This window comes from Schistocerca nitens, chromosome 8, assembly GCF_023898315.1.
Source record: "Schistocerca nitens isolate TAMUIC-IGC-003100 chromosome 8, iqSchNite1.1, whole genome shotgun sequence".
Classification (NCBI taxonomy): domain Eukaryota; kingdom Metazoa; phylum Arthropoda; class Insecta; order Orthoptera; family Acrididae; genus Schistocerca; species Schistocerca nitens.
In genome coordinates, this window is record NC_064621.1 from 464624642 (window position 1) to 464696730 (window position 72089).

Below are 72089 nucleotides of genomic sequence, written 5' to 3' on the forward strand. Positions count from 1 at the left end.
ATTTCTATTTAGTTTTATGCTTGTCTTCAGTACAGCTCTTACTTTTAATCTGCCTTACATGGCCTTACTTTGATGCTTTTCCCAATCCAATAAAAAAAATTTAATATCTACATTTCATGCGCTTTTAGCGTTAAAGAGCTCACTGATGACGGTGATCTATATTTGAAACTAGGATAAACAAGCAGTTTCCATCAAGATGAATCTACGAATCCAATTGTAGTTTTACTGCAGACATGGATAAATCTGGAATATGGCTTAAATGTACAATGATTGTGTACAGAGCACTCTTAGTTACTATTAATATTGACTAAAGTGAAATTAGCTTTGTGCTGTTAAAAAGTTCTTCATTGGAGTTTCTGTGAGCAAACCCTCTTCATACAAACTGTTGTCAACTAAATCACCCACATAAGATTTCCATTTCTATCCAGGCAGTCATATTGACAGAGACTCGACCAAAGACAGAAAAACAAATTCAGTATGTTAATAGTATTCCATTAGTTTTTGCCTGGTGATGAGCACCAACGGGTAGACACAAAAATAAAGTAATGAAAAGAAACATGTCGACATCAGCACTGCTTGTTTCAAACTGATTTCACAAGATTACATCTTCTACACAAATGAAGATAAAAACTTGTGGTACATTTCAGTTTTTTAGAAATCTGCCTGAAGCAACTAGCTCAAACTTCTGTTCATTACACAACGTTCGTTGAGTCGAGTTGATGATAATACAGCAACAGTAGGAATTTTACGATATCTGTTCCAACACATGAGTATCAGTTATAACTGCATTGTGAACATGGCAGTACACGTTGTAACAATATGAGGGTGAAATTCTCTTTTAAAATTGAATCGCCGACATGGTCTTACTGTTTATGAATCATCCAACACAACTTTTGGTCGATATTTGTGTGTTTCTTGGTTTTTTTATGGGGACCTTGAATTTTGTTTTATTCATTTATTATTTCAAATTCTTTATCGTGTTGGATAGTTACGAAAATACTCTGTATGGATTTTATATGAAAAGTAGCCTTTTCCCAACCGCTTGCAATGTGTATGCGTTCAACACATATACTAAACACACTTCCTTCTCCCCCTCTCCATGTTCCACCCCCCCCCCCCCTATGACTGTACACCTCATTCTCCCACCTCTATCTGTCTATCGCCTATCCTATTTATTTGCTCCCAATCTACAGACTGCCAAGTAATGTAGGTCTATAAAGCAGGCTGATACCACTACAACACAGCACAACTGCCTTGCACCACAGCTTACATGTTGGGGCCCAGAAAACCATTTCATGCCCCTGAGATGAAAGCTACCCTGCAAGGCACATTGATTTCGCAGGCCAATACTGTTTTCACAAAACATGCCTATTAGCAGTGCAGCCTATATCCCACGGCCTGGGAGAAACTGTCTTTGCCAACATATCCACTTCTATTGGAGCTAGGATGTTATAAGCCCCACAGTGCTGCTACTCCTGAGGTCTGTTGTGTCTCTGTCAAATTTGGTTGAATCGATCTAGTGGTGAGGGAGGACATCATGCACACATGTGTGCAAGTGTCACACAAGTGCTCACAAACACACACACACAAACACACACACACACACACACACACACACACACACTTGTACACATGCATGTGTGTGCACACATACATGCACATATACACATATTCATTCTTTTATATATATATATATATATATATATATAACAAATAAGAGCATTTCAGGGAGATAGTCATCAAAACAGGAATTTTCCGTTTAACTTAGAATTGGATATATACACTCCTGGAAATTGAAATAAGAACACCGTGAATTCATTGTCCCAGGAAGGGGAAACTTTATTGACACATTCCTGGGGTCAGATACATCACATGATCACACTGACAGAACCACAGGCACATAGACACAGGCAACAGAGCATGCACAATGTCGGCACTAGTACAGTGTATATCCACCTTTCGCAGCAATGCAGGCTGCTATTCTCCCATGGAGACGATCGTAGAGATGCTGGATGTAGTCCTGTGGAACGGCTTGCCATGCCATTTCCACCTGGCGCCTCAGTTGGACCAGCGTTCGTGCTGGACGTGCAGACCGCGTGAGACGACGCTTCATCCAGTCCCAAACATGCTCAATGGGGGACAGATCCGGAGATCTTGCTGGCCAGGGTAGTTGACTTACACCTTCTAGAGCACGTTGGGTGGCACGGGATACATGCGGACGTGCATTGTCCTGATGGAACAGCAAGTTCCCTTGCCGGTCTAGGAATGGTAGAACGATGGGTTCGATGACGGTTTGGATGTACCGTGCACTATTCAGTGTCCCCTCGACGATCACCAGTGGTGTACGGCCAGTGTAGGAGATCGCTCCCCACACCATGATGCCGGGTGTTGGCCCTGTGTGCCTCGGTCGTATGCAGTCCTGATTGTGGCGCTCACCTGCACGCCGCCAAACACGCATACGACCATCATTGGCACCAAGGCAGAAGCTACTCTCATCGCTGAAGACGACACGTCTCCATTCGTCCCTCCATTCACGCCTGTCGCGACACCACTGGAGGCGGGCTGCACGATGTTGGGGCGTGAGCGGAAGACGGCCTAACGGTGTGCGGGACCGTAGCCCAGCTTCATGGAGGCGGTTGCGAATGGTCCTCGCCGATACCCCAGGAGCAACAGTGTCCCTAATTTGCTGGGAAGTGGCGGTGCTGTCCCCTACGGCACTGCGTAGGATCCTACGGTCTTGGCGTGCATCCGTGCGTCGCTGCGGTCCGGTCCCAGGTCGACGGGCACGTGCACCTTCCGCCGACCACTGGCGACAACATCGATGTACTGTGGAGACCTCACGCCCCACGTGTTGAGCAATTCGGCGGTACGTCCACCCGGCCTCCCGCATGCCCACTATACGCCCTCGCTCAAAGTCCGTCAACTGCACATACGGTTCACGTCCACGCTGTCGCGGCATGCTACCAGTGTTAAAGACTGCGATGGAGCTCCGTATGCCACGGCAAACTGGCTGACACTGACGGCGGCGGTGCACAAATGCTGCGCAGCTAGCGCCATTCGACGGCCAACACCGCGATTCCTGGTGTGTCCGCTGTGCCGTGCGTGTGATCATTGCTTGTACAGCCCTCTCGCAGTGTCCGGAGCAAGTATGGTGGGTCTGACACACCGGTGTCAATGTGTTCTTTTTTCCATTTCCAGGAGTGTATAATATATATAATTGTTAACGCTAATACAAATTATATTTTAGAACAATTTCTGAATCTCTCCTTTCCTAATGTGCAAAACTGAGTTCACTGTATAGATCAATATAAAGAGTTTGAAAATTATCTTTGCTGTAATACAGTCTTTGCTCATAGGTTGATGCCATTAAATGGTTGATGTGGTTATGATATTTAGATTAAAGTTCAGTCTTGATCACGTTATGTCTGTTTTAATGAGTAACCGGTTTCGGTTTTTTCTATAAAACCATCTTCAGACCTGTGAATAAATTTTAAGAAATACTAGATACCAATCTTTAAATGAATGAAAAAGTCTAATGATGTCAAAATTTTTAACAAAATAAAATGAAATTAGTTATACCCATTGGCTCCTTTGGGCTGGTAGGTGGAGCTCTCCTTGATGCTGTGCAGTCAACTGTTGGTTATGAGTGCTGAGCATGAGCTTAAATATGCAGAGGCTCCGCCTACTTCCTGTCATACTACTTCATAACTACCAATCAGCGTTCATAATATGACGCCATCGTCAAAGTATAAAAGTAGGAAATACACTAATAACATAAAATTGATTCATTTAAATATCTGATTAACAGATAGTAGTTGTGTCTACAGCTTATTTATATTTTGAATAAATAAGTTGTAGACACAACTACTATCTGTTAATCAGATATTTAAATGAATCAATTTTATGTTATTAGTGTATTTCCTACTTTTATACTTTGACGATGGCGTCATATTATGAACGCTGATTGGTAGTTATGAAGTAGTATGACAGGAAGTAGGCGGAGCCTCTGCATATTTAAGCTCATGCTCAGCACTCATAACCAACAGTTGACTGCACAGCATCAAGGAGAGCTCCACCTACCAGCCCAAAGGAGCCAATGGGTATAACTAATTTCATTTTATTTTGTTAAAAATTTTGACATCATTAGACTTTTTCATTCATTTAAAGATTGGTATCTAGTATTTCTTAAAATTTATTCACAGGTCTGAAGATGGTTTTATAGAAAAAACCGAAACCGGTTACTCATTAAAACAGACATAACGTGATCAAGACTGAACTTTAATCTAAATATAACAATTAATTGATCACTGTATTCCAGAAATGTTTACCAAAAAAGATGTGGTTATGGTTCTCCACATTTGAGTCATGTTTCACATCTGTTATGTGAAACTGTAGTGCGTTTGTAAAAGGCACAAATGTTGAATAGCTACGTGAATCAACGAATACACACGTGATAAAAAATGTGAGTTGGAATACGTTTGCATTGAAAAAAATGGCCAAATTAATCAGTTACAGCAAAAAATTTGTATTCAGTGATTTATAAAGCAAACCCATGCCTGCACATTGCAAACTTTCGATAAAATTAATTTCAGCCTCTGAGCCACTGGATCCATCAAGAAGATAAGCAGAAATCGATGTTATATATAACTTCCTCTCAATAACCTATGATTCACTAACGTTGCATTTTACCTGCTGCAACATAAGGGGTATAAGTTTCTCAGCTTGTACCACTTGATTCAATGTCGCCTGATCGCACAATATATGTTTCTCTTTTTGTGAGAATTTGCAAAACGCTCCGTTTATGTGCCTCCCATTCCAACAAATTTGTAATAACCGCGAATAACCGTTGAGTGCAGAAATTTCAGACATGATCGCAAAAGTCTGACGACCGGCTGGGAGTTTCTCAGATATTCGGTGAAGAACACATTGAGCATTGCTAATGCGTAAATTAAAACTTTGGCAATTGTAAAAAGTTGTACAAGATCGTATATGTATATGTGTAAAAGGTATAACCCTGTAAAATCTGAAGTTTCTTAAGAAATAAGAACATTGTACATCTATGTAAAAGTATAAATGTATCGGAAACTTCTCTCTTCATTCACATAGAAGATATGACATTGTGAAATCAGATGATTCTTCTGAAAAACCATGTGTACATAACCTGCATCAGAGCAACGTCAAAGAACAAGAACACTAGAAATACAGCAAAAGACTATAGGAAAGAAGATTAAGGTTTAACATCCTGTCGGCAGTTAGGTCATTAAAGACACAACAGAGCTCAAAGCCGGCCGGTGTGGCCGAGCGGCTCTAGGCGCTTCAGTCTAGAACCGCGCGACCGCTACGGTCGCAGGTTCGAATCCTGCCTCGGGCATGGATGGGTGTGATGTCCTTAAGTTAGTTAGGTTTAAGTAGTTCTAAGTTCTAGGGGACTGATGACCTCAGATGTTAAGTCCCATAGTGCTCAGAGCCATTTGAACCAACAGAGCTCAGATCGGGGAAGGACGGGAAAAGAATTAATCTGTGCCCTAAGGAACCAGACTGGCATTTGCTATAAGCAGTTTAGTAACAGCAGTCTTTCCGAACACTAGTCCAGTGACATACCGCTGCACCATGTAGCTCAATGCAAATGATTATAAATGGTGAATTTCCAGGACAAACTTTAAGAACATTGTTACGGCTGTTGAGTGAGTACTGCCATCTAACGAACCTACTCTCGATATAAACCACTCTTTCGTTATAGACTGTTTATACAGTACCAGGCTATTAAAATCCTGGCGTGTGAAGCCAAGTATAATGTAAAGGTTTTATTTGTCCTAACATAGGAAGCCAGGTAAAACGTGACGTTACTTCAGTGAAATGTTTATGAACGTTTAAGTGCTGATTTTAGAATGTTTATTTCTTGAACGGATTGTGATATCCGTTATATGATTTGAGCTGAATACTATAAAAATATTACTGGAAGCCTGTAACACGTAATTGTCTAATTGTGATCACTGACATTCCTTAGTATCTTACAAGAATTACTCTGCTACGCGTGTGAAAAATGTGCTCTGTGTTACCTTTAAGATTGTGGTGAGCTTGTCTTTAGCACATGTTACCTTATTTACTGGTTTATTTATTTATTTAAGCTGATTAGATTAGGGCCTTCAGCCCCTCTGTTACGTCAGTCCAGTGTTTCACACGCAAATTAGTATTTTACAGCATACACACCTAAGAAAGTGCAGAATTTCGATCTTTTCTTGAAGTTATTTTGTATGTAAGTGCTTACACGAAACAATAGACCTACAGTTATTTCTTTTGAATTATCACTTATTATTTACAGTCTTTTATTTATGGCGTCAACTGTTATCATACACTCCTAGCATTTATAGCACTACATTATTACTCTGTTCTTGACTTTACAAAAATGAAACTTGTTCCAGAATTTTCGCATTAATGCTCAAATTTATCTTATGGTCTCAGTGTCCTGTCTAAGAACGTTAAGTGTCTCAATAGTTGTACAGTATTCAGATATAATTCGCCATCTTCACTCTCACGTCCAAACATTTTGGTGTCCATGGCCACTCACCACCTTCATCTGTTGTGACGCTACCACACTGATGGGATATCCCCTCTTCAGCGTTTTAGCTTCCTTCTGTCAAACGTCATGTTTTCTGCCAATTGCACCACATGGCTTATATGATGTTTCGATGAGTACAATTTTCTTCTAGGTAATTCCAATTTATTGTAACTGAGTTTTCTTATCTAACTTGTGCATAAAAATTGGAGCTGAATTCAGGGTGGATTTATTTTCTATACAGTAGTTTTATATATTCAGAAATTAATAAATATGTGAAGTGGCACAGATATTTCCGAAGACATGGTCACCTTACACCACTACATCTACATCTATACTCTCCAAACACCTATTTAGTGCATGGTAGAGGGTACATCCGTGTTTACGTGTCATTAGGTTGGTTCAAATGGCTCTGAGCACTATGGGACTCAACTGCTGCGGTCATTAGTCCCCTAGAACTTAGAACTAGTTAAACCTAACTAACCTAAGAACATCACACACACCCATGCCCGAGGCAGGATTCGAACCTGCGACCGTAGCGGTCTTGCGGTTCCAGACTGCAGCGCCTTTAACCGCACGGCCACTTCGGCCGGCCGTGTCATTAGGGCTTTTCCCCGTTCCATTCACGTACGGAGCGTGGGAAGAATGAGTGTTTAAATGCCTCTGTGCGTGCTGTGATTAATCGGACCTTGTCCTCGCGATCCCTATGGCAGCGATATGTAGGGGGGGGGGGGGGGTTGTAGTATATTGTTAGACTCGGCATTCAAAGCCAGTTCTTGAAACCTGGTACGTGTGCTTTCTCGGTATAGTTTACATCCATCGTCAAGGTCCTGTCAGTTCAGTTCTTTTAACATATGTGTGACACTCTCCCCCAGGTCAAACAAACCTGTGACCATTCGTGCTGCCCTTCTCTGCACATGTTTAGTATCCTTAAGTATCCACTGCTAGTCCTATTTCGTACAGGTCTCATAAACTTAAGCAGTATCCTCTGATGGCTCGCACGAGTGACTCGTAAGCGAGCTCCTCTATAGACCGATTGCATTTCCCCATTATTCAACTAAGAAACCGAAGCCTGCTTTCGGCTTTACTCACAACTGAGCGTCTGCGATACTTCCATCTGACGTCCCTACAAAGTGTTACACCCAGATATTTGTATGAGTTTACCGACACCATTTGTGACTCGTTGATGTTGTAGTCATAAGATACTAAGTTTTTCGTTTTTGTGAAGTGGACAGTTTTACATTTTCGGATATTTAAAATACGTTGGAAATCTTTCCTAACTTCTTGAATCCAGGGTATTGTTGATTTCTTGTCCCAAAGACATTTAAAATACTGTTTGGTTAACCTGTTGCCGTTCATTCTGTATAAGTGTTTCATTTACGTTTTCTATGTTTCAATAAACTTCTTCATTGCTTCTTAATTTCCATACCTCTGTATTTTTTGGTGGCCCAAGTATTTTTCCAATAATTTTTCTTTCTAGGACTTCAAGTTTGTGTAATTTTCAGTTCAGTACTAAACATTCACTTGCATTAGGACATTCTGGTTTTACTTCTGTGTTGTAGTGCTGTATCTTTAAATTTTTAGACAGACGCCTTTTGTTGTAGACATTCCTAGTTATTCCGTAAGCCCTCTCCATTTTGTGTACTCTTTCTTCTACAGCGAATTTTTCTAAGCCAAGTTACTTTTATTAAAACTGTTATTTGGATTTTTGTGGAAGTTGACGCGAGAAAAATTCTTCAGTTGCAGTTGTTAGTTTAGGACGTGACGTCCATTATCAAACCACCGCCTTCAACGTAAGTGGTGACATTTAAAACATAAAGTACATTTACAAATAGCCACAACCGGCAGTCACGAGTAACGTAGAAACTCATCTACCGTATATTGTCAGTGCTTGCCAATGTACTGGTTGTGTTACGTGTCAGAACTTACGATGAAAGCGAGTCTTTGCTAGTGGACGTCAGTTGCGAAACTAGTAACCGCACATAAACGATTTTCCTCATCGCAGCTTCAACAGAAGTACAAATAACATTTTCAATATGGAGATACGTCATATTTCCTTTAGCATCAACTTTCCCCTGACCCCCCTAGTATGAGAGATTATTTTTGAAAAGTTATTTAGAGACAAGATTATTTCGCTACCGAATCCTTAGTGTATTTACGCCTAAGAAAATTAAATTTTACCGTCCATAAAGTAACTAAGCGTATTCCACGATTTGAGGATGATCTCTTCAGTGGAATCACCAGTCGTTGGGCATATACACTCCTGGAAATGGAAAAAAGAACACATTGACACCGGTGTGTCAGACACACCATACTTGCTCCGGACACTGCGAGAGGGCTGTACAAGCAATGATCACACGCACGGCACAGCGGACACACCAGGAACCGCGGTGTTGGCCGTCGAATGGCGCTAGCTGCGCAGCATTTGTGCGCCGCCGCCGTCAGTGTCAGCCAGTTTGCCGTGGCATATGGAGCTCCATCGCAGTCTTTAACACTGGCAGCATGCCGCGACAGCGTGGACGTGAACCGTATGTGCAGTTGACGGACTTTGAGCGAGGGCGTATAATGGGCATGCGGGAGGCCGGGTGGACGTACCGCCGAATTGCTCAACACGTGGGGCGTGAGGTCTCCACAGTACATCGATGTTGTCGCCAGTGGTCGGCGGAAGGTGCACGTGCCCGTCGACCTGGGACCGGACCGCAGCGACGCACGGATGCACGCCAAGACCGTAGGATCCTACGCAGTGCCGTAGGGGACCGCACCGCCACTTCCCAGCAAATTAGGGACATTGTTGCTCCCGGGGTATCGGCGAGGACCATTCGCAACCGTCTCCATGAAGCTGGGCTACGGTCCCGCACACCGTTAGGCCGTCTTCCGCTCACGCCCCAACATCGTGCAGCCCGCCTCCAGTGGTGTCGCGACAGGCGTGAATGGAGGGACGAATGGAGACGTGTCGTCTTCAGCGATGAGAGTCGCTTCTGCCTTGGTGCCAATGATGGTCGTATGCGTGTTTGGCGCCGTGCAGGTGAGCGCCACAATCAGGACTGCATACGACCGAGGCACACAGGGCCAACACCCGGCATCATGGTGTGGGGAGCGATCTCCTACACTGGCCGTACACCACTGGTGATCGTCGAGGGGACACTGAATAGTGCACGGTACATCCAAACCGTCATCGAACCCATCGTTCTACCATTCCTAGACCGGCAAGGGAACTTGCTGTTCCAACAGGACAATGCACGTCCGCATGTATCCCGTGCCACCCAACGTGCTCTAGAAGGTGTAAGTCAACTACCCTGGCCAGCAAGATCTCCGGATCTGTCCCCCATTGAGCATGTTTGGGACTGGATGAAGCGTCGTCTCACGCGGTCTGCACGTCCAGCACGAACGCTGGTCCAACTGAGGCGCCAGGTGGAAATGGCATGGCAAGCCGTTCCACAGGACTACATCCAGCATCTCTACGATCGTCTCCAGGGGAGAATAGCAGCCTGCATTGCTGCGAAAGGTGGATATACACTGTACTAGTGCCGACATTGTGCATGCTCTGTTGCCTGTGTCTATGTGCCTGTGGTTCTGTCAGTGTGATCATGTGATGTATCTGACCCCAGGAATGTGTCAATAAAGTTTCCCCTTCCTGGGACAATGAATTCACGGTGTTCTTATTTCAATTTCCAGGAGTGTATTACGAATGAAAGAACCGTTGGCTGTAGATTCCTTACGAGAGTATCTGCATTGGAATGCATTTTCGCTTCACAATATGTAATTCGAAATGAATCACCTCCTTAGAAAGCAGGCGCCGCTAGTGGTTTGTGGGATGCACTTCGATAGATAGCTGTCTGACACAAAGGATCGTATTGCGTCAGTGTCAGCAGGAAAACGTTGGTGGTCGGAAGCGGTGTGCCGGAATCAATACCGTAGTACAAACCACACCTGGTAAAAGCCTGTAACACGATGCCTGTCGCAGCAGGTTGCCAGGCGATGGGGCGGTGCGTTTGGGAAACACGAAGGCGTCACGGCCCACAAGTGAATGTTGTTAACGATGAATCTACATAAATTTACTGCTCCACACGCTTTCTCTGCCAGTGTTCATACTGGTGCAACAACAGGGCGAAATGTACAATTGTCTTTCATGATATCACATTCCAGAATCCGAAGAGAAATACTATTTATGAACAGGAAGTATGTTTGGATTGATATAGCTGTAACATCTGTACTAACAATAAATCTGTAAGACCGTCGTGTCTGTCTGTTTGAACACGCTATCGCAAAAGTACTAAACGAATTTTCTTGGGGTTTCCGAGGGTAACTAGAGCATAGCTTGAGGCACCGTATACGCTTCATTTCATCAACATCAGATGGTTCATGTAGTGGACTGACAAGGCAGCCAGTCCACAGTGACGGGTAGCCGAAAGGGCACACGTACACACACGCCGACTGGCGCGAAGTCTGGAACAGGATTCGTAATGAATGTGATAAAGAAAAGAACGTAGCTACTAGAACACTTAACTTTTATATCGTCCTTTGGTATACAGCATTCTTGATGATACAAGTGAGACTATCTTGAGATACATGCAATGGTACAAATGGCGCCTTGCTAGGTCGTAGCCATTAACTTAGCTGAAGGCCATTCTAACTGTCTCTCGGCAAATGAGAGAAAGGCTTCGATCAGTGTAGTCGCTAGCAATGTCGTCGTACAACTGGGCGAGTGCTCGTACGTCTCTCGAGACCTGCCGTGTGGTGGCGCTCGGTCTGCGATCACACAGTGGCGACACGCGGGTCCGACATGTACTAATGGACCGCGGCCGATTTAAGCTACCACCTAGCAAGTGTGGTGTCTGGCGGTGACACCACAGTTCAAATGGTTCAAATGGCTCTGAGCACTATGGGACTCAACTGCTGAGGTCATTAGTCCCCTAGAACTTAGAACTAGTTAAACCTAACTAACCTAAGGACATCACAAACATCCATGCCCGAGGCAGGATTCGAACCTGCGACCGTAGCGGTCTTGCGGTTCCAGACTGCAGCGCCTTTAACCGCACGGCCACTTCGGCCGGCCAACATCAGATCACGAAAGAAAATGCATCCATACATGTTACAAATATGTACGTGACTCTGTACGTTCCACTTCTCCTCCTACACCAGTAGATCAATTTCAAGCGAACTTACCGTCTGGAAAGAATCGCTAAGGCAGTGAGAACCACCTAACAATTAAGGAATTGGAGGTCGGTGTGAAAAAAAAAAAGAAGTGTACGCCACGGCCCGCAAATACCCAGGTTTTACTGATCCAGAATTCATCCAACAACCTTCACACATAATTCCAGATCTCTACGGAACTATTTATCGCTTATAACCCCCACGAAATCATGGAAGGAAAAGTGTTTATCGCTGACTACATTTTCGCTATTCATTTTTGCATTTCGTCTACATCTACATCTACAGCCATACTCCGCAAGCCACCTGACGATGTGTGGCGGAGGGTACTTTGAGTACCTCTATCGGTTATCCCTTCTGTTCCAGTCTCGTATTGTTCGTGGAAAGAAAGATTGTCGGTATGCCTCTGTGTGGGCTCTAATCTCTCTGATTTTATCCTCATGGTCTCTTCGCGAGGTATACGTAGGAGGGAGCAATATACTGATCGACTCGTCAGTGAAGGTACGTTCTAGAAACTTCAACAAAACCCCGTACCGAGCTACTGAGCGTCTCTCTTGCAGAGTCTTCCACTGGAGTTTATCTATCATCTCCGTAACGCTTTCGCGATTACTAAATGATCCTGTAACGACGCACGCTGCTCTCCGTTGGATCTTCTCTATCTCTTCTATCAACCCTATCTGGTACGGATCCCAGACCGGTGAGCAGTATTCAAGCGGTGGGCGAACAAGTGTACTGTAACCTACTTCCTTTGTTTTCGGATTGCATTTCCTTAGGATCCTTCCAATGAATCTCAGTCTTGTAAAATCATCAGACGATCAATTCCAATTACAAAATGATCTAGAGAGAATTTCAGTATGGTGCCAGAAGTGGCAATTGGCACTAAACAAAGAAATAAAAGGTGCGAGGTGATCCACATGGGTACTAAAAGAAATCCGATAAATTTTGGGTATACGATAAATCGCACAAATTTAAGGGCTGTCAGTTCGACTGAATGCCTAGGAATTACAATAACGAGCAACTCAAATTGGAAAGACCACGTTGGTAATATTGTGGGGAAGGCGAAATAAAGACTTCGCTTTTGTTGACAGAACACTTAGAAGATGCGACAAACCCACTAACCAGACAGCCTACGTTACACTTATCCGTTCTCTGCTGGAATATTGCTGCGCGGTATAGCATCCTTACCAGGTGAGATTGACGGAGGACATCGAAAGAGTGCAAAGAAGGGCAGCTCGTTTCGTGTTATCGCGCAATAGGGGTTAGAGTGTCACTGATATGATACGCGAGTTGGGGTGGCAGTCACTGAAACAAAGGCGGTTTACTTTGCGGCGAGATCTATTTGCGAAATTTCAGTCACCAACTTTCTTTTCCGAATGAGCAAATATTTTGTTGGCACCCACCTACGTTGAGAGAAATGATCATCATAATAAAATAAGACAAATCAGAGCTCGAACGGAAAGATTTAGGTGTTCCTTTCTCCCACGCGCCATTCGAGAGTGGAGTGGTAGAGAAGTAGTATCAAAATGGTTCGATGAACCCCCTGCCAGGCACTTAAGTGTGAATTGCAGAGTAAGCATGTAAATATATACTTTTTTAATTTATTACTTCTTTACAATTACCTGCATCCCTGATACATTTTGCAGACAATGTTCACTTATAGCACTGAATGTACTTGCAAAATTATATCATTGTACAACATATAGTTGAGGATACATCACGTCATAAATAATGAACTGCGTGAAAAACTGCTTTATCGTGCACGACGTTTAAATTTATCATTACTAACTCGCTGAACTGTTTTAGATGATATTTGATAAGAAGATAGCTTGAAGCCCGAAGATCAGAAGAACATTATGTGAATCAAGGGAAATGTTTACTCTTTAAAGAAGGAATTTCCTCTTTGTGTTTTGAACTTCATCGTATTTGTGAAAATGCTTTTATTGCTCGATACATGTTACGTAATACGACTCAGACTAATGAATACAATGCTTATACAATCTTCAGTGTGTTTAATCCACACTTCCGCACTATTTGTTGTATAATGTACTTGTGTAATGTATAGCTACTTGAGTAGCACTGTTTTGCCCGCATCCCTCTGTGCCCACTGCTCGACAGTGAGGCTGTGGATGCCAACACATCCTTCGTTGGGAGGTGGGGAGAGAGGGGGAGAGCATCACGAGCAATGCCTACCCAAACAGGCAGACATGTGAGGGCAGCTGCTGTTATTGCACATAGAGTAGCTTACTCAATCACAATCACTCATCATTACAAAACTACTGATATGTGAGCGCTAATTTTGAATAAATCATGAGTGCAGAGGCGACGTTAAAATCTAAAATCTCGAGATATTACGTTAGGGTTAACATCTCCACTCGTCACTACTGCCGAAAACGTGCAACAGCCAGACATTTTACCTAGACGCTGCAGGTTGATATGCATGCTACTGGTGTACTTTGTGAATGTTCTCTCCACTGACCTTGAGTGTCCCTTACACAAAAGATATTGCAGAGTCGTAGGTCTGTTGATAGCTCTCAGTTTGATGCTTTGAGGATCACAACAAATGGTTACTAGGCTGCTTGGCTGTTGCCAGTGAGTATTCAAACATTTTTAGGGATCCCAACACAGTTCCTATTTATCACGAGAACTATCCTTGTGGACTGGGAAATACATTCACAAGTACTTCGAGTAATAATCCGTCACAACTGTAATAGAACATAATTGAAGACACTACTATTCACAGCACGTGTCAGCACTATATACGTCTTTCTGCATAAACGTTCACTTTCACAAAGGAACATTATCTACTTTACCTCCTATTCTCAGCAGGAAAAATGCATTCTTGCGACATATCAAACCATGTCATTGATCCCGAGCGAAAATATCGGCCATTATTCCAGTAGTATACAGTTATGATCTTCTGAAACTACAGCTTTTGAAGTTCCGTGCGCACCGATTGTCTGTCACTCGTTCCGCTTCAAAAGAGTCAGGTAATGCCCGAGCACAAAGTACAGTACAATGGAGTGACAGCCAGAACTCTTCTATTCGCGGGATGTTGAAGGCGAGGAGAGAGGAGGGAGCAGGTGGACACATCTGCCCAACAAGTTTTGAAATCTTTCTGGAGGACACGAGTTGTTCTACGCAGAAAATGTCAGCCTCAGGCGTGTAGACGTCGATATTACACTACTGGCCATTAAAATTTCTACACCACGAAGATGACGTGCTACAGACGCGAAATTTAACCGACAGGAAGAAAATGCTCTAATATGCAAATGATTAGCTTTTCAGAGCATTCACACAAGGTTGGCGCCGGTGGCGACACCTACAACGTGCTGACATGAGGAAAGTTTCCAACCGATTTCTCATACACAAACAGCAGTTGACCTGCGTTGCCTGGTGAAACGTTGTTGTGATGCCTCGTGTAAGGAAGAGAAATGCGTACCATAGCGTTTCCGACTTTGATAAAGGTCGGATTGTAGCCTATCGCGATTGCGGTTTATCGTATCGCGACATTGCTGCTCGCGTTGGTCTAGATCCAATGACTGTTAGCAGAATATGGAATCGGTGGGTTCAGGAGGGTAATACGGAACGCCGTGCTGGATCCCAACTGTCTCGTATCACTAGCAGTCGAGATGACAGGGATCTTATCCACATGGCTGTAACGGATCGTGCAGCCTCGTCTCGGTCCCTGAGTCAACAGATGGGGACGTTTGCAAGACATCAACCATATCCACGAACAGTTCGACGACGTGTGCAGCAGCATGGACTATCAGCTCGGAGGCCATGGGTGCGGTTACCCTTGACGCTGCATCACACACAGAAGCGCCTGCGATGGCGTACTCAACGACGAACCTCGGTGCACGAATGGCAGAACGTCATTTTTTCGGATGAATCCAGGTTCTGTTTACAGCATCATAATGGTCGCATCCGTGTTTGGCGACATCGCGGTGAACGCACATTGGAAGCGTGTATTCGTCATCGCCATACTGGCGTATCACCCAACGTGATGGTATGGGGTGCCATTGGTTACACGTCTCGGTCACCTCTTGTTCGCATTGACGGCACTTTGAACAGTGGACGTTACATTTCAGATGTGTTACGACCCGTGGCTCAACCCTTCATTCGATCCCTGCGAAACCCTACATTTCAGCAGGATAATGCACGACCGCATGTTGCAGGTCCTGTACTGGCCTTTTTGGATACAGAAAATGTTCGACTGCTGCACTGACCAGCACATTCTCCAGATCTCTCACTAATTGAAAACGTCTGATCAACTGGCCCGTCACAATACGCCAGTCGCTACTCTTGATGAACTGTGGTATCGTGTTGAAGCTGCATGGGCAGCTGTACCTGTACACGCCATCCAAGCTCTGTTTGACTCAATTCCCAGGCGTATCAAGGCCGTTATTACGGCCAGAGGTGGTTGTTCTGGGTACTGATTTCTCAGGATCTATGCACCCAAATTGCGTGAGAATGTAATCACATGTCAGTTCTAGTATAATATATTTGTCCAATGAATACCCATTTATTATCTGCATTTCTTCTTGGTGTAGCAATTTTAATGGCCAGTAGTGTATTTTAACAACATTCTGGTACTAATATTTTATATATATATATATATATATATATATATATATATATATATATATATATATAGGAACTTGGACTTGACTCCAAAACACTAAGGCTTATCAAAGAATCACCGACAGACACTGTATCTAAAGTTAAAATCAGGGGAGAAATCTCTGAACCTTTTCTCATAAAAACTGGAGTACGTCAAGGTGACGGGCTATCTCCACTTTTGTTTAATATAGTCCTGGATAAAGTCATTAAGGAATGGGAAAAAGAATTAAAAAATCAATCCTACTGGAAACCAATCCATCTTGGTAGAACCAAAGACAACGTGGAGATATCTTGTTTAGTATTCGCGGACGACTTGGCCATACTTGCAGATGATGAAGAAATCGCCACCAAACAAATAGAGATCCTTAAGGAATGCGCGGATAAAGTAGGTTTACAAATTTCGTTTCAAAAGACAGAATTTTTCTGTACGAAATTCCATATACACAGTTTGAACACAAAATATGGAAAAATAAATAGAGTAAAACATTTCAAATACCTAGGTGAAATTTTGGAGCCAACCGGAGGAGAGAAAGTTGCACAGAAGATCAGACAACAGAAAATGAAGAGAGCATATGTTATGACACATGAAATATACAATGAAAAATGCATCTCCTCGAACACAAAAATCAGACACTACTGCGCAGTAATTAAGCCAGCAGCACTATATGCTAGTGAAACGCTCACACTCCACACAAATTGTGATTTAGAAAAAATACTAAAAGAAGAACGAAAAATTATGAGAAAGATTTTAGGTCCAAAATTAACAGAAGAAGGATACCGGATACAATCAAGAAGAACCACAGAAACTATATCAAACCTGGCAGCAGACATAAGAAGGCGAAGATTAAAATTTTATGGACATGTCACTAGACTTCCCCCCACACGACTCACCAACAGAATTCTCACTTACATAGAAAAAGTCAAATCAACAACACCATGGATTAGCCAAGTAAAATTAGATTTACAAAAAGCAAATATGGAACTTAAAGATGTCAAAGATAGAAAAACTTTTAGAAATAAGGTGGAAAAGTGGAATGTATTGTCGGAGAAGGAAGCACTAAAGAGACCAGGAACAAAATGGACAGAAGAAAGAAAAAGAAAACATGGAGAACGAATGAAAGAAGTATGGAAGAAACGACGTCAGAAAGCTTTGCGTGATCCTTCTGGGTCCATTCGCGATAAGTAAGTAAGTGTATATATATATATATATATATATATATATATATATATATATATATATATATATGTTAATGATTTTCGATTTGCAGTTTAGTCATGCTTGAAGAATAGTGGATCTTCTGTAAATGTACTTCCTTCAACAGTGCCAGATTTAAAATCCAAAGAAAATGGTGCAAAACAGCGATGTTAATAATGAAACAGTACTATGATACTTCTTTAATGGCACACTAATTCATTTAATTCATTTAGACTGCATTTGTGAACTGCAACATAAAAATATTCAAAGGAAATAGTCCTCTGGCAGCAGCTAGAGGATAGGAAGGTTGCCAATGTCAAAACAGTATTTCACAAAACTCATACTGTACAGTACTTCGGGTAGGCGGTTGCAGTGGCGCGGGGCGAGTCACGACAGACGGTGCGCGCTAAAGTTGAAATGCTGTGCTACCAGAAGATCATCGCTGTATACTGCGAGAACTTCGGCCAAAATTTTCGCGCGAGATCGATTTCTGGAGCTGACGTCCTGCGTGTTCTCTCCTTAATATATGAGGTCAAATTAGTGCTTCTTCCTTGTCAGACTGCCTAGCCGCCGCTTCGCATCTGGCCGTTCTGAAGTCTACGTTCTCAAATGCTAGACAAGTAGTGCCAGAAGAGACAGCCTTCCTTTTCATTATGTGCTCTAGACAGTCAATGGGAGACGAGAAACTGATTTTTCAGTCATTTCGTGTGAATCACAGTACATGAATTCGACACAGTAGGTGTCGTCCAATTGAGTTTATCTCATATTATACAACACTGCACTATCGATAGGCCGCAGTTTCCTGTGGGTAGCACTGAGCATACACGATATACGACTTACCTGTCATAGTGATAATAAATTATATACATAAACCTTCCTCGTGAATCAGCTTACTTATTAAAGAAAACCGTAGAGTATCAATATCCTTACAATAGTTCCTGTGTTTAGCTTTCACATAAAAACAGAAAAACGCGGCGAAGGACTTTGATTTATTAGTATTCATAGGTATACCACATTATTTGGCTGGAATGGATGTCTCTCAATAAACCAAGATCGCGTTTCAGATGTGGAACGTCTCAGAAGGGGGGCAATTAGCCAAAAACTTTAGAAGGATAGGTCCTGCCAAAGAAGATCTCAAAGATGGAACATAAGATCAGCTTGGTGATGGAAATGTTCTTGTTATAAGGAACCGTCCTGACATAAGACTTAAGCAGTTTTTGGGAAACGATGACGAATCTGAATTTATGTGGCTGGATAATTTGTGTCCAAAGCTTTATTTTAGAGTACAAAATGCTCAGTTTATTATACTTTAGCGTATATTGTGACGAGGTTAGTACGACAGAAAGTTCCAAAAGAATATACTTGTGACTGCTAAAAAAAAAATAAAAAATAAAAAGAACTTTGTTTACTGAAGCTTTTATATTAATTTTGGATTTTCTTTTGTTTCAGGTGAGTTGAGTATCCTCTTGACACAACGTTGCATGTAACTATGGGGTGGTCATCCAGTGGCCAGATAGGTAAGTATTTGGCAGGAGATAGCGATGTCATTATAAATTCAGAAAACTCACTTCATTGAACAATTCGATTGTGTAAACTGCTTCCCCTTATGAAGACAGTCGTCAGTGTGTTATCGATAGTACCAAGACAACGCTCTGATTGCTTCGTGCACCAGAGTGGTGTGAGATGTAGCGAGTCAAGTGTGAACACACGGACACCTAAGATTCGTTTACCAGCAAAGGATCTAACACGATGATATTGACCTAAAAGCTTATTCATTGTACCCCATCGCCTGGTTAACGTCCTTGTCAATGAACGTCAGTCTAAAGGCACATGCAGTACTTCCTCAGCCGCTCTTCATGTCTTGCTGCATATTTATGATGCTCGTTGAATAACTGGTTATTCACCTTGTAACGCAGTTTGAGGGGTAAGTAATTATCGTAATGGAGGGCTAGATGCGTGTCAAAACGAAATTAGAATTTATAGGTAAGGGGTAGTGGCGTAATTGTGACCTAAAGTCAGGCAGCAAGAACGCGGCCATGTTGCAAATCAATAGGAGTACTGCACAATTACTGTATTCGTCACTAAATACACTGAGTCGCCAAAGAAACGCCTATATGAGACAACAAGTTCAAAAGTGACTCTGAGCACTATGGGACTTCACGTCTGAGGTCATCAGTCCCCTAGAACTTAGAACTACTTAAACCTAACTAACCTAAGGACATCACACACATCCATGCCCGAGGCAGAGTTCGAACCTGCGACCGCAGCGGTCGCGCGGTTCCAGACTGTAGCGCCTAGAACCGCTCGGCCACTCAGGCCGGCAGACAACAAGTGTCTGGCGCAGTTGTTAGATCGATTACTGCTGCTACAATGGCAGATAATCAAGATTTGAGTCTGAACATGAGGTTTAGTCGGCGCACGAGCGATGGAACACAGCATCTCCGAGGTAGTGATGAAAATGTGGATTTTCCCGTACGACCATTTCACGAGTGTTCCGCGAATATCAGGAGTCCGGTGCAACATCAAATCTCCGACATCGCGCCGGCAGGAAACAGATCCTGTGAGAACGGGTCGAACGCCGACTGAAGAGAATCGTTCAACGTGACAGAAGTGCAGCCCTTCCGCAAATTGCTGCAGACTTCAGTGCTGGGCCATCAACAAGTGTCAGCGTTCGAAGCATTCAACGAAACATCATCGATATGGGCTTTCGGAGTCGAAGGCCCACTCATGTATCCTTGACGACTGCACGACACAAAGCTTTACGCCTCGCCTGGGGCCGTCAAAATCGACATTGGATTGTTCATGATGGGAAGCATGTTTCCTGGTCGGACGAGTGTCGTTTCAAATTGTATCGAGTGGATGAACGTGTACGGGTATAGAGACAACCTCATGAATTCATGGGGACTGTTCAAGCTGATGGAGGCTCTGTAATGGTGTGCAGTTGTAGTGATATGGTACCCCTGATACTTGTAGATATGTACGCAAGCATCCTGTAAGATCACCTGCAACCATTCATGTCCATTGTGCATTCCGACGGACTTGGGCAATTCCATCAGGACAATGCGACACCCCACACGTCCAGAACTGCTACAGAGTGGCTCCAGGAACGCTCGTCAAAGTTTTTAACACTTCCACTGACCAATGAACTCCCCATACATGAACATTATTGATCATATCTGGGATACCTTGCAGCGTGCTCTTGCGGATTTTTGGACAGCCCCGCAGGATTCATGGTATCAGTTCCCTCCAGCACTACTACAGACATTAGTCGAGTCCATGCCACGCCGTGTTGTGGCACATCTGCGTGCTCGCGGAGCCACTAAACGATATTAGGCAAGTGTACCAGTTTCTTTGGCCCTTCAGTGTAAGAAGCCACCAGCTGGTAATGCAGTGACTTTATTTGACACGTTTCGGACAGAACCCATCACCAGATTGTCATGAAAATCTTGGTGACGAGATAATAAGGACAGTATGAAACAAACAAGATGTCATGGCAGACATGAGTCTGAACCCGATGCAAAACATCAGGGACGCTATTGTGTGGCAGCTTCGCACCCAGCAACCATAGGGCCATTTTTATAGGAATTTAGTGATCTGTGTGAGGACATCCTGTGTCACAGACCTCCTGAAAATTTTCAAGGACTTACCGGAAACGTACCACGCAGAATCGTCGCTGTATTCCTTTCCAAACGTGGACCAACAGGCTCTTAGAAAGATGGTCATAATGTTCCAGCTCATCAGTGTACATAACACAGAAAAAGAGTTTCATTTGCGTCGACGAACGAGAGAGGTCGAGAAATCGTCATTGCTTCGCGGCAGAGCCCAATGTTTGCAGCCGTGGTACCTTGGTCACCGTCTGATCGCACGTTCGGCATTCGTTGCGAGTGGTCTGGATGGAAGGGGGTGCGCAATTCCATTACAGCGATCGCGATCGCTGCCGGCGCGGACGGAAGCCCGCGCCACTCCCCGTAATGACGACCGTGGCGGAACGCGGGGGCGGCGGCGGGGGCGGCGGCGGCGGCGCTGCGCGAGACCAGCAAAGTGCTGCGACACGCCGCCGTGCTCAGCCACGCGTGGGCGCCGGGACGGGTCGCCCGCTCTAAAGGCCTCTGAGCCCGGCGCGCTTCTATCGCCGTACATCTCCAAATGCTCTTTCTGACCGCGTCTGGCGCTTTGCCGTACCGCTATTGCGGAATACCGAGTTCGCTCTATTTTTTGCGCTACTATCAGTTTGCCATATTCCTAGCGTTCCTTGTTTACTGGATAGTTTTTGAATCCCACACGAAAAAAAAAAAAACTGTAAGTCGATAAAAAGACTAGTGGACTTTTTGCGTGACGCACACATCTTTGAATGCGTGTGGTCGACATTCAAGTTGTGGAAGTAGAGAAACAAATAGCGTTAAGTACGAGGGACGTTTGAAAAGCCCGTGAAAAGTCCGAGAGATGGCACTACCGGCGCGTATCGAGGACATGTTAATTAGTAGCATTTTTGGAAAGAAGGCATACAAACTTTCGGCCATAGTGGTCTATTTCTTTGTGTTTGGCATTCGTGTGAATCAAGGACGTCGAGCGATTGTCAAAAAATGGAGGAAGAATAATTTCGTGTGGCGATTAAACATTACTTCATGTAAGGCAAAACGCCTCAGGAGACTTAAGAGAAGTTTGATAAACATTATGGTGACTCTGCACCTTCGATTAGAACAGTTTATAAGTGGTTTCAAAATTTTCGGCTTGGCCATATGGTCACAAGTGATGCTGAACGTTCTGGACGCCCTGTGGAGGTTACGACTCCAGAAATCATTGATAAAATCAATGATATGGTGATGAATGACAGAAGAGTGAAGTTGCGTGAGATTGCTAGTGCTGTGGGCATCTCGAGTGAACGGATACATAATATTTTGCATAAACATTTGGAGATGAGGAAGCTACCCGCAAGATGGGTTCCGCGGTTGCTCACGCCTGACCAAAAATGGAATCGTGTGAAGTGTTGCAAGGATGGTTTGCAGCTGTTCAGCAAGAATCCGCAGGACTTAAAGCGTCGTTCGTCACTGTGGATGAAACAAGGATACATTTCTATACTTCTGAGACGAAACAACAATCTAAACAATGGGTTACCAAGGGAGAATCTGCACCAAAAAAGGCGAAGACCAGTCCTTCGCCGGCCGTTGTGGCCGAGTGGTTCTAGGTGCTTCAGCCTGGAACCGCGTGACCCTTATGGTCGCAGGATCGAATTCTGCATCGGGCATGGATGTGTGTGATGTCGTTAGGTTAGTTAGGTTTAAGTAGTTCTAAGTTCTAGGAGACTGATGACCTCATATGTTAAGTCCCATAGTGCTAAGAGCCATGTGAAACATTTTTGAACCAGTCCTTCGGCCGGAAGGGTTATGGCGACTGTCTTTTGGTATTCGTAAGGGATAATCCTTATCGACTACCTGGAAAAGGGTAAAACTATTACAGGTGCATATTATTCATCGTTATTGGACCGTTTTAAAACCGAGCTACAAGAAAAACGCCGTCGATTGTACCACAAAAAAGTCCTTTTCCACCAGGAAAATGCACCAGCGCACACATCAGCAGTTGTGGTCGTAAAATTAATGGAAATAGGATTCCAACTCGTTTCACATCCATCCTATTCTACAGACTTGACTCCCTCGGACTACTATTCGTTCCTCAATTTGAAGAAATGGCTGACGGAACAAAAAAAAAAGGCTCTGAGCACTATGGGACTTAACATCTGTGGCCATCAGTGCCCTAGAACGTAGAACTACTTATACCTAACTAACCTAAGGACATCACACACATCCATGCCCGAGGCAGGATTCTAACCTGCGACCGTAGCGGTCACGCGGTTCCAGACTGAAGCGTCTAGAACCGCACGGCCACAACGGCCGGCTGACGGGACAAACATTTTATTCAAACTAGGAGGTGATTGCAGCAACTAATAGCTATTTTGCAGACTTGGACAATTCCTTTTGTTTGGAAGGGACCAACAAATTAGAACAGCGTTGGACGAAGCTTATAAGTCTAAAAGGATATTATGTCGAAAAATCAAAAAGGTTTACGCTAAACACACAAGTAGTTTTTATTTTTGCACGGACCTTTCAAACGCCCCTCGTATCTAAAACAATATTATGTGAAATATAAATAATATAATAACCATAATACCCAACGTTTCCCTTAGCGTCTGTTGCTGAGACTCCAGAATCTTTCGTAGAGCACGGAAAACGTATCATGTGCTATATCTAGTGGGTGTTGTTGCGCACATTACCTTATGTGATTTGTTTGCCACTGCCGTGCCATCATATCATAGAATATCACTGAACTGAGTTCAGAATGCCAGTATTAAATTCAGATCAAGATAGCAGAAAAATATTAAGGTCTAAGAAAATGGTGACGTGTTGAAACAGATGCACGAGGGGCGTTCAGTACTTTTCAATAAGTAATACAAGATGTTTTTTTTAGCCAATTTCGCTTGAAAAAATTCAGAATTTGTTGTCGGCATCGTGTAGTATTCCCGCTTTGGCCTATATAGTTTTATGAAGCTCCGGTTGGTGGTAGCACTATCAGTAGCCTTCAAAATGGTGTCTCTGACCGGGGGGGGGGGGGGGGTTCCAACAAGAGAGCTGTCAATGAGTTTCTTTTGTTGGAAAAACAAAGTTCGCAGAATGTCTACGGAGACTTGGCAGTGAACGACAGAGTGGTGAGTTTGTCATCATCGCAACAAGGTCGCGCAAACCTGCCCGATCTCCCACACTCCGCCAGGCCGCACACAGCTGTGACCCGTGCAATGTTGGAACGTGCGGACACTCTCTTTCGAGGTGATCGACGGAACACAATCAAACTTCTCGCTGCACAACTGTACGTGTTTGTTAGTAGTGCTGATCCATTCATCTAACAGATAGGGTACTCAAAGGTGTGTGTCTGCTGGATTCCTCGCCGCCTAACAGAAGAACATAAAGACCAATGAAGGATGCATTCTGCGGGAAGCAGTACGTGAATGACGGGGAGGTTACTGATAGAAGCCATGGATTCCGACGTCGACCAGTAGAGTTATACCATGCGGCTATACAGGCCCCCCAGTAAGGTGGCCTACGGCCATCGCATAGAACGAATGCTGAAATACATGGTTTCCCAGCCAAAAGAGTGGGGAATAATATGCTGTATCGGAATACTGACAAAACCAACCCGCTTTCAGAAAAAAAAGATGTTGCATTACTTACTGAATGCCCCATGTAATTTTCTTCGTCCACAAAATCGAGACCAAAGAGCGCACAAAAATAGACTATTGAAGATATCTCAAAAAGGGTACGTAATCTTACAGAGAATTTGATTCAAAATTCTAGTATTAAATTCCGACCAAAATCGTATGTACCGTTCGCGTGTTATGTTTACCGCCGCCCTGAAAAATACGATTTTAAGAAAAACGTGTTTGAAGTTGTGGGTTATATTTTTTTGTAGTTGAGATAAATATGCTCTGCTGAGTGATCCCAGGACCATACACGAATCTTTTCAGATCCTTCGTAGCCATGGTGGTCCTCTGGGCCTCTATGGTGGCTTCTATTACCCTCTGCTCTGCTTGATTGATACGCTCTTCCTGCGCTTTTGTGCTGTAATAGGCGTGTGCGATCTCAAGTTCGAGGATGTTCACAATTTTCAAAATGCTTATTAGGCCGTCTTTGAAATTGCATGCTGTCACATTGGCCGCCACGTCGACTTTTTTTTTCCTAATGTGAACGGTTTTCGGAAACACTTTTTGAGAAGCCGGCCGGGTTGGCGGAGCGGTTCTAGGCGCTACAGTCTGGAACCGCGCCACCGCTACAGTCGCAGGTTCGAATCCTCCCTCCGGCATGGATGTGTGTGATGTCCTTGGGTTAGTTCCCTTTAAGTAGTTCTAAGTTCTAGCGAACTGATGACCTCAGAAGTTAAGTCCCGTTGTGCTCAGAGCCATTTCAACCATTTTGAACTTATTCAGAAATCGCCCTGTAGCTTGATAACGAAGTTTCTGGCGAACTTAGGATGAACACTACAATAGAGTACACCACCCAGGGAATATTTTAAATCAAAACAAATATCAGTTTTTTTGAAATTTACAAAGAGAACTACCATTTCATAGCCTGTAGATACGCCTTTAGAACGCAAAACAGCAGTGATCATGTGTGGTGTGAATTTGATAGGGACTTGATAAATTTCTGGATATACACTCCTGGAAATGGAAAAAAGAACACATTGACACCGGTGTGTCAGACCCACAATACTTGCTCCGGACACTGTGAGAGGGCTGTACAAGCAATGATCACACGCACGGCACAGCGGACACACCAGGAACCGCGGTGTTGGCCGTCGAATGGCGCTAGCTGCGCAGCATTTGTGCACCGCCGCCGTCAGTGTCAGCCAGTTTGCTGTGGCATACGGAGCTCCATCGCAGTCTTTAACACTGGTAGCATGCCGCGACAGCGTGGACGTGAACCGTATGTGCAGTTGACGGACTTTGAGCGAGGGCGTATAGTGGGCATGCGGGAGGCCGGGTGGACGTACCGCCGAATTGCTCAACACGTGGGGCGTGAGGTCTCCACAGTACATCGATGTTGTCGCCAGTGGTCGGCGGAAGGTGCACGTGCCCGTCGACCTGGGACCGGACCGCAGCGACGCACGGATGCACGCCAAGACCGTAGGATCCTACGCAGTGCCGTAGGGGACCGCACCGCCACTTCCCAGCAAATTAGGGACACTGTTGCTCCTGGGGTATCGGCGAGGACCATTCGCAACCGTCTCCATGAAGCCATGAAGCTGGGCTACGGTCCCGCACACCGTTAGGCCGTCTTCCGCTCACGCCCCAACATCGTGCAGCCCGCCTCCAGTGGTGTCGCGACAGGCGTGAATGGAGGGACGAATGGAAACGTGTCGTCTTCAGCGATGAGAGTCGCTTCTGCCTTGGTGCCAATGATGGTCGTATGCGTGTTTGGCGCCGTGCAGGTGAGCGCCACAATCAGGACTGCTTACGACCGAGGCACACAGGGCCAACACCCGGCATCATGGTGTGGGGAGCGATCTCCTACACTGGCCGTACACCACTGGTGATCGTCGACGGGACACTGAATAGTGCACGGTACATCCAAACCGTCATCGAACCCATCGTTCTACCATTCCTAGACCGCCAAGGGAACTTGCTGTTCCAACAGGACAATGCACGTCCGCATGTATCCCGTGCCACCCAACGTGCTCTAGAAGGTGTAAGTCAACTACCCTGGCCAGCAAGATCTCCGGATCTGTCCCCCATTGAGCATGTTTGGGACTGGATGAAGCGTCGTCTCACGCGGTCTGCACGGCCAGCACGAACGCTGGTCCAACTGAGGCGCCAGGTGGAAATGGCATGGCAAGCCGTTCCACAGGACTACATCCAGCATCTCTACGATCGTCTCCATGGGAGAATAGCAGCCTGCATTGCTGCGAAAGGTGGATATACACTGTACTAGTGCCGACATTGTGCATGCTCTGTTGCCTGTGTCTATGTGCCTGTGGTTCTGTCAGTGTGATCATGTGATGTATCTGACCCCAGGAATGTGTCAATAAAGTTTCCCATTCCTGGGACAATGAATTCACGGTGTTCTTATTTCAATTTCCAGGAGTGTATGTTGCACGAGGTGTCTAAGAGTAGGTCACGCAACTCCCTTAATTCACGGGCTGATGATTTGTAAGCGTGGAGCTGGTGTCCGATAGTGTCACAGGTAGAGTTTTAAAACTACGTAGGCTACGGTACTGTCTCATTAGAAGGCGTAGACTACGTAATTTCTCCTCGTTGCCTTATTCCATTAAAGTAGTAACCGCATTACCTGTACAGCAGGTGTGTTGCACACCTATCGGGCGTTACCTCTCTTCGATCACTTTGTTCACATCTGCGATCACTGTCTTACTAGAGTCTCCTAGAAACCAGAAGCTGTGTACTGTCTAGAAACTGAGTGTGGATATATAAAGGGCCACATAAACTACGGAACATACTTGTCCTACATAGTTATTCTACTGTCCGTTACTTAAAAATAAACAGTAATTATAGCAAAATTTAAATTGTGAATATTTAACTTAGATTTTATTCGAAAGTTATTGAACTGTAACGTCAAACAGTGGCATATTGTAGTAAAACTTCACAAGAAATACAGGTTCATGATATAGTGCTAGACAACGCAGTTTCCTCAAAATACGGTAAAATTTTAAAAAACATAAACACTGCTTCAATACTTCTTCAAGCTTATATAAAATTTATTTCTTGTATTCATAAACAACTTTCGCACTTACCAACAATAACAAAGAAACATAACCTTTGATCATGATAAAAAACTGTTGAGTACAAAGTAGCAACAAGAGTTGTCTATATGAAACTTCCTGGCAGATTAAAACTGTGTGCCCGACCGAGACTCGAACTCGGGACCTTTCCCTTTCGCGGGCAAGTGCTCTACCATCTGAGCTACCGAAGCACGACTCACGCCCGGTCCTCACAGCTTTACTTCTGCCAGTATCTCCGCTGCAGAGTGAAAATCTCATTCTGGAGTTGTCTTTATGTTTTTATGCTTGTGCTTGTGCACTGTACTTGCATCAAAATCAATTGCTTTCGTTAAGTAAGTTCATAGAAGTTACGCAATCAACCAGTTTCTATTAATCACAAAATGGAATTTATATTTTGTAACGAGATACAGACGAATGGAAAAACTTAAATCTATACTCGATGTTAACAAATTCCTCTTCTTCAGAAACGCTTTCCTTGCCATTGCCAGTCTACGTGTTATATCCTCACTACTTCGACCATCATCAGTTATTTTGCTCCCCAAGTAGCAAAAGTCATTTAATACTTTAAGCGTCTCATTTCCTAATCTAATTCCCGCAGCATCACCCGATTTAATTCGACTACATTCCATTATTCTCGTTTTGCTTTTGTTGATGTTCATCTTATATCCTCGTTCAAGACACGGTCCATTCCGTTCAACTACTCTTCCATGTCCTTTGTCGTCTCTGATAGAATTACAATGTCATCGGCGAACCTAAAAGTTTTTATTTCTTCTCCATGGATTTTAATACCTACTCCGAATTTTTCTTTCGTTTCCTTTACTGCCTGCTCAATAGATTGAATAACATCGGGGAGAGGCTACACCCCTGTCTCACTCCCTTCCCAACCACTGCTTCCCTTTCATGCCCCTCGACTCTTATAACTGCCATCTGGTTTCTGTACAAATTGTAAATAGCCTTTCGCTCCCTGTATTTTACCCCTGCCACCTTTAGAATATGAAAGAGAGTATTCCAGTCAACATTGTCAAAAGCTTTCTCTAAGTCTACAAATGCTAGAAACGTAGGTTTGCCTTTCCTTAATCTATTTTCTAAGAGAAGTCGTATGGTCAGTATTGTCTCACGTGTTCCAACATTTCTACGGAATCCAAACTGATCTTACCCGAGGTCGGCTTCTACCAGTTTTTCGATTCGTCTGTAAAGAATTCGCTTTAGTTTTTTGCATCCGTGACCTATTAAACTGATTGTGCGGTAATTTTTCACATCTGTCAACACCTGCTTTCTTTGGGATTGGAATTATTATATTCTTCTTGAAGTCTCAGGGTATTTCGCCTTTCTCATACATCTTGCTCACCAGATGGTAGAGTTTTGTCAGGACTGGCTCTCCCAAGGCCGTCAATAGTTCTAATGGAATGTTGTCTACTCCCGAGATCTTGTTTCGACTCAGGTCTTTCAGTGCTCTGTCAAACTCTTCACGCAGTATCGTATCTCCCATGTCATCTTCCTCTACATCCTCTTCCATTTCCATAATATTGTCAACAAAATGTTCAAAATGGTTCAAATGGCACTGAGCGCTATGGGACTTAACTTCTGAGGTCATCAGTCGCCTAGAACTTAGAACAAATTAAACCTAACTAACCTAAAGACATCACACACATCCATGCCCGAGGCAGGATTCGAACCTGCGGCCGAAGCGGTTGCTCGGTTCCAGACTGTAGCGCCTAGAACCGCACGGCCACTCCGGCCGACCCATCTGAGCTCTTGATATACATACAAGTGGTTCTCTTTTCTCCAAAGACCTCTTTAATTCTCCTGTAGGCAGTATCTATCTTACCCCTAGTGAGATAAGCCTCTACGTCTTTACATTTGTCCTCTAGCCATCCCTGCTTAGCCATTTTGCACTTCCTGTCGATCTCATTTTGAGACGTTTGTACTCCTTTTCCTGCTTCATTTACTGCGTTTTTATATTTTCTCCTTTCATCAATTAAATTCAATATTTCTTCTGTTACCCAAGGATTTCTACTAGCCCTCGTCTTTTTACCTACTTGATCCTCTGTTGCCTTCACTACTTCATCTCTCAAAGCTACCCATTCTTCTTCTACTGTATTTCTTTCCACCACTCCTGTCAATTGTTCCCTTATTCTCTCCCTGAAACTCTGTACAACCTCTGGTTTAGTAAGTTTATCCAGGTCCCATCTCCTTAAATTCCCACCTTTTTGCAGTTTCTTCAGTTTTAATCTACAGTTCATAACCAATAGATTGTGGTCAGAAACCACATCTGCCCCAGGAAATGTCTTAAAATTTAAAATCTGGTTCCTAAATCTCTGTCTTACCATTATATAATCTATCTGAAACCTGGCAGTATCCCCAGGCTTCTTCCATACATACAGCTTTTTATGATTGTTGAACCAAGTGTTAGCTATGATGAAGTTGTGCTCTGTGAAACATTCTACCAGGCGGCTGCCTCTTTCATTTCTTAGCCCCAATCCAAATTCACCTACTACGTTTCCTTCTCTCCTTTTTCCTACTACCGAATTCCAGTCACCCATCACTATTAAATTTTCGTCTCCCTTCACTACCTGAATAATTTCTTTTACCTCATCATACATTTCATCAATTTCTTCATCATCAGCAGAGCTAGTTGGCATATAAACTTGTACTACAGTAGTAGGCGTGGGCTTCGTGTCTATCTTGGCCACAATAATGCGTTCACTATGCTGTTTGTAGTAGCTTACCCGCCCTCCTATTTTTTTATTCATTATTAAACCGACTCCTGCATTACCCCTATTTGATTTTGTGTTTATAACCCTGTATTGCCCTGACCAAAAGTCTTGTTCCTTCTGCCAGCGAACTTCACTAATTCCTACTATATCTAACTTTAACCTATCCATTTCCCTTTTTAAATTTTCTAACCTTCCTGCCCGATTAAGGGATCTGACATTCCACGCTCCGATCCGTAGAACGCCAGTTTTCTTTATCCTGATAACGACATCCTCCTGAGTAGTCCCCGCCCGGAGTGTGGTTGCAACAACGGTTCGGCTATCCGTATCGCTGAGGCACGCAAGCCTCCCCACCAATGGCAAGGTCCATGGTTATTGGGGGGGGGGGGGGGGGGGGGATATTCAACGTATTGTTGTATGATTACGTGACATTCAATGTATTGTCACCTAATCATTGTTTCACCGTTCATGCACAAATTTTCCATAGGTGCTTAGGACAGTAGCCCACGATCAGATGACTAACTTCGTTGTTTGGGAAATGCTTGTTCCTAGGCTCTGTGCCATAACGATCTGCCCTTTGTCAAAGCCACTTTTGCCCGTATATTTCCTCATTTGCAGTCCATATTATCGCAAAACTGATTCGACATTCTTTTCTGTTCCACTTATGTACTCTCTTTACTGCGTCACTACGCACAACTCGACCAGGCGACATTCGGTCTTGTGCTGGAAAATGACCGTAAAGCTTTGGCTCAGCAGTTTATATGCAGCCTGTTTGAATAGCTCATTCTCGCACCTCTATGAAATCAAAACTAGCTGCTTGGCAACATGTAGTATCGCGTTGCTCCGTATTGTGCCCTGAAACACGTTTAGATCCTCCAAACCTGTCGCTGTCCTTGGCTGCAGCCCTTCTTGCGAGATCACCTAGTGGTCTGGGACGATTCCTGCAACGACAGACTGCAAGTTCCCGTTTGTCCCAAGAACATTCATTTTCCTCCATGTCCTCCTTCAGGATCACATTCACCCGGAGGATGCAATGCGCTTGTGCACCATCTCTGGAAATAGGAACCCTTCGCCGTAATATCGACTGTAGCACTGTAAAATAAGATGGGAGATCTTTTCCCAATATTAGACTGCCCTCAAATCACCCTCGATAGCAATGAGACACGTCCAACACCCTAGATGATGCTGGCCCAGTACCTCGCCGAACCCGTTAGATCGCGAGCCTGACACGTGAATTGCTACCTGGCCACCTCCACTCTTGTCTATGATGATTAGCAGGTGTCAGAGAAAACCAACACTCTTCTGTGAAGAGAACAGGATGCCGTTGTAGGTATTCATTTGTTTATCTTTCTTGAACACCGTAGTGATGAACTGTCGTTTGACTGTTTTTCATGTACACGCAGTTTCATAGTGTCAGCGTCAATTCTTTCCTATTTGCCACCAGAAACACATGACATAGTTTTCTTTCTTTTGATGGTAGCTTTAAGGTAGACAGCGATCATGGCCTATTAGTACAAGTTTGGCGCTCTGAGGCAGACTTTTAATGTTTAGCAAGCTATAAAAGTGGTTTAACTTACGAATAGCGTGACTGTGATGTGCGCAGATTGCTTCCTGTGTTCAGAACTCTGTTTCCCTTACAATGGCAATGCGTGCATGGAAGAGGACAGGAAGGAGCGGGGGAAGGGGGGGGGGGAGCAGACAGCTGACGTGTGACGTGGCAGTCAGGAAGCCTGGCCATAGCAAAAGCGATCGTATGCCATAGCCGAATGTCCACAGGCGGGGTTGCGTAAATGATGAGCATGGGCTCTGTGTAACACAACTGATTGGCGAGTAGCCTAAACAAACTGCGCTTGCCTCCGGCTAAGTGAATAGTCATTCCGGGAAGCTTGGGTCTCGTAGGGCAGCGTTGAAACAGCCTGCTTTGAGATTTGTTAATAAAGTGAATAGTCTACTCACACTACCTTGTTCCACTCACGATTTTAGCTGCAGGGCACTCTACTGAATTGCAGTCAAAATGCAGGTTTACTTATGCTGAACCGCAGTCAAAATGCAGGTTTACTTATGCTTAGATGACTGTACATACCGACTGCATGTGGTCAAACAAACTACTGAAGTCAAGGAGGTGGTACAATACTTTTTAACGACAGTTTTCTTATCTTTTAAAACTTTGGTTTGTTGTCTCGTTTACAGATATAGCTCCGTCGCTTATCTTCAGGGTATGCTTTTTTTCATATAACCAATGAACAATTTTAAATATAAGCTTCCCATAACACTTTTGTTTATTTTACGTTTCCAATGGTACACAGATCACAGTACAGATGGAGAATATCACGATAAGCCCCTAACAGTTGCTGTTAAAATTTATTTGTTAACCAGTTTCGGCACACAGACTATCCAGACAATCATCACGTTCATAAAAGCATTTAAATCATCACATTGTGCGTTGTAAAATCATTGGGAGCAGATAATAAATATACGTCACTGTTGCCATATTGTAATACAAATGGCATCGTCAATCATACACTGTTCTGGACAGTGCACTTATTATTAGTGTGTAGAACGCCTCCGTTCCAAGATCTAATGCTGACTGTTAATGTAGTATGAATAAGTGCACAATCTGGCACAGTTTTTGATTGACGATGTAATTTATATGAGATTGAGGTGAAAAATGTCATGTGATGGCGATATGCCATATACAGATGGCTGACGGGAGTGTGGCGTATACGGTGTATAAAAGGGCAGCGCGTTGGTGGAGCAGTTATTTGTACTCGGGTGATGGATGTGGAAAAGGTTTCGAACGTGACTACGGCCGCACGACGGGAATTAACAGACTTCGAAAGAGAATTCAATATTCTGAGATCCGCAGTGTCAATAGTACGCCGAGAGTACCAAATTTCAGGCGTTACCTCTCACCACGGACAACGCAGTGACAGATGGCCTACACTTTAACCATCGAGAGTAGCGGCGTTTGAGTAGAGTGCTCATTGCTAATAGATAAGCAGCACTGCGTGAAATAACCGCAGAAATCATTGTTGTCCGTATGACGAACATTTCTGTTGCAACAGAGTAGCGAAATTTGTTGTTAATAGGCTATGGCAGCAGACGACCGACACGAGTGCCTTTGTTAAGAACATAACATCGACTGCAGCGCCTCTTTGGGCTCGTGATGATATAGGTTGGACCGTAGACGATGAATGAGCGTGGCCTGGCCAGGTGAGTCCCTATTTCAGCTGGTGAGAGCTGACGGTAGGGTTCGAGGGTGGCACAGATCTCCCAAATTCTCCACAAGGTACTGAGCAAGCTGGTGGAGGCTCCAAAATGCTGTTCGCTGTGTTTACACGGAATGGACTGGGTCTTCTGGTCCAGCCGAACCGATCATTGAGTGGAAATGATTATTTTTGGCTACTTGGAGACCATTTCCAATCGTGGACATCATGTTCTCACACGACGATGTCACCGAGTCACAATTGTCCGCGACTGGGTTGAAGAACACTCTGGACAATTCGAGCGAATGATTTGGTCATCCCGACATGAATCCCATCGAACATTTGTGGGACATAACCGAGAGGTCTGGGGACTGCAGACAAATCTCGGGAAATGGTTGAGGCGTCTCTTCAATATCGGTTCGACATCAATGTGTGGTCAGGTATTCTTGGAGGCTACATGTTATGTTATGTTAACCGGGGACCTAGAAACGACGGAGAGGCTCCGTCTCCGCCGCAGCCGCAGTGGTCCACAACCCCACGACCACTACCGCAGTCCACTTCACCCCTCCGCCGCCCGACACTGAACCCAGGGTTATTGTGCGGTTCGGCCCCCGGTGGACTCCCCAGGGAAAGTCTCACACCAGACTCGTGTAACCCCTATGTTGGCGTGTGGTAGAGTAATGGTGCTGTACGCGTACGTGGAGAACTTGTTTGCGCAGCAATCGCCGACATAGTGTAGTTGAGGCGGAATAAGCGGAACCAGCTTCCCTTTGGCGAGACAGATGAAAATTTATTTATTTATTTATTGCCAAATGATAGACCTGTTACCTGATGTTTAAAACAGGTCGTACATCTTACAATTTTCGTTTTTCATCTTTTTACAGTTTTCTTTCCTTTTGTTTTATCTACAACATTGACAAAGAATGATACTTCTCAAAATAACAATAATTTAAGGTTCAAATATAAATAAAATTTTGTTGTTTTTTAAGAAGAATATAAAAAGAAGATAGGATAGATGAGAGATTTGTTAGTACCATCACTGAGTGTGACTGACGGGGAATACCTCGGAATGGTTTCTTCGAGCCGTTGACCGCCAGTCACACACACACACACACACACACACACACACACACACACAAATGGTTAATTAGTAGAGAAATAATGTTGCTTATCCTATTTGTTACCAACCTTATGTATTAACTACTTTAGGTGCCCATCCATGTACAGCATTTGGTGTTTTCTTGACTAGATTGCCAGCAATTTGCTTATTTACTGTCGCATCTCAGCTTCCTCCTCCTGTTCCTCCTCATTGTCACTATTTTCATTGTCACTGTGGGTATCGCTGTCCATCCTCTGGAGATTTCTGTTACGCTGCACATAGGCATGTCTGTGATGTCGTGTCCGCATATACTCTTCATGTGTTATTTTTGAAATACTGTTTGTCAGTGCGTTTAATTGTACCCATTGTTCTTCGTCTCTTATTGCTGTGTATATATCTATGTGTATATCTGTGTAATCTAAGTGTAGTGTATGTCTATTGGTCGCGTATTGCCCGCAGAAAAATACAGTGTGTTCTGGGGAACCTTCTTCCCCGCATGTGCATGTAGGTGTCTGCCTCAGACTCACGCGGTTTAAGTGCGTGGGATAAGGTCAGTGCCCGGTTAAGAAATGTACCATACCGCGGCTGGGATCGATCTGTCTCATTCTCAACCGCTCCCTTATGTCAGGGAGGAAGTTGTGCAGTCTACGTCCCTTATCACTTACATCCCACTCACCTTGCCATGTATCCAAACGCCAACTTTTTAAGGTGACGTATCGTCTCTATGGGCACACCGGTTATTGTGTGTACCTTATCTAGTCTCCCCACCTTTAACCAGTACCTTACAGCTCTGTATTTGATCGTGATATCTATGGGGCATATTCCGAGCACCACACACAGTGCATCCGCTGAGGTGCTACCGAAGACTCCAGACAGCCTAAGTAGGACACTTCTCTGCCCTCGTCTGACGGATGCTTTGTTGGTGACCACGTTCAGTCTATGTGCCCACGTGCTAGCTCCAAAGCTGAGTACTGATTCGAAGAGCGCACAGTGGTATGTACGTATGACTGGTAGAGGTAGTCTGTACTGTTTTGAATTTATCCTCACCAGTTTGTGGAGTATTTTTTCTACTTTGTCTGTTGTTAGCCTTATGTGTTCGTGGAAATTCAATTTTTCATCTATGTGTACCCCAAGATAGCGCGTAATGCGTGCTCGTTTGATGTTTGTGTCCCCAATTTTAACCGAAGGATTCCTTTGGAGTGATCCTTTCAGTAAAGTGTATGTTGTTTTGTTTTCAGCTATCCTGAGTTTGTTGTTTAACACCACTGAGTAATTGTTTGTAGTAATCCACTGGCTTTCTCTTCTAACTGGGCTCTGTTGTTTGCAGTGACTACAACTAATAGGTCATCTGCGTAGGCGACAATTCCGTCTTACCTGTCATCCCCATCCAGAAGCTGTAGGAGGGGTTCGATTGTTGTGTCCCAGAAGATGGGGCCGCAGATCGACCCTTGAGGAGAGCCTTTGGTAATTCTTTTAATTACTTTCCGGCTGTTCATCTGCCATTCGACTACTCGGTCTTTACAGTAGTCTAGAAAACAGTTGTACAGTGATTGCGGTCCCTCCAGATGTCTTAGCCTCTGAAACAGTGAGGGCCACCAAAGATTATCAAATGCTCCGGCAATGTCAATCCTTATTGCCATGGCGTATTTCTGTTTTGTGGTGTTAACTATGTGCAGGGCCTGGTTGATAGCATCATCTATTCATCTGCCAGATATGAAGCCGAACTGGTGTTGTCTACGCGTGTTGTATAGGGTCTGTCTATATAAGTCTTGTGCATGCGCATATGCTTCAAGTCTTATTCGTCTGTCCCTATCTGCTATCGCCCTTTGATATAATTTTCGTTTGCGTCTTGCGTCTTTTTTGAGTCTCATACGTTCGTTGGTCCATGGTACTGGTGAGCAATTTGTGTTCTTTGCTGTCGGTATTGAAGTGTTTTGTATACGTTGTATCACCTGTGTTAACTTGTGTGCTCTATAATCGATACTTCCATTGATGTTTTCTAGATCGTGTCGTTGGATAATTTCCTTTAATTTGTTCGAATCTGCTTTGTGCAACAGCAAGTGTCTGGTGTGTGATTTGCTCATTGTGTTCTGAGTGTGAGTTAGTGTGTATGTTATGACATTATGATCGCTACTGGTTATGTTGTCGTGTACAGTCCAGTTTGTTACGTATGACATTGCTGCATTATTTGCTAGCGTGAAGTCGATATTACTGCTCGTACCATCGAACCCTGCATATGTTGGTATAGGTCCTTCCGTATTTATTTCATGTAATTGTGTTTCTTGTATTAGATCGGTGATTATACGTCCTCTGCCATCTGTTCTGCATGGAGAGCTGCATCAAACCAGTCACAGGACTGAAGACCACAACAACAACAAAATCTGTTCTGTCTGAGTTCCAGAGGGTCGATCTGGAATTAATGTCAGCACTTATCACAAATTTTTTGCCTCTGGCATACATTACTAGGTCTCTGATGTAGTCTGCATACGGTTGTATTTGATGGCTGTATTGGGCGTACATGGATGGAAAACCGCCTAAAAACCATCCACAGACTGGCCGGCTCTCCGCCGGGCGGATTTTTGCCGGGAACCGACGCTCCTTCCCGCTCGGAAAGCCGTGCGTTAGACCGCACCGCCAACCAGGCGTGCTGGAGGCTACATACTTGGACCGGATATTATTTCACAACGCCTCGATGGAGGAACATACCCGGACTTCCTGCAGAATACTCTGCCGGGGTTGCTTGAGAATGCGCCTTTGGCAATACGACAGGGTATTTGGTTTCTGCATGGCGGAGCACCACTCCACTTCCGCAATACAGTTAGCCGGCACCTCAACAACGTTTTCCCCGGACGTTGGATAGTCTGCTGAGGCCATCTAGCAAGTCCTGCTAGATCGCCAGACTTAAGCCCCCTGGAGTTTTACCCATGGTGGCGTCTGAAAAGCGTTATGTCTGCTGAACCAGTTCCTGATGTGCAGGCCCTTCAACAGGGTGTTCATAACGCCTGTGACGCTTTTCAGAGAGAGGCCAGAACGTGCGAAAGAGTGCGGCAATCCATTATTCGACGTGTGAACGCGTGCATCGCATCCCATGGAGACCACTTTGGACATCTGTTATAACTTGAATGCGATGCGGCTCTGTACTGTGTTCCGGGACGATTTGTTGTCGTTGCACGCACACATATCCATTTTTGGAAACTTGGTCATAGGACCTTTTATCCTCAATTTCCAGTGACGAATCCTTCCATGCAGTTGTTGGTTTCATTATTCACCTTGTATAATGAAAGCTGGAAAATTTGAAACATGTAAAGAGATTATGTCCATTTTCCATCAGCCAGTTGTTTGCTGTAGGTGTTCCACCTGCAAAGTCTCTCCATAGACCAATGAATTTTCTCGTCGGGCAAATATGCAACTTGTGGACCAGTGTCTGTTCCGATGTTTCTCAGTCACATTGGTAATCATCGGTCGTCCCTCAATTATGGATATGGCGTAGCACGTTCTGACACGGGTGAGAAAGCACATTGTTTTTCTTGGTTCAGTCTTGAGGGTTGAATGCTTTGATCCGTTTTACCTATATTTTTATCTTTACCGTGGAAGGACGTCCACTGACTTCTCCATTCTTCCCTTTGATCACAGCTATCTGACATGGGTTGGCCATTGCTTATCCAGATCGGTTCTTTACATTTTACTCGTATGCACTGTAATTTGTCCAGTGTTTAATGAACTAGTGGCTCTCTAGATCTTAGAGTTTTGTCTTTTCACGTGTTATTGCTGACTGTCGTTGGGGATTTTCTGGGGCAATAGTGGCGAGCACTGACAGCTATGATACTGGTGTGGCCTTAAGAGTTCCTATCACAATACTCACTGCACAATTTAGACGAAATTGATTGTCATATTTTTTAACATGGCTATTCTACTTTAAACATGAAATCGTTAACCCGCGGTTACTCTATCCTCTTACAGTACCGAAGGCCTTTCACTACAGGGTGCGTGCTAGCAAGGTGTATTTCAGTGCCAATTTACTGATACAATTTTCTTTCATAAATGTAGCTGCAAACGAGGTACAGACTTGTAACATAGTATGTATGAGTTCTTGCACAGTCTACGTGACCAATTGACCTGCCCATTCAGGACAGAAGCGGTTCTTGCTCGTAAAAGCCGATGACAGGGTACGCTCTCTGCCTTCTGCTGAATGCACTAAAGATGCCCACGCCACCGATCAGCCAATGGGAAACCTGAGAAGGGTGTCACGTCATTGCTATGGGCTGCATCCTGGAGAACATCTCTTGCAAACATCCAGACTGGCGGACGGTTCTACAGTCCAGCCCGGACAAGTCCTCATGTACTCCGTGTAATCCCTATGTCTCTTTCGTGAGTAATTAAATGTTATTTGTTTTATGTGACTAGCATTAAGAGAACGATGAATTACCTTAATGACGAGGGCGGCTTTAAAAATCAGTAAAATTAGTGATTCTTGGTCGCTACTAATGGAGTGATGCACTATCGTGGAAAGAAATATAAGTGCTTCAACGTTAATAACTGTGTTGCATGGCAATCTTTCTTTTAAATACTTTGACGGAAAAAAAATCGCAAAACCAAGAAGGAGTTGTGCGACGTAAACAAAAGTTGGTAGACGTGTTTCTACACCTCAAAAATTATGTCTATTCAAATTTTGCGTCGGTCACTTAATAGTGGCTCTAGTAGCGTCACTATAAGGGTGCAATTCAGGTTTGCTTTAAATACACGCTGTAACGGTCGTCAGAGTTAGTTCCCTTTGACATTGAACGTGGTGAGATGATGTTAGTCAAGTATGACTTTAAGGCGTCAAAGGCGCCATTATCAGTACCCTGCTGAGTTTGAACGAGAAGTGTAATAGAGCTACGAGAAGCTAGATGTTACTTCAGCGCATACACTTGGAGTTAGGGTCTGAGGTTCGATTTCGTATGACAGCAGGAGCTCTCTCGTAGTTATCCCACACATCTTCACTGCAAATTTGTACTTCATTCTGACGATTCGACCTGTTGTGCTGTCATTCATGAACGACATTCCAGGGGTGTTTTCCAACAGGACAACGCTCGCAAGTCGCACGGGATTAGCCGAGCGGTCCAAGACGCTGCAGTCATGAACTGTGCGGCTGGTCCCGGCGGAGGTTCAAGTCCTCCCACGGGCATGGATGTGTGTGTTTGTCCTTAGGATAATTTAGGTTAAGTAGTCTGTAAGCTTATGGACTGATGGCCTTAGCAGTTAAGTCCCATAAGATTTCACACACATTTGAACATTTGATAACTCTCGCCGACATACCGCTGTTGTAACCCAACATGCTCTGAAAAGTGTCGGCATATTGCCGTGGCCTGCTCGTTCACCAAATCTGTCTCAAGCATATAGCAACTGTTCCTCTATTGAGCCACCAAGTTGTAACAGCCATGGAACTCCATTCCACAAACTGACATCCGACACCTGTACAAAACACTGCATCAACGTTTGATGCTTGGATTCAACATTCTGGTGGTTACACCAGTTAATAATGTACCAGCATTTCACATTTACAATGCCTTATCTCGCGCTTACGTTAACCTGTGATCTTGCAATGGTAATCACTTAAATATGTTACCTGGACAAATGTGTACCCGAAATTTTATTACTCTATATTAATTATTTTCTTCCAGCAGTGCAGACCGGACGTCGTAGAGCAGATTTTGGATAAATCATGCTCTTTTATTGATCATGCAATATACATTTAAGGTTGCAGCAATGGTAGCCTATCAAATATACAACCGTGTTAGTAACACCAATGTTATTTTTCACTCATCAATTACAGTCCTGAAAAACACAATTAAAAACAAGGTTGTTGTCTGTTGTCGTCTTCAGTCCTGAGACTGGTTTGATGCAGCTCTCCATGCTACTCTATCCTGTGCAAGCTTCTTCATCTCCCAGTACCTACTGCAGCCTACATCCTTCTGAATCTGCTTACTGTATTCATCTCTTGGTCTCCAACTACGATTTTTACCCTCCACGCTGCTATCCAGTACTAAACTGGTGATCCCTTGATGCCTCAGAATATCTCCTATTAACCGATCCCTTCTTCTAGTCAAGTTGTGCCACAAACTCCTCCCCATTCCTATTCAATACTTCCTCTTTAGTTATGTGATCCATCCATCTAATCTTCAGCATTCTTCTGTAGCACCACATTTCGAAAGTTTCTATTCTCTTCTTGTCTAAACTATTTTCGTCCACGTTTCACTTCCATACATGGCTACACTCCATACAAATACTTTCAGAAACGACTTCCTGACACTTAAATCTATACTCGATGTTAACAAATTTCTCTTCTTCAGAAACGCTTTCCTTGCCATTGCCAGACAACATTTTATATCCTCTCTACTTCGACCATCATCAGTTATTTTGCTCCACAAATAGCAAAACTCCTTTATTACTTTAAGTGTCTCATTTCCTAATCTAATTCCCGACTTAATTCGACTACATTCCATTATCCTCGTTTTGCTTTTTTTTATGTTCATCTTATATACTCCTTGCAAGACACTGTCCATTCCGTTCAACTGCTCTTCCAAGTCCTTTGCTGTCTCTGACAGAATTACAATGTGATCGGCGAACCTCAAAGTTTTTATGTCTTCTCCGTGGATTTTAATACCTACTCCGAATTTCTCTTTTGTTTCCTTCACTGCTTGCTCAATATACAGATTGAATAACATTGGGGATAGGCTACAACCCTGTCTCACTCCATTCCCAACCACTGCTTCCCTTTCATACCCCTCGATGAAAGGAGAAAATATAAAAATGCAGTAAATGAAGCAGGCAAAAAGGAATACAAACGTCTCAAAAATGACATCGACAGGAAGTGCAAAAAACAAGGTTAGGATAAGAAATATAAGTGTGGTTAAACAAACGTAATTCAGGTCTGGATCATACGTAATTAATCTAAACTGTACGTACAATGAGAGTATCACCTTATATTTTTCCTGCAAAGAGAAGAGGCTTCATGAAGTAATTCATACAAGAAGAACTGAGGTGCACGTAACAGTTGGTTTAAAACAAAAGCAGTACTAAAATATTACACAGAGGTTATAATTTCTACATCATATCGTATATTGGGAGGCTGTGGATTTTTTTTCATAATGTTCTATTATATCTGTGAGTTTCAGAATATGCATCGAGTTTCTCTTAATCCTCTGTTTTCATTTCCAACCGGCCTCCATCCACGCGCTCACAACCCACCCCTCTTCCACCCTCGACATAGGCCCTCCCCGCACCAGATGTGGTCTGTGCATTTTAGTCCGAAGCAATCGATCAGATGTCGATTGAAACGCTCGCTATATATACTGATGAGCCAAAACATTATGGCTAACGCCCACCGGTTCTAGGCGCTTCAGTCTGGAACCGCGCTACCGCTATGGTCGCAGGTTCGAACCCTGCTTCGGGCATGGATGTGTGTGATGTCTTTAGGTTAGTTAGGTTTAAGTAGTTCTAAGTCCTATGGGACTGATGACCTCAGATGTTAAGTCCCATAGCGCTCAGAGCCATTTGAACCATTTTGAACGTTTTGTTGACCTAGTCGCCCTGCAACCTATGACCAGATACTTTCGATGATGAGAGATCTGAAGTATATGCGGATTAGGGAAATAGTCGAACCACTTCTGTATCGAGGTATGTGAGGACATTACCATTACAAAACGTTCTGGGGCCATATGACGACATCGAATGCTGTCCAGGAATAATTGCTCACCTCGGAGGCTCCACTCATGGATGCTTCCACTTTGATGCTTTACACAGGAATGGGATTCAGCTGAAACAACGATGTGACGTCATTCATTGATCTAGTACTGTCGTTGGATGCATTAGTGTCTGTCTACTGCTGCGCCAAGAGAAGCCACAACAATGAGCGACGTTGGGGACGTCGTGGTGCTGTTCTTGTGGATAATTGGTTTACTGCAAACAAGAATAATTCCCTACACAAAGTAGGAGACGTGGATGTATGATCCTGCTTGGCTGAGCGAATATACAAGTCATACGATACCTCCTAATATCATACCGGATCTCATTCTGCCTGGCGTAGGGCGGCAGCCCGACTTTGCATGAATTCAAGAAGTCATTGGAAGTCTCCTGCAGAAATAATAAGCCACGCTGCCTCATAGCCGTCCGTAACTGAGATTTTGTGACGAACTGATCTCTCGATTATGACCCATAAATGTTCTATAGGACCCATGTCCGGCGATGTGGGTCGCCAATCCCTTCGCTAGAGGTGTCCAGAATGGTATTCAGACAAATCGTGAACAGTTGGGGCAAGGTGACATGCTGGATTGCCATCCACATATGTTATGTCCCATAGTGCTCAGAGCCATTTGAACCGTTTTAACGCCTCCTGGTGGTGTTGTAGGTACGTGACGCTCTGTATATACACATTATCACCAACACCCACCGTGAGGGAAAGTGCCTCAACCCCCCCCCCCTCCCCGGATGCTGTTGGGGACACGTGACGCAGTCAGGAAAGAATGTAAGCGGAAGAGAAACGAGTGGGCAGTCATTATAGCGAAGATAGGGGCCGGAAATACGGAAATCCGCTGATACAAGCGGTTTTGACAAAGGGCACATTCTTGTGCCGCTGCGGCTGGAAAAGAGAATCTCTGAAACGACGAAGCTGGTCGCCTGTTGGCGTACTTCCGTTGTGAGCGCCTATGGAAAGTGGTTGAAGCACGGTGAAATAGCGTGTAGACTGTGTGATATTGGACAACCGCATCTTATCACAAAACGTAGAGGCCGGATGATCCCCGACTGTGTCAGTCAGAGTAGGCAGCGATCTGTGGCAGGTCTGACGACAGAGTACAAAGTGGGTGCAGGCACAAGTGTTTCGGAGTACTTCGTTCAAAGGATTTTGTTGAACATGGGTAATTTCCAAGAATGATTGCCCATCGAAGTCGCGGGGTCCAATCGATACGTATCGAACGTGCGATCGTAAATCGATCATGCGACTCTGGTGGCAGGCGTTATGAGTGTTTACGGTGGTCGCTACAGCAACGACAAAAGAAGAACGGTACAAAAATACTTGAAATTTGCAAACGAGACGACTTACCTTACTCGTCGTCGGTGTTATGTGAAAGTCCATTACGGTGGTCTGGATGGATAGTTTGGAAGAACCGAACCATGTATTCTTCCTGATACTCGATCGTTTTCCACACTGTCCGCAATCAAAATGTAACGGTATTTCAGCATCGAAACTGTTCTTACGAAGTTTTACACACTTCGCACCAGCACAGTCTACATAGTCCCTTCTTTCCTCGTCCGGCAGTACTCCATATTTACGACAAAAAGTCGAACAATTTTCTACGGCAAGAACACCACTCACATCCCACTCACTAACGACATAAATCGTCTGGGATCCCTAGTAACTCACAAATAATTCACGGAGGTATGTAACTTAGAGCAACTAAGTGAACGACGGGAAAGAGATAAAAATGACGATCACAAATAATTGATCACAACGCCCACCACCAGTCGCATGATCGATTTACGATCGCACTTTCGATACGTATCGCTTGGACGCCGCGACTTCGATAGGCAATCACTCTTGGAAATTACCGAACATAGAGCTCCATATCATACGACCCTTACGTTTTCCGGCGTTGAACGAACCATATCATCAGTTGTGATTCCTGTGGGTACAGCATCACTGAGTTTTCATCGTGGATCAAGAAAAACCTGTCGCCTGTCGAAAGACTCGCATTTCTTGTTACGCCAGGTCGATGATTGGGTCCTTACATACCGTCATCCCGGCGAATGGCTGCACGAAACATGCACCGCACCACAGACGGAGGCCGGTGAGTGGAGAATTATGCTACGGAGTACATTGAGTTGGCCTTCCGTGGGATCTGTGCTGGTAATCGGAGTCGTGACAACAGCGGACTACGTGAAAATTATTACGGACCACCTGCATCGCTTCGTGCTTGAAGTTTCCCCCTACGGTGAAGACTCCTTCCAGCAGGTAACTGTCCTTGAGGCAAGATCAGAATCGTGCTGCAGTGGTTTGAGGGGCCTTACAGTGAACTCATGTTGATGTCTTGCCCAGCAAATGTGCCTGATCTGTACCCACTGGAACACATATAGGGCACTAGCTGGTAGGACCTCTATTGCTCCTGAGCTATATTAACGACATAAGACCCAATCTGAGCAGCCGTCTTAGATTGTTTGCAGATGAAGCTGTCATTTACCGTCTTGTAAAGTCATTAGATGATCAAAATTAATTGCAAAATGATTTAGATAACATATCTGTATGGTGTGAAAAGTGGCAACTGAAACTGAATAGAGAAAAGAGTGAAGTTATTCACATGACTACTAAAAGAAATCAGCTAAATTTCGATTACTCGATAAGTCACACAAATCTGAAGACCGTAAATTCAGCTAAATACTTAGGGATTACAATTACAAATAACCTAAACTGGAATGATCACATAGATAATATTGTGGGTAGAGCACACCAAAGACTGCGATTCATTGGCAGAACACTTAGAAGGTGCAACAGGTATACTAAAGAGACTGCTTACACCACGCTTGTCCGCCCTATTCTGGAGTATTGCTGTACGGTGTGGGATCCGCATCAGGTGGGACTGACGGATGACATCGAAAAAGTACAAAGAAGTGCAGCTCGTTTTGTATTATCGCGAAATAGGGGAGATAGTATCACAGACATGATACGTGAATGGGAGTGGCAGTCATTAAAACAAAGGCGTTTTTCGTTGCGACGGGATCTTCTCATGCAATTTCAATCACCAGTTTTCTCCTCCGATTGCGAAAACATTCTGTTGGCACTCACCTACATACGGAGAAACGATCATCACGATAAAATAAGAGAAATCAGGGTTCGCACAGAAAAAATTTAAGTGCTCATTTTTTCTCGTGTGCCGTTCGAGAGTGGAACGGTAGAGACACAGGTTGAAAGTGGTTCATTGAACTCTCTGCTAGGCACTTTATTGTGAATAGCAGAGTAAGTAGAAGATGCAACAAGTCCACTAAAGAGACAGCTTACACTACACTCGTTCGTCCTCTGTTAGAATATTGCTGCGCGGTGTGGGATCCTTACCAGGTGGGATTGACGGAGGACATCGAAAGGTTGCAAAAAAGGGCAGCTCGTTTTGTATTATCACGTAATAGGGCAGAGAGTGTGGCAGATATGATACTCGAGTTAGGGTGGAAGTCATTAAAGCAAAGACGTTTTTCGTCGCGGCGAGATCTAATTACGAAATTTCAATCACCAAATTTCTCTTCCGAATGCGAAAATATTTTGTTGAGCGCAACCCACATAGGTAGGAATGATCATCAAAATCAAATAAGAGAAATCAGAGCTCGAACAGAAAGGTTTAGGTGTTCGTTTTTCCAGCGCGCTGTTCGGGAGTGGAATGGTAGAGAGATAGTATGATTGTGGTTCGATGAACCCTCTGCGAAGGACTTAAATGTGAATGGCAGAGTAATCATGTAGATGTAGATGTAATCACGTAGATGTAGATGTAAACCACCATCTCGTAATTTGCGGAAATTGCTTGACTTGTGGGTAGACGTCTGGTGCCACATGATTCTGGAAAGGTGTCAAGAACTTGTAGAATTCATACAGAACGGAATCGCTGCTATATTGTGTTTGCATAGTGGACCAACACGCTGTTAAGAAGGTGGTCACATTGTTTTGGCCCGTCGGTGTACGTGTGAGTCTCGTACGGTGGATTCGCGCGAATTCCATCACAGAGTGTAGTTAGTTTCGCTATAGTGTTCGTCGTTTTCCCACGGCGGCGGCAGTTAGGACCAGGGTGACGCTGTTGGAAGAGGGGGTGAGAGGGATGGAAGTGAGTTAAGCGGCGAGCATCGTCCAGCCAAAAGAAACTCGTGTCCCGCCGTGTTTGCCGTGTTGTGCTGCGCTGCGCTCGGCTGTGTAGCGTCCGGCGAGCCCAGCGGGCGTCCATGTTTTAAACAAAAGCCCGGCGGCGGCGGCGGCCGCTGCTGCCTTTGAAGCTTGTTTGCCGTTTGCCGGGTGGGCGTTGTGCACTAATGGAGGGGCGCAACCCGCAGCACGACGGCCTGAAAAGGCCGGGCCCCGGCCTGGCGCTGCTGCAGTCCCGCTAAAAGGCGCCTCTCAGGGTTCTTAGCGGCGGAATGCCCAGACTCGGAAAACTCTGTCTGGCAATATCAGCAAAGAGACCCACTGAGAACGGCCTGGACATCTCCACAACATTCCCGAAAGCCCTCAAGATTTGACAGCAAGTAAAATTCAGAGCAGCTACCAAATTCATACCTGCTTTTAGTCCTCGTTGTTATTAAATGGTGGTGGTAGACATGATAACGATAACGGCGAGGATGATCATCATAGCCATAGTGATAAGGAGCCTGGACTGAAGAGATTCTAGCAAACAGCAAACAATGTAGCGCTCAGGTTTTAATGTATATACAGGGTGTAAATTTTAATTTGACAAACCAGAATAACTCGAAAGGTAAGCCTCACGCGAAAAAATGTCTAGAATCCAAAGCTGATTATTTTCGAGGGGGACATCTGCTGGTGCTAAAATCAGCCCGCCTCCCCAGCCCCCTGAGGGTCGGGCGGGAGGCAACTTTAAAATTTCAAACGGGAACTCCCATTTTTTATTGCAGAATCAGATTCTACAGAAAAAAAACTATGTACATTTTGTCTTGAACATTTGTTTCGATTCTTGGTAGTTGGCGATGTAATTCAAGAAAATCCATGTTCTCATTTTTGCGTGGAAAATGGTTACGGATAAATAAAAAATACTTATTTACTTCGTAAATTCTGATTCGCTAAAACTAAAACTCTCCCTCTCTCCCCAAAGGGTGGTGTTTGAGAGAGAGGAATTAGAGTTTTACAAATGTTCACCCAAATACTGTATTAATTTTTCCGCAGAATCGCATAATTTTTGTTTGTTTCGTGGTCATGAAGCCACACAACCTTTAATTATCAAACAAATCATCTGACTAGCTAACTAACTAACCAAACATCCTACTTTTTATTTATCCGTAACCATTTTCCACGCAAAAATGAGAAAATGGATTTTCTTGAATTACAGCTCAAACTACCAAGAATCAAAATAAATGTTTAAGACAACATGTACGTAGTTTATGTAGAATCTGATTCTGCAATAAAAATGGGGGTTCCCATTTGAAATTTTAAAGTTACTTCCCGTAGCCCACCCCCAGGGAGCTGGGGTGGCGGGCTAATTTTAGCACCAGCAGATGTCCCCCTCGAAAATAATCAACTTTGGATTCTACACATTTTTTCGTGTGAAGCTTATTTTTCGAGTTATTCTGGTTTGTCAACTTAAAATTTAGACCCTGTATATCGTCGGAAAAAAAATAATACGCCCTTTCCAGTTCACTCAAGATTTATTGTTTCAACAGTCCATAGGGAGTACATTAAATTATTACTTTTACTATTACACAGCACAAGCGGTTCTCAGGTACCAGATATAGACCCACATGCTGAAACATCCATATTGGTACCGAGTGTAGCCTACACAGGTGGCAACGTGGGAGGTGACCCTGGCATCCAGTCCATCGTTCAGATGGCGAGCCGGCCAGTGTGGCCGAGCGGCTCTAGGCGCTTCAGCCTGGAACCGCGCGCCCGCTACGGTCGCAGGCTCGAATCCTGCCTCGGGATACGTTATGCCACGCTTACCTCAACTGTTCATGTAGCTCTGTAAGAGCAGTTGGTTGATGAGGCGCACGAGCCATTTCTCGTCCCATCAAATCCCACAGGTGCTCAATTAGAGACAATCTCGGAGATACTGCTGGCCAGGGAAGCACCTGCACGTCTTGCAGAGAAAGTTGAGTTTCATCGGCAATGTGCAGCGAACAATACCCTGTTGGAACAACACATCACGTTCCTCTTTCAGGAAGGGCAAAAAAAAAAACAGGTCTATCGACATTCTGCACGTGCTACTATTAAAGTTCCAATCCTCGAAAATATATATATAAAATCCAGACAGACTGTGAGGATAAAAAGTAGCTCTCGTAGTTGCGTGCTTGATTAATACGCGCAACGCCACACAGTATAAAAAATAGTCTTTCGACAGAAAAAATAAACAATCGTGGCAGTTCAGGTTTCTAAATACTAATGGTAAGTGCCTCTGCTTTGACTTACGTTAGTTTAATGATTCAACAACGTCTTCCCAATGGCAGCACAATGAATCACTACGTTCCTGCGCATCATACACTACTGATATACACCTCTTAGGCATATAATAATTAATTGTCATGCCAATGCTAGAAAGGGCGGAGACAGAAAATTCTGGATGTCGCCATAGACAGATGATAAACGAAATTCAGCCAGCTATATAAAAGGTTCTAGCAGCTTCCGTGCTTCAGTGATTAATCGCGGAATACCAGTGTATAAATATACAAGGAAAAATATCAAAATATGGTATAGTTATGGCAACGGCATGTGATTCTCGACGGAGAGAAATCGTCAAACGCAAAAGAAACTTTGTGCATGCAACAATATACACTCCTCATGGACATTGACGTAACCAATTGTCAAAATCCTGAACAATCACCTTTTGCAGCGCGGACTGTTGCCAGACCTGTTGGAAGAGAGCCACTGAGGCTCTGGAAGATACCGACAGGGACATGGAGCCATGCCGGCTACAGTACGGTGTCAGCTGCGCCAGGTTTCTCGGTTGAGGCTCCCTGGCCGAACAGCCCGATCGAGGTGGTCCCACAGATTTTCGATTGATTTTATATCCGGTGAGTTTGGTGGCTCTTCGAACCACGCACATACGCTGCGAGCCGTGTGACATATTGCATTGTCCTGCTGGCAGATTCCATCTTGCCGAGGAGAAACAAACTGTCTATAATTTTTGTTGATCCATTGTGGATGTGGGACAGCGGCTGGTCAAACATTTAACAAAGAATTTCACCAAGCACCCGCGCAAACCGAGAATTTCTTTTACTCTATTTTCACTACTAGTTTCGGCAATTCATTATGCCATCATCAGTCCGCATATGTGTCTCTCAGAAATAATCAGTACTGGCATACTGCGGTCAAATGTTTCTTGATGTCGTGGATTCTCAAGTGCTTTCTTCTAAGACTTGACTGCAACTGAGAGATGCCAATGGGGCCTGTAGATGACATAATGAACTGCCAAAACTGATAGCGAAAATAAAATAAAGAACCACAGTTCATCAAGAGCAGTGACTGGCGTATTGTGACGAGCCAGTTGCTTGGCCACCATTGACCAGACATTTTCAATTGGTGAGAGATCTGGAGAATTTGCTGGACAGGACAGCAGTCGAACATTTTCTGTATCCAGAAAGGCCCGTACAGGACCTGCAAAACGCGGTCGTGCATTATCATGCTGAAATGTAGGGTTTCACAGGGACCGAATGACGGGTAGAGCCTCGGGTCGCAACATATCTGAAATGTAACATCCACTGTTCAAATGCCGTCAATGCGAACAAGAGGTGACCAAGATGTGTAACCAAAGGCACCCCATACCATCACGACGGGTGATACGCAGTATGGCGATGAAGAATACACGCCTCCAATGTGCGTTCACAGCGATGTCGCCAAACACGGATGCGACCATCAGGATCCTGTAAACAGAACCTCAATTCATCCGAAAAAATGACATTTTGCCATTCGTGCACCCAGGTACGTCGTTGAGTACACCATCGCAGGCGCTCCTGTCTGTGATGCAACGTCAAGGATAACCGCAGCCATGGTCTCCGAGCTGATAGTCCATGGTGCTGCAAACGTCGTCGAACTGTTCGTGCAGATGGTTGCTGCCTTGCAAACGTCCTCATCTGTTGACTCAGGAATCGAGACGTGGCTGCACGATCCGTTACAGCGATGCGGATAAGAAGCCTGTTATCTCGACTGCTAGTGATACGAGGCCGTTGCGGTCCAGCACGGCGTTCCGTATTATCCTCCTGAACCCACCGATTCCATATTCTGCTAACAGTCATTGGATCTGGACCAACGCGAGCAGCACTCTCGTGATACGATGAACCGCAATCGCGATAGGCTACAATCCGACCTTTATCAAAATCGCTGTTTGTGTACGAGAAATCGGTTGGAAACTTTCCTGATTTCAGCACGTTGTAGGTGTCGCCACCGGCGCCAACCTTGTGTGAATGCTCCGAAAAGCTAATCATCTGCATACCACAGCATCTTCTTCCTGTCGGTTAAATTTGGCGTCTGTAGCACGTCATCTTCGTGTTGTAGCAATTTGAATGGCCAGTAGTGTATTTTATCTTATCAAATCAGAAACAAGCACGAAACGGAGCCCCAGCAGGAAAGCAAGTAAATTAGGAAGAGCCATCTGTAAATGGACGTGTAATAAATCCGAAAACCGTGACTGTGTGTCTGGTATACGTGCCAGCGGACATCGCTATGGACGCAGAAGAGCTTGCGTTGGTCTCGCCGCAGAGTAGAGCGGCAAGCTGTGACGGGCGGCGCGCGCAGAGCGTATGGGCAAACCCGCTGACCCGGGTGTTAACTTGCCTGCGGCGATAGGTCAGGTCCGTCACGTCTCACGCTGACATCGATCAACTCGGACCTGGCTTTCGCACTACGCTACGCACTTTGTCCCATAGCCTAGTTTTTCTCTCTATGCAATTTTCGGACTCCCTGCTCCCCCGTAGATTGAAAAAAGCACTCCATCGTCAGGCCACGAGTGGCCTACGGGGACCATCCGACCGCCGTGTTATCCTCAGTGGAGGATGCGGATAGAAGGGGCGTGGGGTCAGCACACCACTCTCCCGGTCGTTATGATGGTATTCTTGACCGAAGCCGCTACTATTCGGTCGAGTAGCTCCTCAATTGGCTTCACGAGGCTGAGTGCACCCCGAAAAATGGCAACAGCGCATGGCGGCCTGGATGGTCACCAATCCAAGTGCCGACCACGCCCGACTGCGCTTAACTGCGGTGATCTCACGGGAAGCGGTGTATCCACTGCGGCAAGCCCCCGTAGATTGGCTGCACCTAATCTGTTTTCCTCTTCTTGGCTCCAGCTCCTACGCTTCTGTAGTCGAGCCGCCTCTGGCTAGACGAGTTACTACTGTGCCATCGGAACGGTGCCATGACGTTGTCACGCTGAAGAGGTAGCAAAGTTAGATGCGTGTGGTAAACAGCTCGCAGGGCACCCTTAGGTTGGCGAGGCAACCTTGCCTTCCGCTATTCTGCTGTCTGTCGATGACGCTGACAATTCGAGTGCAGTGACGCCACGGCGCTGCCCGTATTCGCTCGCGTCGAGATCGGCGGATACAAATAAGTATATGCGTCATGAGTCCAACTCCCGACATTTCTTCGGGTTCTCAGCGTTGTTCTGTTCTCACATCTGTTTCCGCTCAACGCACGAGGCAGCAGAACGGCCACAATTGTCGTTTGGTCCATATTAGACAGAATGTCATAAAACAGGGCACTTGGCACCTGTCTGCGGCAGACGGTGAGCAACAGGGTGGTCCTTAGAGGCCCCACTGTTTTCCCTGGAGTCAGAGGCTGCCTCCAACCACCCACAAGCATCGCCTCAGCGTATCATGCAGACATTGGCCGTGGATGGGGAACCGATTCCATTTCCGGTAGCCGATTCCATTGCCGGTAGAGATAGGGCCAACGGTCAGCCTAACTGAGTTACACGTACAAGCTCGTGGGCTGCCACGCCTTGCAAAGGCTGTTACCCCAATTTTTATCTCATATTAAACAGTGTATTCCTTTGTGGGGGCAATTCTTTATCGCAGCGCATTATTAGGACGCGGAATTGCAGTTTACGTTGTTAGTGGTTAAGTCACCGTTGGCACAGAAAATACGACGCTTTTTTATTTTGATTTCCACATCGTTGACAAGTTGGTTGAAATATTTCCAGGCATTTAGGATGAGTTTCTTTTTACCCGTGGTTTTTGCCGTGTACGCAGGTGATAGATATATTTCACATGTTTCTAATATATTTAAATATATTTTGAATGGAGTTATCAGTAAGGAAATAATAAATTAAAAGTCATGCTTCATGCTGCAGATTCACTCCGTGAACAGCGGAAAATGTGGTAAGCGGTTAACTTTTTTCCTTTCCTCATTTTTTTGGGCTTGAAATTACGTGTGATGTCTGTTGCAAGTCACAAAGTGCTCTCATTCTCAAACACTGTATGAATAAATTATGGATATAAGCTACATTTATTTTTCAATCCCCATCTCATCTCTTTGATATGTGGGTGTGTAAAAGCTAGACTATGTGTTAATCCAGGGTAAATTTCTACATCTACATATATACTCCGCTAGCCACCAAGCGGTGTGTGGCGGAGTGCACAATTCGCGCCAAAGTCATATTTCCCCCCTTCTGTTCCACTCGCGGAACTGAACGCCTCAGTACGAGCTCTTATTTCCCTTATCTTTGAATGCTGATCATTGCGCGATCTGAAAGTTGGTGGTAACAATATATGCTCTACATCCTCGGTGAAGATCGAATTTCGGAATTTAGTGAGCAGCCCCTTCTGTTTAGCGCGCCGTCTATGTAGAAGTATGTTCCACTTCAAATTTTCTATGAGGTTTGTAACGCTCTCGCGATGGCTAAGTGTACCACTCACGAATCTTGCCGCTCTTCTTTGGACCTTCTCAATCTCCTGAATCAGACCCAACTGGCAAGGGTCCCATACATACGAACAAGACACCAAGACTGGACGAACTAACGTATTGTAAGCTATTTCCTTTGTTGAAGGACTGCATCGCTTCAGGATTCTACCAAGAAACCGCAATCTAAAGTTCGCCTTACCCGTTACTTGTATAATCTGATAATTTCATTTGAGATCATTTCGAATAGTCACACCCAGATACTTGACGGATGTTACCGCTTCCAAACACTGGGCATTTATTTTGTACTCATACATTAATGAGGATTTTCGCCTTGTTATACGCAGTAGGTTACACTTACTAATATTGAGAGATAACCGCCAGTCATTACAGCACGCATTTATTTTCTGCAAATCCTCATTGATTTGTTCACAACTTTCGTGTGATACTACTTTCCTGTAGACTACAGCATCATCGGCAAACAGTCTAAGGCCGCTGTCAATATCATCAACCAGATCGTTTATGTAAACCGTAAAAAGCAGAGGACGTATTAGGCTGCCCTGAAATTACGCTTGTTTCTGTTAAAGTCACCCTGTTCAGGACGACATACTGCTCCCTGTGCGTTAGAAAACTTTCTATCCAACCGCATATGTCATCGGATATACCGTAAGCGCGCACTTTATGTAGCAAGCGACACAAGCAAGCGACAGTTTAATCCAAATGTCTCTCTCTCTCTCTCTCTCTCTCTCTCTCTCTTTCACACACAAACACACACACACACACATACACATACACGCGCACACACTTTCGCTTTTATACTTCATGTAAGACTGGCGTGATTTTTCTTGGCGATTATTTTTCTTTTCTTTGAAAGAGGGCCGGCAAGTGTGGCTGAGCGGTTCTAGGCACTTCAGTCTGGAGCTGCGCGACTGCTACGGTCGCAGGTTCGAATCCTGCCTCGGGCATAGATGTGTGTGATGTCCTTAGGTTAGTTAGGTTTAAGTAGTTCTAAGTTCTGGGGGACTGATGACCTCAGATGTTAAGTCCCATAGTGCACAGAGCCATTTGAACCATTTGAAAGAGGGATGGACATGTCGCCGTAGTAAATGTGCCTATTTGTCGAACACCAAAAAGCAAGTAGTGTATCTCAGGCTGTAGCTAGCCAGTTCCGCATTACGCATGGCAGTTTTATGATCCTGATGCAGCAATCACGTCGCTGATGCCTGTGTCTTTAAGCGACAAAGCTGCCGGTACAACGTATTGTCAGATTTTTCCACCATATTCCGAATAACACAGAGCAGGTCGTTCAGGTACGGAGAAACATGTCTTCTCCCGTCGCAGAGTTTCGGCCAAAGCGGCGTCCGTCTACAGGCGCCGGCGCCGACTTGATAACTGGATTACAACTCCCGAGTCGGTCCTCCACAACCGCACTTCCAGTAATTCTGTTACTCGACATTAATCGTCAAGGCGCCGGCAACTTGATTTGACTGATGCAATTACTTCTTTAACTCACGAGAATTGGAGCAGATGCCAGTGATTGGATGCCGCTGCTCTCTCGCAGACGTGTCAAGTTACTGGTTGGGTTCTGCCGAACGAGACGTTGCCACAGCTACTCTGTTGCGCTCCGGAACTAACTTCGTCTTCATTGTATTCAAATCGTGCCATTAGTGTTAATGCTCTACATGGGCACTTCACAAGCCACTTTACGGTGTGCGGTGGAGGGTATTTTGTCTTCCACTGGCACATCACCTCTTTCCTCCTCTAGTCGCGAATGGGGCACGGAGAGAAAGATTGTTGGGAAACCTCCAAGTGATTTCGAATCTGATTTTTACCTTCACGATCATTTCGCGAGACATATATACGAGGAAGTAAAATGTTGGTCGACTCGTTTAGAAATGCATGCTCCCGTAATTTTAACAGTACACGAAACAGTAACGGATAATGCGTCAGGTGTGCCGTCTGCCACTGGCGTTGGATGAGCATCTATGTGACGGTCTGGCTTTTACTAAACGAACCCTTGACGAGATATTCTCTGTTTTGGTCTATCACTCGAACCCAATAATAAACCCAGACTGAGTAGCAATATTCATGTATCGTTCGAATGCGGATTTCATGCTTAGTTGGAAAATCAATACATGATCTTGGTGCCCACTGCTTGTTACAGTCTGACTGTCTGAAATTCCTTAAAGTTGGCTCCCCGTTCTCGATCAGAATCGAGGAACATAGGTGCAACGCTCGTTATATAACAAAACTTGGATCACACAAGATGAACGAGTACAACGCTCATACCTTTTCCTGAATTTTTAATATAAATGATCATTGAGATTGGCCACTGAACACAACGATAACACGATTACCCGGAACAACAAGCTTGTGTGTGCAACGGGTTATTCACCATAAAACAAGAAAAAGAAAAGAAATGGGGCGGAAATCGGAAGACGCGATGCAGAGTTACAGATAAACAAATAATTACAATTTAAAAAGACTGGATGATTCGTTCAAGATAAAGAGCTCCACAAATTGAACAACTTAGTAACGCATTGGCTCAAACAACGGTTCAAATGGGTCTTAGCACTATGGGACTTAACATCTGAGGTCATCAGTCCCCTAGATTTAGAACTACTTAAACCTAACTAACGTAAGGACATCATGCACATCCATGCCCGAGGCAGGATTCGAACCTGCGACCGCAGCAGCAGCAGCGCGGTTCCGGACTGAAGCGCCAAGAACCGCTCGGCCACAACGGCCGGCCATTGGCTCACATTTCACCGTTGTACAAGCAGTTATTCGGCTTGCCATTCATTGATAGAGTTGTTGGACGTCCTCCTGTGGGAAGAGAGGCCGGGTTCTGTCCAATTCGCGCGTTAGATCGTCAGAATCCCGAGATGGTTGGAGGGCCCTCCCATGATGCTCCAAACGGTCTCGATTGGGGAGATATCCGGCAACCTTGCTGGCCGAGGCAGCACGGAGGCAAGCAGTAGAAACACTCCTCGTGTGCGGGCGGGCACTGTCTTGCTGAAATGTAAGCCCAGAATGGCTTGCCATGAAGGACAACAAAATGGGGCGTAAAATATTGCCGACGTACAGCTGTGCCGTAGGATGCTATGGACAAAAATGGCACCCCAACCATCACTACTGAAGGTCGGACTGTATGGCGGGCGATAGTCACGCTAGTCCCACCATTGTTCGGAGCGACTGGAGACACGTTTCCACTGGTCATCGGGACTCAGTTCGAAGAGGGACTCATCAATGAAGACAATTTTCTTCCAGTCAGATTCCAGGCAAAATGAGCCCTACACCACTGAAAACGGGCCTGTTGGTGTACAGAAGTCAACGGTAGTCGGGGTAAGGGACGCTGTGAGCCCAGCCCTCTTTCTGTGAGCCTCCTACTAGTGGTACTTGCAGTCACTGAAGCACCAGTAGATAATGATGAACCTGAGGCTCTCAGTGCCTCCCTGACGATTGCTCGGTCCTCACTTTCTGTCGCCTCTGTAGATCGACCTCTTCTTTCTTGACGCTGTGTTTAGCAATGGTTCGCCCATTTCTGCCAACATCGTCGAGTGGTAGCATCGCTACTATTCAGAAGTCAAGCGATTTGCTGATTACTCCAACCGGCTTCTTTGAGCCCAACCGTACGCCCTCTCTCAAAAGCTGGCATGTGCTATATTGTTCGTGCACCTCTCTGTGAGGAATAGATACTATTCAACTGAGTAAAGACTTAATGCTCTGCTATCGAAAACGCCCTGTTTAGTATCCTTTCCAGCTGCGAGGTGAAATTGCTCATCAGTAAAGTTGAAAATTTTGCATTTTCCGTCAATACCTTTATGATATAAATTTGTGACCGATTTGTATAACTCCTTCATGGTGCGTATATTTTTCCCTTGGAGTATGTTTATTATCAGAGGGTCGCTTAACCACGGAAACTTTGTAGGACAATGTAAATAATCTTGGAATATTCGTCAAGACTGAGACTGATAAGACGGGAATAAAATTCCGTCTGAGACCTGCGATCATTTTTATGTTAATAATTGGCAACCAGTGCTGTACAATCACAATAAAGTCATGAGATGTTCAATTGACTCTTTTATTGGAACATGATACGCGTTTGCCGGCTGGAGTGGCCGAGCGGTTCTAGGCGCTACAAACTGCGCGACTGCTACGTCGCAGGTTCGAATCCTGCCTCGGGCATGGATGTGTGTGATGTCCTTAGGTTAGTTAGGTTTACGTAGTTCTAAGTTCTAGGGGACTGACGACCTCAGATATTAAATCCCATAGTGCTCAGAGCCATTTGAACCATTTTGTTACGCGTTTCGGGACTACATCCATCTTCAGACATCACAAACTTGAACTCATTCCTAACCAACCTGGCGTACAGCCTTGACAACTCAAAGAAAGTGCGACACTCTCTCCCATATTTCGCGATAATACAGAACGTGGTGCCTTTCTTTGAACATTTTTGATGTACGCCGTCAGTCCTATCTGGTAAGGATCCCACACCGCGCAGCAGTATTCTAAAAGAGGACGGACAAGCGTAGTGTAGGCGTAGTAGGTCAAATTTAACAATGCCAAAACGCCAGAAATTGTAACCAAATAAATCAACACAAACTGCATGGCAAAGTAAGAAAGTAACGAGCTGCTCAGAATATGAATCGCACTATCACAGTTGCGAAAATTACTTTGCCCGAAAATCAGCTATCAGTACCAAATGGCAGCTGAGTGGCGAGTGACCCTAACGCCGGACGGCAATGGAATGACTATGTAACATAGATCTCCCCCACAACTCTCTATTTTCAAAACAACTGTATATTGAGGGAAGAACTTGACGCTGTACGACGTTACCTAACGCTTACTGCTGAATGTAGTCGCTCTTCCAATCAGCATCCCATACGAGCGAATCAGTTGCGTCTTTACTTGTGGTTACTTGTACTTTAGATACCTGGGCTGTGCACAGCTCTATTTAAATGAAGTAGCTCGATGTAGTCATAAGGTAGAGCCACGTTCGTCTCCTTTAAATAAGCACCACAGCTAATTCACTGTGAGTAATAACTTGTAGCTGTGATACTTCAGTCATATAGTCAATGCACTGTTTAGAATTTGCGAGTTAATAAAATATACAGTAGTACAAAGCAAAAGTTAAATTAACAATTTAATAACAAGGGCTCTATTCTAACTCTTTTAATTGGTTCAGATGGCTCTGACTACTATGGGACTTAACTTCTGAGGTCATTAGTCCCCTAGAACTTAGAACTACTTAAACCTAACTAACCTAAGGACATCACACACATCCATGTCCGAGGTAGGATTCGAATCTGCCACCGTAGCGGTCGGGCGGTTCCAGACTGTAGCGCCTAGAACCGCTCGGCCACTTCGGCCGGCTAACCCTTTCAGTTCATGTAGACGACGGAGCATTATGGTGAATGATGTTTATTCAAGAAAGGACATCCCAAATAAACGGAAAGTGGCCCTACGATATTCAGTTATAGTTCAGACAAAACAATACCCCTTATCAAACGCAGTAAAATTACATAAAGCATTACTAGAATGGTGTCAAAGTCCGCCAACTAAATAGTCATCAAAGATATGTGAAAACTAATCCACTTCATAATCACAATAAATGAAATATTCACCAGCTCGAAATAGTTCAGAGTTCAACCTAATGATTTAGAAGTTATCAGACACGATACAAAGAATAGTAACTCATACTCTGTATATCCTCAGCTCCACGAATAAGCGAATTAAGTTAAGAGCCATTAACTGGAGCACATTCAGACCTTTCGAAATATGAAGTCCCTCCAGAAGGTAAGTCATAATAGCAGCTGTTCATAGCCGAGAATCAAACACCAGTACCACCAAATCACATATATTACCTGAGGCAGCTCTGCCTTCTCCAAAAGCTCGACATAAAATGCCCAGAATCGCTCCCTTGAGCTCTTCACTCGAGAAGTCCTAGTCTACACTTGATTCCCGTAGTGCTCCTCTGCTGTCTGCTTTTCCATTGGCTGAAAGCCATCCCCACCAGAGGTGCATAGTTCTTACATGTTAGAGACATGATTTTAGATTAGATTAGATTTACTTTCATTCCAATTGATCCGTAGTGAGGAGTTTCTCCAGGATGTAGAACATGTCAGAAAAACAATAATACATGACAAAGATTTACAACTGAAACAAATAAGCTAATGCACCTTCCACAGGTCCCAATGGAATGATCGTCATTCTGTTTTTGAACACTATATGAAAGAATTTACTAAGATCACATTACTGCATTGAATTTATAAAGTTAAAGAAACGTTTTTTTATTTATAAGATATTAAAAATATAATAGAACCACTACAATACTTATTTACAATGAACACATTACTGCACTGAAATGGTTCAGAAGTTAGATTGTACTTGTATATATTACACACAAATGACTTGGTTGTACTGAGAAATTCATCAATGGAGTAGAAGGAGTTGGCCACCAATAAATCCTTTAGGCTTCTCTTAAACTGAATTTCATTGGTTGTTAAGCTTTTTTATGGCTGCTGGAAAGTTACTGAAAATGTGTGTTCCTGAATAATGCACACCCTTTTGTACAAGAGTAAGTGACTTTAAATCCTTGTGAAGATTATTCTTATTTCTAGTATTGATTCCATTAAGCATCTTCACCACTTTCCGGACTAAACTAATATATTACAACAATATTTAAATAAAGAAAAGTTAAAATATTCTATCACACTCAGGTAATGTACAATAATTATAAACAAAGATTTGTCCATAAATAAATAAATATTCTAATACAAGTGCACTCATGATAAATTGCAGTAGATTGTGTTTATGTATTATTTAAACAATTACTTAGTCCTGTTTGACAGAAGCGTCTTTTGGTTCTCAGTTGAATTGTGGTCTCTGCTAACGCATACGACTAACCACGTTTAAATGAGCACAGTTTTTTAATAGCACTTTCAACACTTAAATGAAGTTACTCGAAAAATAGTAAACTGTTCATTAAATAAATACACAAATGTGACAAAATATGAGGTATTCATGTTGTAGTCATTTTTTGTGTAATTGTGGTGGATGCGTCCACCTCCGTAGCGAAGCGGTAGCGTTATCGCCTACCACGTAAGGGACCCGGGTTCCATTCCCGGCAGGGGATTTGGATGTTGTGTGTCCATCATCATTTTCATCATCATTGACTCGCAAGTCACCGATGTGGCGTCAACTAGAAAGGACTTGCAAAACGGCGGCCGAACTCCCCCGAATGGGGCCTCCCGGCCAACAATGACATACGATCCTTTTTTTTTTTTGTGGTGGATGTGATGTTCTGACTAACACTTGCATTTTGAATAAGACATAAAAGATGTCGTAAATCAATAAATAAAATAGATACAGATATATAGCTTTCAGGGATGATAGCTACAGTGCATTGCTATCATCTGAGATATCGTTTGTTGATCGAGCATGGAGAGAATAAAAGTTGTTAATTCAGAGGTTCATTGTGTGAATGTTGATTCACTGTGAAATATTAACTTCTGTAGTTTTAAAGGTATTGAAATATTGTCATGTCACTAGATCACTTCATTTATCTGAGATCGCAAATGTATTCAGATTTCCATTAATACTTGACTGTAAATTGTTACAGATACTCAAAGAGCTATAAGAAGCCATCTTTCAGCCTGTCTAACATTCTGTCGTTTCTTGGAGCATCGTCTGTCTTCTTAAGTATCAAACCTCTCCGTACCGGGATTTTCCTGTTTCTAGCCAAGTGTTGCTTCTCCCTGCACCTGGACTCGTCTAGACTGATCGCCTAGCTGGACCTACGGTGACGCCCCCTGAGCCTTTGGGGTGCTAGCGTTCAGCTGTACAACAAATTAAGCTTACCTCGTATCAGTACTGGGCGGCCGATTAGCTCGTGTAAATATGCATAAAGTTACAGCTGTTGCCAGTGTGATGTATCGTTTATGTCACGGGAAACAACGGCTCAGCGCAGCAGAAACGCCTCACTTTCTGCGTACGAAAGGCACTTTAACAAATAGGAGATTGGGACTAGGATGGAACAGTATCCCATCGATTGGTCGGCTATTTTGCCCCAAGCACGGGGGCGGGCGACTGATTTGTACTGTGTACACGTATTTTGGAACAAAAGCAGTGGACCTTCCTGTTGTGACTGACAATTCGCAATTTTTCACAAACTTTTATTTATGTAAGTTTACAAGGTTTATGACTGAACAACAAAAGAAAGGTAACAATAACGATGCCAGTAAAAGTCTTCTAAGTGAGGCAAACAAAAGTTTACTTGTAATTTTCCACAAAGATTCGTGGTAACACACACACACACACATACATACACACTAGTAAAACTCCAATTCAGAGACGAAGACGTAATCTTCCATCTTCAGCGGTCGAAGTCCACGAGGTCTGCATTCGAAACTGAACTTCGGGGCTGGTTCTAGCCTCTGAATAGCTGTCTCCAGCCAATCAGGTTTTGGCGTAGTGATACTTCCTGCAGGCAGTGGCTCGAGCTCCCCCCGCAGCAAGTAGTGCTCGGAATATCTGAATCCATTATCTTGTACACTCCTGGAAATGGAAAAAAGAACACATTGACACCGGTGTGTCAGACCCACCATACTTGCTCCGGACACTGCGAGAGGGCTGTACAAGCAATGATCACTCGCACGGCACAGCGGACACGCCAGGAACCGCGGTGTTGGCCGTCGAATGGCGCTAGCTGCGCAGCATTTGTGCACCGCCGCCTTCAGAGTCAGCCAGTTTGCCGTGGCATACGGAGCTCCATCGCAGTCTTTAACACTGGTAGCATGCCGCGACAGCGTGGACGTGAACCGTATGTGCAGTTGACGGACTTTGAGCGAGGGCGTATAGTGGGCATGCGGGAGGCCGGGTGGACGTACCGCCGAATTGCTCAACACATGGGGCGTGAGGTCTCCACAGTACATCGATGTTGTCGCCAGTGGTCGGCGGAAGGTGCACGTGCCCGTCGACCTGGGACCGGACCGCAGCGACGCACGGATGCACGCCAAGACCGTAGGATCCTACGCAGTGCCGTAGGGGACCGCACCGCCACTTCCCAGCAAATTAGGGACACTGTTGCTCCTGGGGTATCGGCGAGGACCATTCGCAACCGTCTCCATGAAGCTGGGCTACGGTCCCGCACACCGTTAGGCCGTCTTCCGCTCACGCCCCAACATCGTGCAGCCCGCCTCCAGTGGTGTCGCGACAGGCGTGAATGGAGGGACGAATGGAGACGTGTCGTCTTCAGCGATGAGAGTCGCTTCTGCCTTGGTGCCAATGATGGTCGTATGCGTGTTTTGCGCCGTGCAGGTGAGCGCCACAATCAGGACTGCATACGACCGAGGCACACAGGGCCAACACCCGGCATCATGGTGTGGGGAGCGATCTCCTACACTGGCCGTACACCACTGGTGATCGTCGAGGGGACACTGAATAGTGCACGGTACATCCAAACCGTCATCGAACCCATCGTTCTACCATTCCTAGACCGGCAAGGGAACTTGCTGTTCCAACAGGACAATGCACGTCCGCATGTATCCCGTGCCACCCAACGTGCTCTAGAAGGTGTAAGTCAACTACCCTGGCCAGCAAGATCTCCGGATCTGTCCCCCATTGAGCATGTTTGGGACTGGATGAAGCGTCGTCTCACGCGGTCTGCACGTCCAGCACGAACGCTGGTCCAACCGAGGCGCCAGGTGGAAATGGCATGGCAAGCCGTTCCACAGGACTACATCCAGCATCTCTACGATCGTCTCCATGGGAGAATAGCAGCCTGCATTGCTGCGAAAGGTGGATATACACTGTACTAGTGCCGACATTGTGCATGCTCTGTTGCCTGTGCCTATGTGCCTGTGGTTCTGTCAGTGTGATCATGTGATGTATCTGACCCCAGGAATGTGTCAATAAAGTTTCCCCTTCCTGGGACAATGAATTCACGGTGTTCTTATTTCAATTTCCAGGAGTGTATGTAAATAGCCGGTATTTACCATGCTGATTTCGGTACGCCATGGCCATAGACAACCCCGTCCTCTGTGGTGTAATATGAGTTGCCGGCCCTCAGGGGCTACCTTGGCTCCGGCATAACACTTCCCATGTTGTTCGGGCGGCATCTCAATGTCTTGACTTTTGATGTCTGAGCAGAATAGGCGAAAATGTCATCCTCAGTTATTCTCTGGGGGTGGCAGAGGCGGGACGGTGCTTTCTCCTCCGGGTTAGGAGTGGCGCCGGCTCTGTCTACAAAACCACGAAGCAGGCCACAGCCTTAATTCCGAGATAACTGACCAACACCAAGGGGGCCTTGACCCTTCCTAACAAGTTTCAATTACTGCCTTCTTCAGGTACAGCGGATCTTGAGACCACACTGGGAGAACACCTTCCCAGTGAGAAAAGGCACAGCTTTCCCAATAAACTGTGCCCAGTACACTCTCAATAAATTTAACCACGTAATGGTGCCAAAAATGAATCACAGCCATGTGTGTCAGCAATGTCACATTGCGACGGACACTCAAAATTGCGATCTGCCATTTGCCGCCACTAGACTGTATCTCTCTTGCTTGCCCTCAGATACTTGTTTTGTTTGGTCTTTTTGTAAATGCGCTCCAATAATTTATATGTGCAGTTGCTCTCGGATGACAAAACGTTGTCTCCCGGTCCTGTAATCAGTATCTTGTTTTCAGGCACCTATGCCTCCGATTTCACTCCTTTTTACGTTGTGAATGTACGAGGGGCGTTTGAAAATTCCCTGCAAAGTCCGAGAGATGGCAACGCCGGCGCGTATCGAGGTCGTGTTTAATTAGTATCATCTTTGAAAAGAACGCACACCAAGTTTCAGCCATATTGGTCTAATTCTTTGTGTTTAGCATTCATGTGAATCAAGGAAGTAGAGTGATTGTCAAAAAGCTGACGAAAAAGAATTTCGTGTGATGATTAAACATTACTTTATGAAAGGCAAAACGCCTCAGGAGACTAAAGAGCAGCTTGATAAACATTACGGTGACTCTGCACCTTCGATTAGAACACTTCATAAGTGGTTTCAAAATTTTCGGCTTGGCCGTATGGCCAGAAGTATTGCTGAACGTTCTGGACTCCCTGTGGAGGTTACGACTCCAGAAATCATTGATAAAATCCATAACGTGGTGATGGATGACAGAAGAATTAAGGTGCGTGAGATTGCTAGTGCTGTCGGCATCTCGAATGAATGGGTACACAATATTTTGCATAAACATTAGGACATGAGTAAGCTAACCGCAAGATGGATTCCGCGATTGCTCACGCCTGACCAAAAACGGAATCCTGTGAAGTGTTGCAAGGATGGTTTGCAGCTGTTGAGGAAGAATCCGCAGGACTGTAAGCGTCGTTTCGTCACTATGGATGAAACATGGATACATTATTATACTCCTGGGAACAAACAACAATCTAAACAATGGGTTACCAAGGAGAATCTGCACCAAAAATGGCGAAGACCATTCCTTCGGCCGGAAAGGTTATGGCGACTGACTTTTGGGTTTCGCAAGGGATAATCCTCATGGACTATCTGGAAAAGGGTAAAACCATTACAGGTGATTATTCATCGTTATTGGACCGTTTGAAAACCGAGCTGCAAGAAAATCGCCGGTGATTGGACCGCGAAAAAGTCCATTTCCATCACGATAATCCACCAGCACACACCTCAGCAGTTGTGGTCGCAAAATTATTGGAAATAGGATTCCAACTGGTTTCACATCCCCCCCTTCTCCAGACTTGGCTCCCTCGGACTACTATTTGTTCCACAATTTGAAGAAATGGCTGGCGGTACAAAGATTTTATTCAAATGAGGAGGTGACCGCAGCAACTAATAGCTATTTTGCAGACTTGGACAACTGCTATTATTCGGAAGGGATCAACAAATCAGAACAGCGTAGGACGAAGTGTATATGTCTAAAAGGAGGCTATGTCGAAAAATAAAAAAGGTTTACCCCAAACTCGTAAGTAGTTTTTATTTTTTCATGGACTTTTCAAACTCCCCTCGTATGTAACTGTGGCATTTTCTCTTAAAATTATGGCTGTTTAACATAGTCTCTCTCTCTCTCTCTCTCTCTCTCTCTCTCTCGTTCTCTCTCTCTCTCTCTCTCCACCCGAACAGGCCGCGGAAGGCCCAACGGTACCGACCAACCAATGCTGATAGGCGTCAATGGATACAGATGTGGAGGGTCATGTGGTCAGCACGCAGCTCTCCCGGCCATTGTCGGTTTTCCTGACCAGAGCCAACACTTCTCAGTCAAGTAGCACGCTTGCCAACAGCGCTCGGCAGACCCGTTAAAATAACCTGTAATCGACTTTTATTTCGGTAGAGTTGCGTTACCCCGTTGGGTCCTCGGTCTGTCATCACGCCGGATCTACTCCCATGTGAGCGTGTACCCAAGGTCGAGTCACACCATAGCAAGAACTGAATTCTATGCCACAGACTCAGCAGCGCCGGAAGCAGTTACGTGGGTGCTCGTCTCGAAGTCACACAGATGGGAACACGGTTTCACCTTATCACAAATTGTGTAATCATACACTAACAGGCCTTTACACTTATTAATATGCGTTACGTTACGTTTCTTTAGTTGAGGGTTAACTGCCAGTGCTTGCACCAAACGTCGATCCTGTACAAATCTCCCTGTATTTGGTTACAATGTTCTGGCGTTGAAAACTTCATATATAGGGAGTTACATTTAACTTGACCATCCAAAATAACTTTTTGTGAAGAAGCAAAACGGAAAATGTGTGATGCAAATGTTGTTTAGCCACCAAGGGGACATTGATCAGCGTGTTTTCTTTCTTATAACTTTGTTTGTTTCGAAGATATGAACAGCAGTATATGTCTTTTAAATACCACCTTGTATTTTATTATTCAGAAATACACGAGCTCAAGCGCTGTTCAAAAACATATCAGAGTGTACCATTCACGAAAACATGATGTTGTTAAAAATGTACATAAATTGGACTTTAACTGTCTTACACTAACGTACAGTGCAGATATCCAGGGTAACGTTGTTCGTCCACTTGGTGTAGTTGGCAGCAAAGAAACGCAAACACGAGGAAGATGCAACGGTTTTCAGTTGAAGGTTTCTATGAGTACAATAGAGACCAACGAAAAGGGGGTAGAAATACTACTCATTTATGGAGGATGTAAGTTTGCTTTTTCCTTGCGCTTATGAGCGCACAAGTGATTTTATTGGCCGCCATCGGTGTGGGTAAAGCACTATCTAATTTGCTGGCGTGTTCGGTGAGAGATTACAGAACAACCAGTGTCCACACTCGAAAACAAACTCCTTCAATACGTTGTTACGGTGAGTGAAGAGTATAACGCGTTCTATAGTTGTGCTGCTAACACTTCAGATAGCTACTTGAGAAACACACATTAAAACGCGCGGGCTAAATAAGTGACACTGGGTTAAGTGGTGCGCCGTCAGTGGGTCCTGCATTGAGAACAAAGTGGTGCTGGGTCGCTGCTTAACAGATGACAAAAGTGTCCTACACTTAGTCTACTAAAAATTAACTCCTCGTGACTAGATGGACGAGAGAAGGTCACCCCGTCTTTTTTGAGGAAGTTAAGCTACGTGAGGTAGTTCTCATGGAGAGAAGACCACGTTTGGTGTCAGAATGACAGAACATTCTTACGTGAAACAACGATGAAATCGTACACATTCTTCGTCAGGACAGTAAGCCCAGGAATACAAACGGAAAACACAATAGTGCCGGCATCAGCGAGCGAGTGAAGGCATTCCTCGACCCGTTGTAATAAAGGGTGGTATGTGTAAATCGCACAGAGGTTCTGGACAGCACTGAGACACTAAAAGCATACAACAAATTGTGAAAATTGTGATGTACCATTTTACCCTAGTAATAACGCTGCTTTTCCCCATATTTCTGTCTTCATTATCGTTACGCGACACGGTTTTGATTTGAAAACTTGCGGGTAGGTCAAAGTTAATCGAGCACGAAATATGATCAGCATCGAACAGAGAACTCTATTGCCAAACTTTCATCCTTGCTTCCTTTCCCAGTACACCATTCCAAATTGACTATGTGAAGAGTAATTTTGAAATTCACTTTTCTGTAACTTGCCGACAGCAATTTATAATGTTCCGGGCGTAACTGCAGACCTACCATACGAAGAAACAAAAAAAAAAAAAACTAAAAAGAAAGAAGCGAGCGCTCTGAGGGACAAGTAACACAGAAAAATCAAGTTAGGTAATTCCTTTGCGAGACGCACCGACTTGACTCTCCCAATAGCGCGGAACGCAGACAAATGCGTCTCGTTTGTAATGCAAACAGTGTGTCGCCAGCCGCAATACGCCCAAATGAAATGCAAACACAAAGGGCGTATCCCTTTGAAGCGAAGGCAGAAAAACCCCAGGCACGGCGATGAAAGGACCCCAAGTGCTCGCGAGAGGCCGCGCCCACTGCAGGAGAGAAACAAGTGCCGCCAAATATCGTCGTCTCCCCTTAATTAAGACTCGTGAAAGCCACAGGAGAACGCCGAGGATCGTATGGTGCTTTTCTGTGCCCACATAGCCGGTCTCTCGCACGCACACACTCGTTACATATCGTGCGTGTGTGTGTGCGTGTGTGTGTGTGTGTGTGTGTGTGTGTGTGTGTGTGTGTGTGTGCGTGCGTGCGTGCATGTGTGTGTGTATGTGTTTCTGTGTCTGTGTGTTCCTCTTATGCTTCCCTGTTCTACAGTTCACGGTAATCCAGCACAAGCAACTGCACAGATTTTATTACTGCTTTCATCGACCACCATGACAGGTAGCCATAAATATCTGAAGTAGGACACATTTTTGGCAGCTGTCACGAAGACGGCTCATGTATTATGCTGGCAGCGATTGCGCAGTAGTGTTCGTCTATTGTCAACTCAGTTTGCTGAACACTTTCTGAAAGTAGTCCACTTGTGTGGTGTCTTTCAAATGGATTATCTGGAACACCTTGCCGTTATTACATTCTGTGAGGCTTGTCGCTAGAAAAATGTTCTATAATTGGTGAATATTATCAGAAACTGTTATTTTTATTTTCGACAGGTAACATTTGGGCAACTGATTTCATATGTGGTCGTACGACGATGATGAACTGTATGGCAAAAATTTGAAAAAAAAACAGCTACGTACGCCGAAAAGGTGCTCTTCGATGGACTGGATGATTCTTCAGTCTTCAGTCCTGAGACTGGTTTGATGCATCTCTCCATGCTACTCTATCCTGTGCAAGTTTCTTCATCTCCCAGTACCTACTGCAGCCTACATCCTTCTGAATCTGCTTAGTTTATTCATCTCTTGGTCTCCCTCTACGATTTTTACCCTCCACGCTGCCCTCCAATACTAAATTGGTGATCCCTTGATGCCTCAGAACATGTCCTACCAACCGATCCCTTCTCCTAGTCAAGTTGTGCCACAAACTCCTTTCTTCCCAATCCTGTTCAATACCTCCTCATCAGTTATGTGATCTACCCATCTAATCTTCAGCATTCTTCTGTAGCACCACATTTCGCAAGCTTTTATTCTCTTCTTGTCCAAACTATTTATCGTCTATGTTTCACTTCCATACATGGCTACACTCCATACTGTTGAGTGGTACTTAAGTAAATAAATTAGTGAAATCAAAGTGAACTAGAAATTAGAATATAAAGGAAAAACTTGGTTTAGTTTAGAGAGTTACATACTCGCAAGCAGCGAGCAGAACAGCAGAACAGAAGAAACAATGACCGTGCAGTCAGCAACTTCCACATAAGCGGGCGCTGTCGATTCAGCCGTCAGGGCATCGCCCGACCGGCTCACGTGTTTCTCAGTTGTCGTATGTGAGCAAAGGCCCTCGCCTACATCCCAAGAGCCAATGACCGACGTTAAGAAGATTCTTCGAGAAGCTTTTCAACGTGACAGAAGAGGCAATGACCGGCTCACGTGTTTCTCAGCCGTCACGTGTGATCAAAGACCCTCGCCTACATTCCAAGAGCCAATGACCGACGTTAAGAAGATTCTTCGAGAAGCTTTTCAACGTGACAGACGAGGCAATGACCGTGAAGTCGTTCACCTCCAGTGAACTGAAGTGAATAAATACGCAAGACGCAGTGGGTCAGACAGATGAAGACAGATGAAGACGGAGTCGAAGACGGAGACGGAGACGAGAGACGAAGAAGACGAAGAAGCGTAGCAGTAGTTTTCAGTCAGTTTCGGTGCTGAAGACCGTCATGTAAGAAGAGGAATAGCAAGCAGCAGCCGCAGCGCCAGAAGACAGAAGTTAAAAGGTATTTGAAGTCTGATTTTTACGTACCCGGGTGACTCGTGAGGACGGGAAGGAGACGGCCTCACCTCAGCAGTCACCTGTGAGCTGGGATGAAGACCTGACAGCCGAAGACTGGCAAGCGGGAGTCCGTGGTTCGAGTCCGGGACACTGGCCTTGCCCCGCCGCGCCGCTCCGCTGGTCGACGCACAACACACGCGGCCGCATAGAGAAGAGAAACACTGGGACGCCACACCCAAGGTATCATCCGATGCACGACTTCGCTCGCAATAATTAAACCGGCCACCTCGCGCTGCGCGTCTCCCGTCAGCTGGGCGAGACGGCGACGCGAGATACACACCGCTACGCGTAATCAGACGCCGCCGCCGCCGCCGCCGCTGCCGCTGCCGCAGCAGAAGACTTCACAAACGACACGGCTGCCGCTCTCCGAACCAGAATATTCCGTAAGATACAGTTGTACAAATCTTCAATAAAAGTTATTCTTATGTAATAATGATGTTTCATTCGACCTCATACCCGAGCCAAGGGAGAACCCACCCTGCCCACATGTTGTTAAGAGAGAAAAGTTAATTTATTTAATATTTTCACCCTGACAGAATGCTTTAGAATGCTCATCCTGACAATTGACAGCATCCAAAGAGAAAACCCAGTTACATTTAGTAGCAGAAGTGTCACATTTAGTAACACAATTGTTACATTTGATGTCAGAAGCCGTTTCAGTTGTTACAATACAAATACTTTCAGAAACGACTTCCTGACACTTAAATCTATACGCGATGTTAACAAATTTCTCTTCTTCAGAAACGCTTTCCTTGCCATTGCCAGTCTACATTTTATATCCTCTCTACTTCGGCCATCATCAGTTATTTTGTTCCCGAAATAGCAAACTCCTTTACTACTTTAAGTGTCTCATTTCCTAATCTAATTCCCTCAGCATCACCCGCCCTATTTCGACTACATTCCATTATCCTCGTTTTGCTTTTGTTGATGTTTATGTTATATCTTTGAAGAAACTGTCCATTCCGTTCAACTGCTCTTCTAGGTCCTTTACTGTCTCTGACAGAATTACAATGTCATCGGCGAACCTCAAAGTTTTTATTTCTTCTCCATGGATTTTAATACCTACTCCGAATTTTTCTTTTGTTTACTTTACTGCTTGCTCAATATACAGATTGAATAACATCTGGGAGATTATCGAAGTTAAAACGTGTTAGCTCGCTACAGATGTGTGGTCCCCTTTCCCCTTGGGTACTTGTACAACTGATGCTGCGTCACTGAAACCTGTGGAAGAGCTGCCAGATAACAGCTATTACCGGCCGACGGCCCGCTCCTCGTACTCTTCTTGAATTACAAGGCAACGTTGGAAGATCTTACGGGCTGTGGCGTCTTATCAAACTGACAGCTAGAGGAAGGCCATAGTCCAACGACGGGAGAAAGGACATAGAAACTGAGGTACGGTGACCTGTTTAATTTTCAGGATCGCCACTCAAGGCCAATAAATACTTTTCCTATTCTTACTAGCGGAGGGATGCACATCGCTCACCGGATATCGGCGGCAAATGGAAATCTTCTAAAATTTAGCTGATAATTTAATAATGTGGAATAGAAACAGCCGCCGGCCGTTGTGGTCGAGCGGTTCTAGGCACTTCAGTCCGGAACCGCACTGCTGCTGCGGTCGCAGGTTCGAATCCTGCCTCGGGAATTGATGTGTGTGATGTCCTTAGGATTAAGTAGTTCTAGGTTCTAGGGGACTGATGAACTCACATATTAAGTCCCATAGTGCTCAGAGCCATTTGAACCATTTTTAGAAACAGCCACGCCAGTTACATAACTTTGTAATATGATTTATTTTATGAATACAGAAATTTTACGTTTTCTGTCATTTTTGCGTACATACAGTTCTTCTACAAGTTTCAAAACCCAAAAATGTACTATTACAAAATAACGCCTAAAAACGTTACACTGTACAACGTACTTTCGGTGAAACTATCATAACCACTGAAGTACGTCGCTTTCGGGCTCTGGCCTGTTGAACATGCATCACAGCCAGGGGTCTGCTGTTAAATCACGAAAAATCTGCGTGTTTGCCCAAAGAGACAAAGGGACCCTGTCTGCGTGCTGACCTAAGAGACAACTTGTAGAAGAGGAGTTAGTAGTTTTCTGTTACATCACTTTCGTTTCCAATCTAAAACACACACTCCAGTCAGATTAATGTGACGACCTGTTATAAGCCTGGATAAGCAGCTTTCGCAGAGCGGACTACACCGAGCCGTGCAGGAAGTGAGTGAGGTTCCGGAAGATAGCTGCAGGGGCGTGGAGCCCTGCCGTCTCCGGTGCCGTGGCGAGCTGCGATACATTTCTCGGTTGAGGATCCATGGCGCGTACATCCTGATCGAGATGCTCCAACAGATTCTGGACTGGCTTTTAACCTGGAGAGCT